General features: G+C 49.5%; 1 protein-coding gene and 1 long non-coding RNA gene across 3 annotated transcripts; one reads left to right on the top strand and one right to left on the bottom strand.

Moving 5' to 3' along the window:
- Window positions 1–37,962: 37,962 nt before the first annotated feature.
- On the top strand, window positions 37,963–42,246 carry LOC142382948 (uncharacterized). Its single transcript, XR_012769975.1, has 3 exons — window positions 37,963–38,011; window positions 39,788–41,340; window positions 42,019–42,246. It is a non-coding gene; the product is annotated as an uncharacterized LOC142382948 (long non-coding RNA).
- A 1,961-nt stretch (window positions 42,247–44,207) lies between these two features.
- arrdc1a (arrestin domain containing 1a) lies at window positions 44,208–69,689 on the bottom strand. Of its 2 annotated transcripts, XM_075468203.1 has the most exons (8): window positions 69,484–69,688; window positions 66,034–66,144; window positions 65,515–65,565; window positions 57,935–58,089; window positions 56,666–56,848; window positions 55,451–55,627; window positions 45,532–46,063; window positions 44,208–45,381 (listed from the first exon to the last, which is right to left on the bottom strand). In XM_075468203.1, exons 1-8 carry the CDS (start codon window positions 69,599–69,601, stop codon window positions 45,344–45,346), a joined length of 1,365 nt encoding a protein of 454 aa, XP_075324318.1. In that variant the 5' UTR covers window positions 69,602–69,688; the 3' UTR covers window positions 44,208–45,343. The 2 variants fall into 2 exon arrangements, with proteins under 2 accessions (XP_075324318.1, XP_075324319.1); XM_075468204.1 differs by lacking the exon at window positions 55,451–55,627 and having other exon boundaries at window positions 69,484–69,689.
- Window positions 69,690–72,089: the final 2,400 nt, after the last annotated feature.

Genomic DNA, 72,089 nt, shown 5'->3' with positions numbered 1-72,089 from the left:
TACCCAGAGACCAAACCTAGAGACCTGACCCATAGTCACTACCCAGAGTCCAAACCCAGAGTCCCGACCCAGAGTCCCGACCCAGAGTCCCAACCCAGAGACCCGGTCCAGAGTCCCTATCCAGAATCCCGACCCAGAGTCCCAAACCAGAGACCAATCCTAGAGACCCGACCCATAGTCACTACCCAGAGTCCCGACCCAGAGTCCCGACCCAGAGTCCCAACCCAGAGACCGGACCCAGAGACCGGACCTAGAGTCCCGACCCAGAGTCCCGACCGAGAGACCTGACCCAGAGTCCCGACCCAGAGACCGGACCAAGAGACCGGACCCAGAGTCCCGACCCAGAGTCCCTACCCAGACTCCCGACCCAAAGACCCGACCCAGAGTCCGGACCCAGAGTCCAGACCCACAGACCCGACCCAGAGTCCCTACCCTGAGTGCCTATCCAGAGTCCCGACCCAGAGACCCGACCCAGAGTCCCGACCCAGAGTCCCGACACAGAGTCCCTATCCAGAGTCCAGATCCAGAGACCCGACCCAGAGTCCCGACACAGAGTCCCTATCCAGAATCCCTACCCAGAGTCCTGACCCAGAGTCCCGACCCAGAGTCCCTATCCATAGTCCAGATCCAGAGTCCCAACTCAGAGTCCCTAACCAGAGTGCCTATCCAGAGTCCCGACCCAGAGACCAGACCCAGAGTCCCTTTCCAGAGTCCCTACCCAGAGTCTCGACCCAGAGTCCCGACCCAGAGTCCCGACCCAGAGTCCCGACCCAGAGTCCCTATCCAGAGTCCCGACCCAGAGTCCCTACCCAGGGTGCCTATCCATAGTCCCGACCCATAGACCTGAACCAGAGTCCTGACCCAGAGTCCCGACCCAGAGTCCCTATCCATAGTCCAGATCCAGAGTCCCAACTCAGAGTCCCTAACCAGAGTGTCTATCCAGAGTCCCGACCCAGAGACCAGACCTAGAGTCCCTTTCCAGAGTCCCTACCCAGAGTCTCGACCCAGAGTCCCGACCCAGAGTCCCTATCCAGAGTCCCGACCCAGAGTCCCTACCCAGGGTGCCTATCCATAGTCCCGACCCATAGACCTTAACCAGAGACCCGACCCAGAGACCCGACCCATAGTCCCTACCCAGAGTGCCTATCCAGAGTCTCGACCCAGAGTCTCGACCCAGAGTCCCTACCCAGAGTCCCTACCGAGAGTCCCGACAAAGAGTCCAGGCCCAGAGTCTAGGCCTAGAGTCCCGACCCAGAGTCCCTACCCAGAGTCCCTACCCAGTGTCCCGACCCAGAGTGCCTATCCAGAGTCCCTACCCAGAGACCAAACCTAGAGACCTGACCCATAGTCACTACCCAGAGTCCAAACCCAGAGTCCCGACCCAGAGTCACGACCCAGAGTCCCAACCCAGAGACCCGGTCCAGAGTCCCTATCCAGAATACCGACCAAGAGTGCCTATCCAGAGTCCCAAACCAGAGACCAATCCTAGAGACCCGACCCATAGTCACTACCCAGAGTCCCGACACAGAGTCCCGACCCAGAGTCCCAACCCAGAGACCGGACCCAGAGACCGGACCTAGAGTCCCGACCCAGAGTCCCGACCCAGAGACCGGACCAAGCGACCGGACCCAGAGTCCCGACCCAGAGTCCCTACCCAGACTCCCGACCCAAAGACCCGACCCAGAGTCCGGACCCAGAGTCCAGACCCACAGACCCGACCCAGAGTCCCTACCCTTAGTGCCTATCCAGAGTCCCGACCCAGAGACCCGACCCAGAGTCCCGACCCAGAGTCCCGACACAGAGTCCCTATCCAGAGTCCAGATCCAGAGACCCGACCCAGAGTCCCGACACAGAGTCCCTATCCAGAATCCCTACCCAGAGTCCTGACCCAGAGTCCCGACCCAGAGTCCCTATCCATAGTCCAGATCCAGAGTCCCAACTCAGAGTCCCTAACCAGAGTGCCTATCCAGAGTCCCGACCCAGAGACCAGACCCAGAGTCCCTTTCCAGAGTCCCTACCCAGAGTCTCGACCCAGAGTCCCGACCCAGAGTCCCGACCCAGAGTCCCGACCCAGAGTCCCGACCCAGAGTCCCTATCCAGAGTCCCGACCCAGAGTCCCTACCCAGGGTGCCTATCCATAGTCCCGACCCATAGACCTGAACCAGAGACCCGACCCAGAGACCCGACCCATAGTCCCTACCCAGAGTGCCTATCCAGAGTCTCGACCCAGAGACCCTACCCAGAGTCCCTACCCAGAGTCCCTACCGAGAGTCCCGACAAAGAGTCCAGGCCCAGAGTCTAGGCCTAGAGTCCCGACCCAGAGTCCCTACCCAGAGTCCCTACCCAGAGTCCCGACCCAGAGTGCCTATCCAGAGTCCCTACCCAGAGACCAAACCTAGAGACCTGACCCATAGTCACTACCCAGAGTCCAAACCCAGAGTCCCGACCCAGAGTCCCGACCCAGAGTCCCAACCCAGAGACCCGGTCCAGAGTCCCTATCCAGAATCCCGACCAAGAGTGCCTATCCAGAGTCCCAAACCAGAGACCAATCCTAGAGACCCGACCCATAGTCACTACCCAGAGTCCCGACCCAGAGTCCCGACCCAGAGTCCCAACCCAGAGACCGGACCCAGAGACCGGACCTAGAGTCCCGACCCAGAGTCCCGACCGAGAGACCGGACCCAGAGTCCCGACCCAGAGACCGGACCAAGAGACCGGACCCAGAGTCCCGACCCAGAGTCCCTACCCAGACTCCCGACCCAAAGACCCGACCCAGAGTCCGGACCCAGAGTCCAGACCCACAGACCCGACCCAGAGTCCCTACCCTGAGTGCCTATCCAGAGTCCCGACCCAGAGACCCGACCCAGAGTCCCGACCCAGAGTCCCGACACAGAGTCCCTATCCAGAGTCCAGATCCAGAGACCCGACCCAGAGTCCCGACCCAGAGTCCCTATCCATAGTCCAGATCCAGAGTCCCAACTCAGAGTCCCTAACCAGAGTGCCTATCCAGAGTCCCGACCCAGAGACCAGACCCAGAGTCCCTTTCCAGAGTCCCTACCCAGAGTCTCGACCCAGAGTCCCGACCCAGAGTCCCGACCCAGAGTCCCTATCCAGAGTCCCGACCCAGAGTCCCTACCCAGGGTGCCTATCCATAGTCCCGACCCATAGACCTGAACCAGAGACCCGACCAAGAGACCCGACCCATAGTCCCTACCCAGAGTGCCTATCCAGAGTCTCGACCCAGAGACCCTACCCAGAGTCCCTACCCAGAGTCCCTACCCAGAGTCCCTACCCAGAGTCCCGACAAAGAGTCCAGGCCCAGAGTCTAGGCCTAGAGTCCCGACCCAGAGTCCCTACCCAGAGTCCTTACCCAGAGTCCCGACCCAGAGTGCCTATCCAGAGTCTCTACCCAGAGACCAAACCTAGAGACCTGACCCATAGTCACTACCCAGAGTCCAAACCCAGAGTCCCGACCCAGAGTCCCGACCCAGAGTCCCAACCCAGAGACCCGGTCCAGAGTCCCTATCCAGAATCCCGACCCAGAGTCCCAAACCAGAGACCAATCCTAGAGACCCGACCCATAGTCACTACCCAGAGTCCCGACCCAGAGTCCCGACCCAGAGTCCCAACCCAGAGACCGGACCCAGAGACCGGACCTAGAGTCCCGACCCAGAGTCCCGACCGAGAGACCTGACCCAGAGTCCCGACCCAGAGACCGGACCAAGAGACCGGACCCAGAGTCCCGACCCAGAGTCCCTACCCAGACTCCCGACCCAAAGACCCGACCCAGAGTCCGGACCCAGAGTCCAGACCCACAGACCCGACCCAGAGTCCCTACCCTGAGTGCCTATCCAGAGTCCCGACCCAGAGACCCGACCCAGAGTCCCGACCCAGAGTCCCGACACAGAGTCCCTATCCAGAGTCCAGATCCAGAGACCCGACCCAGAGTCCCAACACAGAGTCCCTATCCAGAATCCCTACCCAGAGTCCTGACCCAGAGTCCCGACCCAGAGTCCCTATCCATAGTCCAGATCCAGAGTCCCAACTCAGAGTCCCTAACCAGAGTGCCTATCCAGAGTCCCGACCCAGAGACCAGACCCAGAGTCCCTTTCCAGAGTCCCTACCCAGAGTCTCGACCCAGAGTCCCGACCCAGAGTCCCGACCCAGAGTCCCGACCCAGAGTCCCTATCCAGAGTCCCGACCCAGAGTCCCTACCCAGGGTGCCTATCCATAGTCCCGACCCATAGACCTGAACCAGAGTCCTGACCCAGAGTCCCGACCCAGAGTCCCTATCCATAGTCCAGATCCAGAGTCCCAACTCAGAGTCCCTAACCAGAGTGTCTATCCAGAGTCCCGACCCAGAGACCAGACCTAGAGTCCCTTTCCAGAGTCCCTACCCAGAGTCTCGACCCAGAGTCCCGACCCAGAGTCCCGACCCAGAGTCCCTATCCAGAGTCCCGACCCAGAGTCCCTACCCAGGGTGCCTATCCATAGTCCCGACCCATAGACCTTAACCAGAGACCCGACCCAGAGACCCGACCCATAGTCCCTACCCAGAGTGCCTATCCAGAGTCTCGACCCAGAGTCCCTACCCAGAGTCCCTACCCAGAGTCCCTACCGAGAGTCCCGACAAAGAGTCCAGGCCCAGAGTCTAGGCCTAGAGTCCCGACCCAGAGTCCCTACCCAGAGTCCCTACCCAGTGTCCCGACCCAGAGTGCCTATCCAGAGTCCCTACCCAGAGACCAAACCTAGAGACCTGACCCATAGTCACTACCCAGAGTCCAAACCCAGAGTCCCGACCCAGAGTCACGACCCAGAGTCCCAACCCAGAGACCCGGTCCAGAGTCCCTATCCAGAATACCGACCAAGAGTGCCTATCCAGAGTCCCAAACCAGAGACCAATCCTAGAGACCCGACCCATAGTCACTACCCAGAGTCCCGACACAGAGTCCCGACCCAGAGTCCCAACCCAGAGACCGGACCCAGAGACCGGACCTAGAGTCCCGACCCAGAGTCCCGACCCAGAGACCGGACCAAGCGACCGGACCCAGAGTCCCGACCCAGAGTCCCTACCCAGACTCCCGACCCAAAGACCCGACCCAGAGTCCGGACCCAGAGTCCAGACCCACAGACCCGACCCAGAGTCCCTACCCTTAGTGCCTATCCAGAGTCCCGACCCAGAGACCCGACCCAGAGTCCCGACCCAGAGTCCCGACCCAGAGTCCCGACACAGAGTCCCTATCCAGAGTCCAGATCCAGAGACCCGACCCAGAGTCCCGACACAGAGTCCCTATCCAGAATCCCTACCCAGAGTCCTGACCCAGAGTCCCGACCCAGAGTCCCTATCCATAGTCCAGATCCAGAGTCCCAACTCAGAGTCCCTAACCAGAGTGCCTATCCAGAGTCCCGACCCAGAGACCAGACCCAGAGTCCCTTTCCAGAGTCCCTACCCAGAGTCTCGACCCAGAGTCCCGACCCAGAGTCCCGACCCAGAGTCCCGACCCAGAGTCCCGACCCAGAGTCCCTATCCAGAGTCCCGACCCAGAGTCCCTACCCAGGGTGCCTATCCATAGTCCCGACCCATAGACCTGAACCAGAGACCCGACCCAGAGACCCGACCCATAGTCCCTACCCAGAGTGCCTATCCAGAGTCTCGACCCAGAGACCCTACCCAGAGTCCCTACCCAGAGTCCCTACCCAGAGTCCCTACCGAGAGTCCCGACAAAGAGTCCAGGCCCAGAGTCTAGGCCTAGAGTCCCGACCCAGAGTCCCTACCCAGAGTCCCTACCCAGAGTCCTTACCCAGAGTCCCGACCCAGAGTGCCTATCCAGAGTCTCTACCCAGAGACAAAACCTAGAGACCTGACCCATAGTCACTACCCAGAGTCCAAACCCAGAGTCCCGACCCAGAGTCCCGACCCAGAGTCCCGACCCAGAGTCCCAACCCAGAGACCCGGTCCAGAGTCCCTATCCAGAATCCCGACCCAGAGTGCCTATCCAGAGTCCCAAACCAGAGACCAATCCTAGAGACCCGACCCATAGTCACTACCCAGAGTCCCGACCCAGAGTCCCGACCCAGAGTCCCAACCCAGAGACCGGACCCAGAGACCGGACCTAGAGTCCCGACCCAGAGTCCCGACCGAGAGACCGGACCCAGAGTCCCGACCCAGAGACCGGACCAAGAGACCGGACCCAGAGTCCCGACCCAGAGTCCCTACCCAGAGACCCGACCCAGAGTCCAGACCCAGAGACCCGACCCAGAGTCCCGACCCAGAGTCCGACCCAGAGTCCCTATCCAGAGTCCACATCCAGAGACCCGACCCAGAGTCCCGACCCAGAGACCGGACCCAGAGACCGGACCCAGAGTCCCAACCCAGAGTCCTGACCCAGAGTCCCAACCCAGAGACCCGATCCAGAGTCCCTATCCAGAATTCCGACCCAGAGTCCAAACCTAAAGTCCCTACCCAGAGTCCAAACCCAGAGACCCGATCCAGAGTCCTGACCCAGAGACCGGACCCAGAGACCGGACCCAGAGTCCCGACCCAGAGTCCAGACCCAGAGACCCGACCCAGAGTCCCGACCCAGAGTCCCGACCCAGAGACCCGACCCAGAGTCCCTACCCAGAGTGCCTATCCAGAGTCCCGACCCAGAGACCCGACCCAGAGTCCCTACCCAGACTCCCGACCCAAAGACCCGACCCAGAGTCCGGACCCAGAGTCCAGACCCACAGACCCGACCCAGAGTCCCTACCCTGAGTGCCTATCCAGAGTCCCGACCCAGAGACCCGACACAGAGTCCCTATCCAGAGTCCAGATCCAGAGACCCGACCCAGAGTCCCGACACAGAGTCCCTATCCAGAATCCCTACCCAGAGTCCTGACCCAGAGTCCCGACCCAGAGTCCCTATCCATAGTCCAGATCCAGAGTCCCAACTCAGAGTCCCGACCCAGAGTCCCTATCCAGAGTCCCGACCCAGAGTCCCTACCCTGGGTGCCTATCCATAGTCCCGACCCATAGACCTGAACCAGAGACCCGACCCAGAGACCCGACCCATAGTCCCTACCCAGAGTGCCTATCCAGAGTCCCGACCCAGAGACCCGACCCAGAGTCCCTACCCAGAGTGCCTATCCAGAGTCCCAACCCAGAGACCCGACCCAGAGTCCCGACACAGAGTCACTATCCAGAGTCCAGATCCAGAGACCCAACCCAGAGTCCCGACAGAGAGTCCCTATCCAGAATACCGACCCAGAGTCCTGACCCAGAGTCCCGACCCAGAGTCCCACAGTCCAGATCCAGAGTCCCAACTCAGAGTTCCTAACCAGAGTCCCAACTCAGAGTCCCTAACCAGAGTGCCTATCCAGAGTCCCGACCCAGAGACCAGACCCAGAGTACGGACCCAGAGTCTCGACCCAGAGTCCCAACCCAGAGTCTCGACCCAGAGTCCCAACCCAGAGTCCAGACCCAGAGTCCCTATCCAGAGTCCCGACCCAGAGTCCCTACCCAGAGTTCCTACCCAGGGTGCCTATCCATAGTCCCGAGCCAGTGACCTGAACCAGAGACCCGACCCAGAGACCCGACCCAGAGACCTAACCCAGAGTCCCTACCCTGAGTCCTGAACCAGAGACTCGACACAGAGTCCCAACCCAGAGTCCCAACCCAGAGTCCCAACCCAGAGTCCCTACCCAGAGTCCCTCCCCAGAGTCCCTACCCAGAGTCCCTACCGAGAGTCCCGACAAAGAGTCCAGGCACAGAGTCCCGACCCAGAGTCCCTACCCAGAGTCCCGACCAAGAGTCCCGACCCAGAGTCCCGACCCAGAGACCGGACCCAGAGAACGGACCCAGAGTCCCGACCCAGAGTCCCAACCCAGAGTTCGGACCCAGAGACCGGACCCATAGTCCTGACCCAGAGTCCCTATCCAGAGTCCCTACCCAGAGTCCCTACCCAGAGTCCTTACCAAGAGACCCTACCCAGAGTCCCGACACAGAGTCCCTATCCAGAATCCCGACCCAGAGTCCCGACCCAGAGTCCCTATCCACAGTCCAGATCCAGGGTCCCAACCCAGAGTCCCTAACCAGAGTGCCTATCCAGAGTCCCGACCCAGAGTCTCGACCCAGAGACCCTACCCAGAGTCCCTACCCAGAGTCCCTACCCAGAGTCCCTACCGAGAGTCCCGACAAAGAGTCCAGGCCCAGAGTCTAGGCCTAGAGTCCCGACCCAGAGTCCCTACCCAGAGTCCCTACCCAGAGTCCCTACCCAGAGTCCCGACCCAGAGTGCCTATCCAGAGTCCCTACCCAGAGACCAAACCTAGAGACCTGACCCATAGTCACTACCCAGAGTCCAAACCAAGAGTCCCGACCCAGAGTCCCGACCCAGAGTCCCAACCCAGAGACCCGGTCCAGAGTCCCTATCCAGAATCCCGACCCAGAGTGCCTATCCAGAGTCCCAAACCAGAGACCAATCCTAGAGACCCGACCCATAGTCACTACCCAGAGTCCCAACCCAGAGTCCCAACCCAGAGACCGGACCCAGAGACCGGACCTAGAGTTCCGACCCAGCGTCCCGACCGAGAGACCGGACAAAGAGACCGGACCCAGAGTCCCGACCCAGAGACCGGACAAAGAGACCGGACCCAGAGTCCCGACCCAGAGTTCCAACCCAGAGACCGGACCCAGAGTCCCTACCCAGACTCCCGACCCAAAGACCCGACCCAGAGTCCGGACCCAGAGTCCAGACCCAGAGACCCGACCCAGAGTCCCTACCCAGAGTGCCTATCCAGAGTCCCTACCCAGAGACCAAACCTAGAGACCTGACCCATAGTCACTACCCAGAGTCCAAACCAAGAGTCCCGACCCAGAGTCCCGACCCAGAGTCCCAACCCAGAGACCCGGTCCAGAGTCCCTATCCAGAATCCCGACCCAGAGTGCCTATCCAGAGTCCCAAACCGGAGACCAATCCTAGAGACCCGACCCATAGTCACTACCCAGAGTCCCGACCCAGAGTCCCGACCCAGAGTCCCAACCCAGAGACCGGACCCAGAGACCGGACCTAGAGTTCCGACCCAGCGTCCCGACCGAGAGACCGGACCCAGAGTCCCGACCCAGAGACCGGACAAAGAGACCGGACACAGAGTCCCGACCCAGAGTTCCAACCCAGAGACCGGACCCAGAGTCCCTACCCAGACTCCCGACCCAAAGACCCGACCCAGAGTCCGGACCCAGAGTCCAGACCCAGAGACCCGACCCAGAGTCCCTACCCAGAGTGCCTATCCAGAGTCCCGACCCAGAGACCCGACCCAGAGTCCCGACACAGAGTCCCTATCCAGAGTCCAGATCCAGAAACCCGACCCAGAGTCCCGACACAGAGTCCCTATCCAGAATCCCTACCCAGAGTCCTGACCCAGAGTCCCGACCCAGAGTCCCTATCCATAGTCCAGATCCAGAGTCCCAACTCAGAGTCCCTAACCAGAGTGCCTATCCAGAGTCCCGACCCAGAGACCAGACCCAGAGTCCCTTTCCAGAGTCCCTACCCAGAGTCTCGACCCAGAGTCCCGACCCAGAGTCCCTATCCAGAGTCCCGACCCAGAGTCCCTACCCAGGGTTTCTATCCATAGTCCCGACCCATAGACCTGAACCAGAGACCCGACCCAGAGACCCTACCCAGAGACCCTACCCAGAGTCCCTACCCAGAGACCCAAACCAGAGTGCCTATCCATAGTCCTGACCCAGAGACCTGACCCAGAAACCCGACCCAGAGACCCGACCCAGAGACCCGACCCAGAGTCCCTACCCAGAGACCCGACCCAGAATCCCTACCCAGAGACCCAACCCAGAGTTCCTACCCAGAGACCCGACCCAGACACTCGACACAGAGTCCCAACCCAGAGTCCCAATCCAGAGTCCCTACCCAGAGTCCCAACAAAGAGTCCAGGCACAGAGTCCCGACCCAGAGACCGGACCCAGAGACCGGACCCAGAGTCCCGACCCAGAGTCTCGACCCAGAGTCCCAACCCAGAGTCCTTATCCAGAGTCATGACCCAGAGTCCCTACCCAGAGTCCCTACCCAGAGTGCCTATCCATAGTCCCGACCCAGAGACAGGACCCAGAGACCGGACCCAGAGTCCCGACCCAGAGTCCCGACCCAGAGACCGGACCCAGAGTCCCGACCCAGAGTCCCGACCCAGAGACCCGACCCAGAGTCCCTACCCAGAGTGCCTATCGAGAGTCCCGACCCAGAGACCCAACCCAGAGTCCCGACACAGAGTCACTATCCAGAGTCCAGATCCAGAGACCCAACCCAGAGTCCCGACAGAGAGTCCCTATCCAGAATACCGACCCAGAGTCCTGACCCAGAGTCCCGACCCAGAGTCCCACAGTCCAGATCCAGAGTCCCAACTCAGAGTTCCTAACCAGGGTCCCAACTCAGAGTCCCTAACCAGAGTGCCTATCCAGAGTCCCGACCCAGAGACCAGACCCAGAGTACCTACCCAGAGTCTCGACCCAGAGTCCCAACCCAGAGTCCCGACCCAGAGTCCCTATCCAGAGTCCCGACCCAGAGTCCCTACCCAGAGTTCCTACCCAGGGTGCCTATCCATAGTTCCGAGCCAGTGACCTGAACCAGAGACCCGACCCAGAGTCCCTACCCAGAGACCCAACCCAGAGTCCCTACCCTGAGTCCTGAACCAGAGACTCGACACAGAGTCCCAACCCAGAGTCCCAACCCAGAGTCCCTACCCAGAGTCCCTACCCAGAGTCCCTACCGAGAGTCCCGACAAAGAGTCCAGGCAAAGAGTCCCGACCCAGAGTCCCTACCCAGAGTCCCGACCAAGAGTCCCGACCCAGAGTCCCGACCCAGAGACCGGACCCAGAGAACGGACCCAGAGTCCCGACCCAGAGTCCCAACCCAGAGTTCGGACCCAGAGACCGGACCCATAGTCCCGACCCAGAGTCCCTACCCATATCCCTACCCAGAGTCCTTACCAAGAGTCCCGACCCAGAGTCCTGACCTAGAGTCACGATCCAGAGACCACATCCAGAGACCCGACCCAGAGTCCCGACCCAGAGACCGGACCCAGAGACCGGACCCAGAGTCCCAACCCAGAGTCCTGACCCAGAGTCCCAACCCAGAGACCCGATCCAGAGTCCCTATCCAGAATTCCGACCCAGAGTCCAAACCTAAAGTCCCTACCCAGAGTCCAAACCCAGAGACCCGATCCAGAGTCCTGACCCAGAGACCGGACCCAGAGACCGGACCCAGAGTCCCGACCCAGAGTCCAGACCCAGAGACCCGACCCAGAGTCCCGACCCAGAGTCCCGACCCAGAGACCCGACCCAGAGTCCCTACCCAGAGTGCCTATCCAGAGTCCCGACCCAGAGACCCGACCCAGAGTCCCTACCCAGACTCCCGACCCAAAGACCCGACCCAGAGTCCGGACCCAGAGTCCAGACCCACAGACCCGACCCAGAGTCCCTACCCTGAGTGCCTATCCAGAGTCCCGACCCAGAGACCCGACACAGAGTCCCTATCCAGAGTCCAGATCCAGAGACCCGACCCAGAGTCCCGACACAGAGTCCCTATCCAGAATCCCTACCCAGAGTCCTGACCCAGAGTCCCGACCCAGAGTCCCTATCCATAGTCCAGATCCAGAGTCCCAACTCAGAGTCCCTAACCAGAGTGCCTATCCAGAGTCCCGACCCAGAGACCAGACCCAGAGTCCCTTTCCAGAGTCCCTACCCAGAGTCTCGACCCAGAGTCCCGACCCAGAGTCCCGACCCAGAGTCCCTATCCAGAGTCCCGACCCAGAGTCCCTACCCTGGGTGCCTATCCATAGTCCCGACCCATAGACCTGAACCAGAGACCCGACCCAGAGACCCGACCCATAGTCCCTACCCAGAGTCCCGACCCAGAGACCCGACCCAGAGTCCCTACCCAGAGTGCCTATCCAGAGTCCCAACCCAGAGACCCGACCCAGAGTCCCGACACAGAGTCACTATCCCGAGTCCAGATCCAGAGACCCAACCCAGAGTCCCGACAGAGAGTCCCTATCCAGAATACCGACCCAGAGTCCTGACCCAGAGTCCCGACCCAGAGTCCCACAGTCCAGATCCAGAGTCCCAACTCAGAGTTCCTAACCAGAGTCCCAACTCAGAGTCCCTAACCAGAGTGCCTATCCAGAGTCCCGACCCAGAGACCAGACCCAGAGTACGGACCCAGAGTCTCGACCCAGAGTCCCAACCCAGAGTCTCGACCCAGAGTCCCAACCCAGAGTCCAGACCCAGAGTCCCTATCCAGAGTCCCGACCCAGAGTCCCTACCCAGAGTTCCTACCCAGGGTGCCTATCCATAGTCCCGAGCCAGTGACCTGAACCAGAGACCCGACCCAGAGACCCGACCCAGAGACCTAACCCAGAGTCCCTACCCTGAGTCCTGAACCAGAGACTCGACACAGAGTCCCAACCCAGAGTCCCAACCCAGAGTCCCAACCCAGAGTCCCTACCCAGAGTCCCTCCCCAGAGTCCCTACCCAGAGTCCCTACCGAGAGTCCCGACAAAGAGTCCAGGCACAGAGTCCCGACCCAGAGTCCCTACCCAGAGTCCCGACCAAGAGTCCCGACCCAGAGTCCCGACCCAGAGACCGGACCCAGAGAACGGACCCAGAGTCCCGACCCAGAGTCCCAACCCAGAGTTCGGACCCAGAGACCGGACCCATAGTCCTGACCCAGAGTCCCTATCCAGAGTCCCTACCCAGAGTCCCTACCCAGAGTCCTTACCAAGAGACCCTACCCAGAGTCCCGACACAGAGTCCCTATCCAGAATCCCGACCCAGAGTCCCGACCCAGAGTCCCTATCCACAGTCCAGATCCAGGGTCCCAACCCAGAGTCCCTAACCAGAGTGCCTATCCAGAGTCCCGACCCAGAGTCTCGACCCAGAGACCCTACCCAGAGTCCCTACCCAGAGTCCCTACCCAGAGTCCCTACCGAGAGTCCCGACAAAGAGTCCAGGCCCAGAGTCTAGGCCTAGAGTCCCGACCCAGAGTCCCTACCCAGAGTCCCTACCCAGAGTCCCTACCCAGAGTCCCGACCCAGAGTGCCTATCCAGAGTCCCTACCCAGAGACCAAACCTAGAGACCTGACCCATAGTCACTACCCAGAGTCCAAACCAAGAGTCCCGACCCAGAGTCCCGACCCAGAGTCCCAACCCAGAGACCCGGTCCAGAGTCCCTATCCAGAATCCCGACCCAGAGTGCCTATCCAGAGTCCCAAACCAGAGACCAATCCTAGAGACCCGACCCATAGTCACTACCCAGAGTCCCGACCCAGAGTCCCGACCCAGAGTCCCAACCCAGAGACCGGACCCAGAGACCGGACCTAGAGTTCCGACCCAGCGTCCCGACCGAGAGACCGGACAAAGAGACCGGACCCAGAGTCCCGACCCAGAGACCGGACAAAGAGACCGGACCCAGAGTCCCGACCCAGAGTTCCAACCCAGAGACCGGACCCAGAGTCCCTACCCAGACTCCCGACCCAAAGACCCGACCCAGAGTCCGGACCCAGAGTCCAGACCCAGAGACCCGACCCAGAGTCCCTACCCAGAGTGCCTATCCAGAGTCCCTACCCAGAGACCAAACCTAGAGACCTGACCCATAGTCACTACCCAGAGTCCAAACCAAGAGTCCCGACCCAGAGTCCCGACCCAGAGTCCCAACCCAGAGACCCGGTCCAGAGTCCCTATCCAGAATCCCGACCCAGAGTGCCTATCCAGAGTCCCAAACCAGAGACCAATCCTAGAGACCCGACCCATAGTCACTACCCAGAGTCCCGACCCAGAGTCCCGACCCAGAGTCCCAACCCAGAGACCGGACCCAGAGACCGGACCTAGAGTTCCGACCCAGCGTCCCGACCGAGAGACCGGACCCAGAGTCCCGACCCAGAGACCGGACAAAGAGACCGGACACAGAGTCCCGACCCAGAGTTCCAACCCAGAGACCGGACCCAGAGTCCCTACCCAGACTCCCGACCCAAAGACCCGACCCAGAGTCCGGACCCAGAGTCCAGACCCAGAGACCCGACCCAGAGTCCCTACCCAGAGTGCCTATCCAGAGTCCCGACCCAGAGACCCGACCCAGAGTCCCGACACAGAGTCCCTATCCAGAGTCCAGATCCAGAAACCCGACCCAGAGTCCCGACACAGAGTCCCTATCCAGAATCCCTACCCAGAGTCCTGACCCAGAGTCCCGACCCAGAGTCCCTATCCATAGTCCAGATCCAGAGTCCCAACTCAGAGTCCCTAACCAGAGTGCCTATCCAGAGTCCCGACCCAGAGACCAGACCCAGAGTCCCTTTCCAGAGTCCCTACCCAGAGTCTCGACCCAGAGTCCCGACCCAGAGTCCCTATCCAGAGTCCCGACCCAGAGTCCCTACCCAGGGTTTCTATCCATAGTCCCGACCCATAGACCTGAACCAGAGACCCGACCCAGAGACCCTACCCAGAGACCCTACCCAGAGTCCCTACCCAGAGACCCAAACCAGAGTGCCTATCCATAGTCCTGACCCAGAGACCTGACCCAGAAACCCGACCCAGAGACCCGACCCAGAGACCCGACACAGAGTCCCTACCCAGAGACCCGACCCAGAGTCCCTACCCAGAGACCCGACCCAGAATCCCTACCCAGAGACCCAACCCAGAGTTCCTACCCAGAGACCCGACCCAGACACTCGACACAGAGTCCCAACCCAGAGTCCCAATCCAGAGTCCCTACCCAGAGTCCCAACAAATAGTCCAGGCACAGAGTCCCGACCCAGAGACCGGACCCAGAGACCGGACCCAGAGTCCCGACCCAGAGTCTCGACCCAGAGTCCCAACCCAGAGTCCTTATCCAGAGTCATGACCCAGAGTCCCTACCCAGAGTCCCTACCCAGAGTGCCTATCCATAGTCCCGACCCAGAGACAGGACCCAGAGACCGGACCCAGAGTCCCGACCCAGAGTCCCGACCCAGAGACCGGACCCAGAGTCCCGACCCAGAGTCCCGACCCAGAGACCCGACCCAGAGTCCCTACCCAGAGTGCCTATCGAGAGTCCCGACCCAGAGACCCAACCCAGAGTCCCGACACAGAGTCACTATCCAGAGTCCAGATCCAGAGACCCAACCCAGAGTCCCGACAGAGAGTCCCTATCCAGAATACCGACCCAGAGTCCTGACCCAGAGTCCCGACCCAGAGTCCCACAGTCCAGATCCAGAGTCCCAACTCAGAGTTCCTAACCAGAGTCCCAACTCAGAGTCCCTAACCAGAGTGCCTATCCAGAGTCCCGACCCAGAGACCAGACCCAGAGTACCTACCCAGAGTCTCGACCCAGAGTCCCAACCCAGAGTCCCGACCCAGAGTCCCTATCCAGAGTCCCGACCCAGAGTCCCTACCCAGAGTTCCTACCCAGGGTGCCTATCCATAGTTCCGAGCCAGTGACCTGAACCAGAGACCCGACCCAGAGTCCCTACCCAGAGACCCAACCCAGAGTCCCTACCCTGAGTCCTGAACCAGAGACTCGACACAGAGTCCCAACCCAGAGTCCCAACCCAGAGTCCCTACCCAGAGTCCCTACCCAGAGTCCCTACCGAGAGTCCCGACAAAGAGTCCAGGCAAAGAGTCCCGACCCAGAGTCCCTACCCAGAGTCCCGACCAAGAGTCCCGACCCAGAGTCCCGACCCAGAGACCGGACCCAGAGAACGGACCCAGAGTCCCGACCCAGAGTCCCAACCCAGAGTTCGGACCCAGAGACCGGACCCATAGTCCCGACCCAGAGTCCCTACCCATATCCCTACCCAGAGTCCTTACCAAGAGTCCCGACCCAGAGTCCTGACCTAGAGTCACGATCCAGAGACCTGACCCAGAGACCCTACCCAGAGTCCCTACCCAGAGACCCGACCCAGAGTCCCGACACAGAGTCCCTATCCAGAATCCTGACCAAGAGTCCCGACCCAGAGTCCCTATCCACAGTCCAGATCCAGAGTCCCAACCCAGAGTCCCTAACCAGAGTGCGTATCCAGAGTCCCAACCCAGAGACCAGACCCAGAGTCCCTACCCAGATTCCCTACCCAGAGTCCCGACCCATAGTCCCGACCCAGAGTCCCTACCCAGAGTACCTATCCATAGTCCCGACCCACAGACCTGACCCAGAGACCCGACCCAGAGACCCGCCACAGAGTGCCTACCCAGAGTCCCTACCCAGAGTCCCAAAAAAGAGTCCAGGCACAGAGTCCCGACCCAGAGACTGGACCCAGAGACCGGACCCAGAGACCCGACCCAGAGTCCCTATACAAAGACCCTATCCAGAGTCCCTACCCAGAGTCCCTACCCAGAGTGCCTATCCATAGTCCCGACCCAGAGTCCCGACCCAGAGTGCCTATCCAGAGTCCCTACCCAGAGACCAAACCTACAGACCTGACCCATAGTCACTACCCAGAGTCCCGACCCATAAGTCCCGACCCAGAGTCCCGACCCAGAGTGCCTATCCAGAGACCCTACCCAGAGTCCCTACCCAGAGACCCAAACCAGAGTGCCTATCCATAGTCCTGACCCAGAGACCTGAACCAGAGACCCGACCCAGAGACCCTACCCAGAGACCCTACCCAGAGTCCCTACCCAGAGACCCAAACCAGAGTGCCTATCCATAGTCCTGACCCAGAGACCTGACCCAGAAACCCGACCCAGAGACCCGACCCAGAGACCCGACACAGAGTCCCTACCCAGAGACCCGACCCAGAGTCCCTACCCAGAGACCCGACCCAGAATCCCTACCCAGAGACCCAACCCAGAGTTCCTACCCAGAGACCCGACCCAGACACTCGACACAGAGTCCCAACCCAGAGTCCCAATCCAGAGTCCCTACCCAGAGTCCCAACAAATAGTCCAGGCACAGAGTCCCGACCCAGAGACCGGACCCAGAGACCGGACCCAGAGTCCCGACCCAGAGTCTCGACCCAGAGTCCCAACCCAGAGTCCTTATCCAGAGTCATGACCCAGAGTCCCTACCCAGAGTCCCTACCCAGAGTGCCTATCCATAGTCCCGACCCAGAGACAGGACCCAGAGACCGGACCCAGAGTCCCGACCCAGAGTCCCGACCCAGAGACCGGACCCAGAGTCCCGACCCAGAGTCCCGACCCAGAGACCCGACCCAGAGTCCCTACCCAGAGTGCCTATCGAGAGTCCCGACCCAGAGACCCAACCCAGAGTCCCGACACAGAGTCACTATCCAGAGTCCAGATCCAGAGACCCAACCCAGAGTCCCGACAGAGAGTCCCTATCCAGAATACCGACCCAGAGTCCTGACCCAGAGTCCCGACCCAGAGTCCCACAGTCCAGATCCAGAGTCCCAACTCAGAGTTCCTAACCAGAGTCCCAACTCAGAGTCCCTAACCAGAGTGCCTATCCAGAGTCCCGACCCAGAGACCAGACCCAGAGTACCTACCCAGAGTCTCGACCCAGAGTCCCAACCCAGAGTCCCGACCCAGAGTCCCTATCCAGAGTCCCGACCCAGAGTCCCTACCCAGAGTTCCTACCCAGGGTGCCTATCCATAGTTCCGAGCCAGTGACCTGAACCAGAGACCCGACCCAGAGTCCCTACCCAGAGACCCAACCCAGAGTCCCTACCCTGAGTCCTGAACCAGAGACTCGACACAGAGTCCCAACCCAGAGTCCCAACCCAGAGTCCCTACCCAGAGTCCCTACCCAGAGTCCCTACCGAGAGTCCCGACAAAGAGTCCAGGCAAAGAGTCCCGACCCAGAGTCCCTACCCAGAGTCCCGACCAAGAGTCCCGACCCAGAGTCCCGACCCAGAGACCGGACCCAGAGAACGGACCCAGAGTCCCGACCCAGAGTCCCAACCCAGAGTTCGGACCCAGAGACCGGACCCATAGTCCCGACCCAGAGTCCCTACCCATATCCCTACCCAGAGTCCTTACCAAGAGTCCCGACCCAGAGTCCTGACCTAGAGTCACGATCCAGAGACCTGACCCAGAGACCCTACCCAGAGTCCCTACCCAGAGACCCGACCCAGAGTCCCGACACAGAGTCCCTATCCAGAATCCTGACCAAGAGTCCCGACCCAGAGTCCCTATCCACAGTCCAGATCCAGAGTCCCAACCCAGAGTCCCTAACCAGAGTGCGTATCCAGAGTCCCAACCCAGAGACCAGACCCAGAGTCCCTACCCAGATTCCCTACCCAGAGTCCCGACCCATAGTCCCGACCCAGAGTCCCTACCCAGAGTACCTATCCATAGTCCCGACCCACAGACCTGACCCAGAGACCCGACCCAGAGACCCGCCACAGAGTGCCTACCCAGAGTCCCTACCCAGAGTCCCAAAAAAGAGTCCAGGCACAGAGTCCCGACCCAGAGACTGGACCCAGAGACCGGACCCAGAGACCCGACCCAGAGTCCCTATACAAAGACCCTATCCAGAGTCCCTACCCAGAGTCCCTACCCAGAGTGCCTATCCATAGTCCCGACCCAGAGTCCCGACCCAGAGTGCCTATCCAGAGTCCCTACCCAGAGACCAAACCTACAGACCTGACCCATAGTCACTACCCAGAGTCCCGACCCATAAGTCCCGACCCAGAGTCCCGACCCAGAGTGCCTATCCAGAGTCCCTACCCAGAGACCAAACCTACAGACCTGACCCATAGTCACTACCCAGAGTCCCGACCCATAAGTCCCGACCCAGAGTCCCGACCCAGAGTCCCAACACAGAGACCCGATCCAGAGTCCCTATCCAGAATCCCGACCCAGAGTGCCTATCCAGAGTTCCGAGCCAGAGACCAATCCTAGAGACCCGACCCATAGTCACTACCCAGAGTCCCGACCCAGAGTCCCGACCCAGAGTCCCGACCCAGAGTCCCAACCCAGAGACTGGACCCAGAGACCGGACCTAGAGTCCCAACCCAGAGTCACTACCCAGAGTCCCTACCCAGAGTCCCGACCCAGAGTGCCTATCCAGAGTCCCGACCCAGAGACCAAACCTAGAGACCTCGACACATAGTCACTACCCAGAGTCCCGACCCAGAGTCCCGACCCAGAGTCACGACCCAGAGTCCCGACCCAGAGTCCCGACCCAGAGTCCCAACCCAGAGTCCCGACCCAGATTCCCAACCCAGAGACCCGATCCAGAGTCCCTATCCAGAATCCTGACCCAGAGTCCAAACCTAAAGTCCCTACCCAGAGTCCAAACCCAGAGACCCGACCCAGAGACCCGACCCAGAGACCGAACCCAGAGTCCCTATCCAGAGTGCCTATCCAGAGTCCTGACCCAGAGACCGGACCCAGAGACTGGACCCAGAGTCCCGACCCAGAGTCCAGACCCAGAGACCCGACCCAGAGTCCCGACCCAGAGTCCGACCCAGAGTCCCTATCCAGAGTCCACATCCAGAGACCCGACCCAGAGTCCCGACCCAGAGACCGGACCCAGAGACCGGACCCAGAGTCCCAACCCAGAGTCCTGACCCAGAGTCCCAACCCAGAGACCCGATCCAGAGTCCCTATCCAGAATTCCGACCCAGAGTCCAAACCTAAAGTCCCTACCCAGAGTCCAAACCCAGAGACCCGATCCAGAGTCCTGACCCAGAGACCGGACCCAGAGACCGGACCCAGAGTCCCGACCCAGAGTCCAGACCCAGAGACCCGACCCAGAGTCCCGACCCAGAGTCCCGACCCAGAGACCCGACCCAGAGTCCCTACCCAGAGTGCCTATCCAGAGTCCCGACCCAGAGACCCGACCCAGAGTCCCGACACAGAGTCACTATCCAGAGTCCAGATCCAGAGACCCAACCCAGAGTCCCGACACAGAGTCCCTATCCAGAATACCGACCCAGAGTCCTTACCCAGAGTCCCGACCCAGAGTCCCAACTCAGAGTTCCTAACCAGAGTCCCAACTCAGAGTCTCTAACCAGAGTGCCTATCCAGAGTCCCGACCCAGAGACCAGACCCAGAGTCCCTACCCAGAGTCTCGACCCAGAGTCCCAACCCAGAGTCCCGACCCAGATTCCCTATCCAGAGTCCCGACCCAGAGTCCCTACCCAGAGTCCCTACCCAGGGTGCCTATCCATAATCCCGAGCCAGTGACCTGAACCAGAGACCCGACCCAGAGACTCGACCCAGAGACCCGACCCAGAGTCCTTACCCAGAGACCCAACCCAGAGTCCCTACCCTGAGTCCTGAACCAGAGACTCGACACAGAGTCCCAACCCAGAGTCCCAACCCAGAGTCCCTACCCAGAGTCCCTACCCAGAGTCCCTACCCAGAGTCCCTACCCAGAGTCCCTACCGAGAGTCCCGACAAAGAGTCCAGGCCCAGAGTGTAGGCCTAGAGTCCCGACCCAGAGTCCCGACCCAGAGTCCCTACCCAGAGTCCCTACCCAGAGTCCCGACCCAGAGTGCCTATCCAGAGTCCCTACCCAGATACCAAACCTAGAGACCTGACCCATAGTCACTACCCAGAGTCCAAACCCAGAGTCCCGACCCAGAGTCCCGACTCAGAGTCCCAACCCAGAGACCCGATCCAGAGTCCCTATCCAGAATCCCGACCCAGAGTGCCTATCCAGAGTCCCGACCCAGAGACCAATCCTAGAGACCCGACACAGAGTCCCGACCCAGAGTCCCGATCCAGAGTCCCTATCCAGAATCCTGACCCAGAGTCCAAACCTAAAGTCCCTACCCAGAGTCCAAACCCAGAGACCCGACCCAGAGACCCGACCCAGAGACCGAACCCAGAGTCCCTATCCAGAGTGCCTATCCAGAGTCCTGACCCAGAGACCGGACCCAGAGACTGGACCCAGAGTCCCGACCCAGAGTCCAGACCCAGAGACCCGACCCAGAGTCCCGACCCAGAGTCCGAACCCAGAGTCCCTATCCAGAGTCCACATCCAGAGACCCGACCCAGAGTCCCGACCCAGAGACCGGACCCAGAGACCGGACCCAGAGTCCCAACCCAGAGTCCTGACCCAGAGTCCCAACCCAGAGACCCGATCCAGAGTCCCTATTCAGAATTCCGACCCAGAGTCCAAACCTAAAGTCCCTACCCAGAGTCCAAACCCAGAGACCCGATCCAGAGTCCTGACCCAGAGACCGGACCCAGAGTCCCTATCCAGAGTCCAGATCCAGAGACCCGACCCAGAGTCCCGACCCAGAGACCGGACCCAGAGACCGGGCACAGAGTCCCGACCCAGAGTCCCGACCCAGAGACCGGACCCAGAGTCCCTACCCAGAGTCCCTACCCAGAGTCCTTACCAAGAGTCCCGACCCAGAGTCCCGACCCAGAGTTACGATCCAGAGACCCTACCCAGAGTCCCTACCCAGAGTGCCCATCCAGAGTCCTGACCCAGAGACCGGACCCAGAGACCGGACCCAGAGTCCCGACCCAGAGTCCAGACCCAGAGACCCGACCCAGAGTCCCGACCCAGAGTCCTGACCCAGAGACCCGACCCAGAGTCCCTACCCAGAGTGCCTATCCAGAGTCCCGACCCAGAGACCCGACCCAGAGTCCCGACACAGAGTCACTATCCAGAGTCCTGATCCAGAGACCCAACCCAGAGTCCCGACACAGAGTCCCTATCCAGAATACCGACCCAGAGTCCTTACCCAGAGTCCCGACCCAGAGTCCCACAGTCCAGATCCAGAGTCCCAACTCAGAGTTCCTAACCAGAGTCCCAACTCAGAGTCCCTAACCAGAGTGCCTATCCAGAGTCCCGACCCAGAGACCAGACCCAGAGTCCCTACCCAGAGTCTCGACCCACAGTCCCAACCCAGAGTCCCGACCCAGATTCCCTATCCAGAGTCCCGACCCAGAGTCCCTACCCAGAGTCCCTACCCAGGGTGCCTATCCATAATCCCGAGCCAGTGACCTGAACCAGAGACCCGACCCAGAGACTCGACCCAGAGACCCGACCCAGAGTCCCTACCCTGAGTCCTGAACCAGAGACTCGACACAGAGTCCCAACCCAGAGTCCCAACCCAGAGTCCCTACCCAGAGTCCCTACCCAGAGTCCCTACCCAGAGTCCCTACCGAGATTCCCGACAAAGAGTCCAGGCCCAGAGTGTAGGCCTGGAGTCCCGACCCAGAGTCCCTACCCAGAGTCCCTACCCAGAGTCCCGACCCAGAGTGCCTATCCAGAGTCCCTACCCAGAGACCAAACCTAGAGACCTGACCCATAGTCACTACCCAGAGTCCAAACCCAGAGTCCCGACCCAGAGTCCCGACCCAGAGTCCCAACCCAGAGACCCGATCCAGAGTCCCTATCCAGAATCCCAACCCAGAGTGCCTATCCAGAGTCCCGACCCAGAGACCAATCCTAGAGACCCGACCCAGAGTCCCGACCCAGAGTCCCGACCCAGAGTCCCGACCCAGAGACCGGACCCAGAGTCCCGACCGAGAGACCGGACCAAGAGACCGGACCCAGAGTCCCGACCCAGAGTTCCAACCCAGAGACCGGACCCAGAGACCGGACCCAGAGTCCCGACCCAGAGTCCCTACCCCGACTCCCGACCCAAAGACCCGACCCAGAGTCCGGACCCAGAGTCCACACCCAGAGACCCGACCCAGAGTCCCTACCCAGAGTGCCTATCCAGAGTCCCGACCCAGAGACCCGACCCAGAGTCCCGACACAGAGTCCCTATCCAGAGTCCAGATCCAGAGACCCGACCCAGAGTCCCCACACAGAGTCCCTATCCAGAATCCCGACCCCGAGTCCTGACCCAGAGTCCCGACCCAGAGTCCATATCCACAGTCCAGATCCAGAGTCCCAACTCAGAGTCCCTAACCAGAGTGCCTATCCAGAGTCCCGACCCAGAGACCAGACCCAGAGTCCCTTTCCAGAGTACCTACCCAGAGTCCCGACCCAGAGTCCCGACCCAGAGTCCCGACCCAGAGTCCCTGTGCAGTCCCGACCCAGAGTCCCTACCCAGGGTGCCTATCCATAGTCCCGACCCATAGACCTGAACCAGAGACCCGACCCAGAGACCCGACCCAGAGAACCGACCCAGAGTCCCTACCCAGAGACCCAAACCACAGTGCCTATCCAGAGACCCGACCCAGAATCCCTACCCAGAGACCCAACCCAGAGTCCCTACCCAGAGTCCCGACCCAGACACTCGACACAGAGTCCCAACCCAGAGTCCCAACAAAGAGTCCAGTTACAGAGTCCCGACCCAGAGACCGGACCCAGAGACCGGACCCAGAGTCCCGACCCAGAGTCTCGACCCAGAGTCCCAAACCAGAGTCCTTATCCAGAGTCATGACCCAGAGTCCCTACCCAGAGTCCCTACCCAGAGTGCCTATCCATAGTCCCGACCCAGAGACCGGACCCAGAGTCCGGACCCAGAGTCCGGACCCAGAGTCCCGACCCAGAGACCCGACCCAGAGTCCCGACCAAGAGTCCCGACCCAGAGTCCCGACCCAGAGTCCCTATCCACAGACCAGATCCAGAGTCCCAACCCAGAGTCCCTAACCAGACTGCCTATCCAGAATCCAGACCCAGAGACTAGATCCAGAGTCCCTACCCAGAGTCCCTACCCAGAGTGCCTATCCATAGTCCCGACCCAGAGACCTGACCCAGAGACCCGACCCAGGGACCCGACACAGAGTCCCTACCCAGAGACCTGACCCAGAGTCCCTACCCAGAGACCTGACCCAGAACCCCTACCCAGAGACCCAACCCAGAGTCCCTACCCAGAGTCCCGACCCAGACACTCGACACAGAGTCCCAACCCAGAGTCCCTACCCAGAGTTCCTACCCAGAGTCCCTACCCAGAGTCCCGACAAAGAGTCCAGGCACAGAGTCCCGAGCCAGAGTCCCTACCCAGAGTCCCTACCAAGAGTCCCGACCCAGAGTCCCGACCCAGAGTCCCGACCCAGAGTCCCTACCCAGAGTGCCTATCCATAGTCCCGACCCAGAGACCTGACCCAGAGACCCAACCCAGAGACCCGCCACAGAGTCCCTACCCAGAGACCAGACCCAGAGTCCCTACCCAGAGACCCGACCCAGAGTCCCTACCCAGAGACCCGACCCAGAGTCCCTACCCAGAGACCCAACCCAGAGTCCCTACCCAGAGTCCCTACCCAGAGTCCCTACCCAGAGTCCCGACCCAGACACTCGACACAGAGTCCCAACCCAGAGTCCCTACCCAGAGTCCCTACCCAGAGTCCCTACCCAGAGTCCCTACCCAGAGTCCCAACAAAGAGTCCAGGCACAGAGTCCTGACCCAGAGACCGGACCCAGAGACCAGACCCAGAGTCCCGACCCAGAGTCTCGACCCAGATTCCCGACCCAGAGTCCCTATCCAGAGTCCCTATCCAGAGTCCCTATCCAGAGTCCCTATCCAGAGTCCCTATCCAGAGTGCCTATCCATAGTCCCGACCCAGAGACCGGACCCAGAGACCGGACCCAGAGTCCCGACCCAGAGACCCGACCCAGAGTCCCGACCAAGAGTCCCGACCCAGAGTCCCGACCCAGAGTCCCTATCCACAGACCAGATCCAGAGTCCCAACCCAGAGTCCCTAACCAGACTGCCTATCCAGAATCCAGACCCAGAGACTAGATCCAGAGTCCCTACCCAGAGTCCCTACCCAGAGTGCCTATCCATAGTCCCGACCCAGAGACCTGACCCAGAGACCCGACCCAGGGACCCGACACAGAGTCCCTACCCAGAGACCTGACCCAGAACCCCTACCCAGAGACCCAACCCAGAGTCCCTACCCAGAGTCCCGACCCAGACATTCGACACAGAGTCCCAACCCAGAGTCCCTACCCAGAGTTCCTACCCAGAGTCCCTACCCAGAGTCCCGACAAAGAGTCCAGGCACAGAGTCCCGAGCCAGAGTCCCTACCCAGAGTCCCTACCAAGAGTCCCGACCCAGAGTCCCGACCCAGAGTCCCGACCCAGAGTCCCTACCCAGAGTGCCTATCCATAGTCCCGACCCAGAGACCTGACCCAGAGACCCAACCCAGAGACCCGCCACAGAGTCCCTACCCAGAGACCAGACCCAGAGTCCCTACCCAGAGACCCGACCCAGAGTCCCTACCCAGAGACCCGACCCAGAGTCCCTACCCAGAGACCCAACCCAGAGTCCCTACCCAGAGTCCCTACCCAGAGTCCCGACCCAGACACTCGACACAGAGTCCCAACCCAGAGTCCCTACCCAGAGTCCCTACCCAGAGTCCCAACAAAGAGTCCAGGCACAGAGTCCTGACCCAGAGACCGGACCCAGAGACCAGACCCAGAGTCCCGACCCAGAGTCTCGACCCAGATTCCCGACCCAGAGTCCCTATCCAGAGTCCCTATCCAGAGTCCCTATCCAGAGTCCCTATCCAGAGTCCCTATCCAGAGTGCCTATCCATAGTCCCGACCCAGAGACCGGACCCAGAGACCGGACCCAGAGTCCCGACCCAGAGACCCGACCCAGAGTCCCGACCAAGAGTCCCGACCCAGAGTCCCGACCCAGAGTCCCTATCCACAGACCAGATCCAGAGTCCCAACCCAGAGTCCCTAACCAGACTGCCTATCCAGAATCCAGACCCAGAGACTAGATCCAGAGTCCCTACCCAGAGTCCCTACCCAGAGTGCCTATCCATAGTCCCGACCCAGAGACCTGACCCAGAGACCCGACCCAGGGACCCGACACAGAGTCCCTACCCAGAGACCTGACCCAGAGTCCCTACCCAGAGACCTGACCCAGAACCCCTACCCAGAGACCCAACCCAGAGTCCCTACCCAGAGTCCCGACCCAGACACTCGACACAGAGTCCCAACCCAGAGTCCCTACCCAGAGTTCCTACCCAGAGTCCCTACCCAGAGTCCCGACAAAGAGTCCAGGCACAGAGTCCCGAGCCAGAGTCCCTACCCAGAGTCCCTACCAAGAGTCCCGACCCAGAGTCCCGACCCAGAGTCCCGACCCAGAGTCCCTACCCAGAGTGCCTATCCATAGTCCCGACCCAGAGACCTGACCCAGAGACCCAACCCAGAGACCCGCCACAGAGTCCCTACCCAGAGACCAGACCCAGAGTCCCTACCCAGAGACCCGACCCAGAGTCCCTACCCAGAGACCCGACCCAGAGTCCCTACCCAGAGACCCAACCCAGAGTCCCTACCCAGAGTCCCTACCCAGAGTCCCGACCCAGACACTCGACACAGAGTCCCAACCCAGAGTCCCTACCCAGAGTCCCTACCCAGAGTCCCTACCCAGAGTCCCTACCCAGAGTCCCAACAAAGAGTCCAGGCACAGAGTCCTGACCCAGAGACCGGACCCAGAGACTAGACCCAGAGTCCCGACCCAGAGTCTCGACCCAGATTCCCGACCCAGAGTCCCTATCCAGAGTCCCTATCCAGAGTCCCTATCCAGAGTCCCTATCCAGAGTCCCTATCCAGAGTGCCTATCCATAGTCCCAACCCAGAGACCGGACCCAGAGACCGGACCCAGAGTCCCAACCCAGAGTCCCGACCCAGATACCCGACCCAGAGTCCCGACCCAGAGTCCCGACCCAGAGACCCGACCCAGAGTCCCGACCCAGAGTCCCTACCCAGAGTGCCTATCCAGAGTCCCGACCCAGAGACCCGACCCAGAGTCCCGACACAGAGTCACTATCCAGAGTCCAGATCCAGAGACCCGACCCAGAGTCCCTACACAGAGTCCCTATGCAGAATCCCGACCCAGAGTCCTGACCCAGAGACCCGACCCAGAGTCCCTAAGTCCAGATCCAGAGTCCCAACTCAGAGTCCCTAACCATAGTGCCTATCCAGAGTCCCGACCCAGAGACCAGACCCAGAGTCCCTACCCAGAGTCCCTACCCAGAGTCTCGACCCAGAGTCCCGACTCAGAGTCCCGACCCAGAGTCCCTATCCAGAGTCCCTACCCAGAGTCCCTACCCAGAGTCCCTACCCGGGGTGCCTATCCATAGTCCCGAGCCAGAGACCTGAACCAAAGACCCGACCCAGAGACCCGACCCAGAGTCCCTACCCAGAGACCCAACCCAGAGTCCCTACCCAGAGACCCAACCCAGAGTCCCTACCGAGATTCCCGACAAAGAGTCCAGGCCCAGAGTCCAGGCCCAGAGTCCTGACCCAGAGTCCCGACCCAGAGTCCTGACCCAGAGACCCGACCCAGAGTCCCTATCCAGAGTCCCGACCCAGAGTCCCTATCCAGGGTGCCTATCCATAGTCCCGACCCATAGACCTGAACCAGAGACCCGACCCAGAGACGCGACCCAGAGACCCAACCCAGAGACCCGACCCAGAGTCCCTACCCAGAGACCCAAACCAGAGTCCCTACCCAGAGTCCTGACCCAGAGACTCGACCCAGAGTCCCTACCCAGAGTCCCTACCCAGAGTCCCGACCCAGAGTGCCTATCCAGAGTCCCGACCCAGAGACCAAACCTAGAGACCTCGACCCATAGTCACTACCCAGAGTCCAAACCCAGAGTCTCGACCCAGAGTCCCGACCCAGAGTCCCGACCCAGAGTCCCAACCCAGAGTCCCGACCCAGAGTCCCAACCCAGAGACCCGATCCAGAGTCCCTATCCAGAATCCCGACCCAGAGTCCAAACCTAAAGTCCCTACCCAGAGTACAAACCCAGAGACCCGATCCAGAGTCCCGACCCAGAGTCCGAACCCAGAGTCCCTATCCAGAGTCCAGATCCAGAGACCCGACCCAGAGTCCCGACCCAGAGACCGGACCCAGAGACCGGACCCAGAGTCCCTACCCAGAGTCCTTACCAAGAGTCCCGACCCAGAGTCCCGACCCAGAGTCACGATCCAGATACCCGACCCAGAGACCCTACCCAGAGTCCCTACCCAGAGTGCCTATTCAGAGTCCTGACCCAGAGACCGGACCCAGAGACCGGACCCAGAGACCGGACCCAGAGTCCCGACCCAGAGTCCAGACCCAGAGACCCGACCCAGAGTCCCGACCCAGAGTCCCGACCCAGAGACCCGACCCAGAGTCCCTACCCAGAGTGCCTATCCAGAGTCCCGACCCAGAGACCCGACCCAGAGTCCCGACACAGAGTCACTATCCAGAGTCCAGATCCAGAGACCCAACCCAGAGTCCCGACACAGAGTCCCTATCCAGAATACTGACCTAGAGTTCTGACCCAGAGTCCCGACCCAGAGTCCCATAGTCCAGATCCAGTCCCAACTCAGAGTTCCTAACCAGAGTCCCAACTCAGAGTCCCTAACCAGAGTGCCTATCCAGAGTCCCGTTCCAGAGACCAGACCCAGAGTCCCTACCCAGAGACCCGACCCAGAGTCCCTACACAGAGTCCCTATCCAGAATCCCGACCCAGAGTCCTGACCCAGAGACCCGACCCAGAGTCCCTAAGTCCAGATCCAGAGTCCCAACTCAGAGTCCCTAACCATAGTGCCTATCCAGAGTCCCGACCCAGAGACCAGACCCAGAGTCCCTACCCAGAGTCCCGACCCAGAGTCCCTATCCAGAGTCCCTACCCAGAGTCCCTACCCGGGGTGCCCATCCATAGTCCCGAGCCAGAGACCTGAACCAGAGACCCGACCCAGAGACCCGACCCAGAGTCCCTACCCAGAGACCCAACCCAGAGTCCCTACCGAGATTCCCGACAAAGAGTCCAGGCCCAGAGTCCAGGCCCAGAGTCCCGACCCAGAGTCCTTACCCAGAGTTCCTACCCAGAGTCCCTACCCAGAGTCCCGACCCAGAGTGCCTATCCAGAGTCCCGACCCAGAGACCAAACCTAGAGACCTGACCCATAGTCACTACCCAGAGTCCCGACCCAGAGTCCCGACCCAGAGTCCCGACCCAGAGACCCGACCCAGAGTCCCTATCCAGAGTCCCGACCCAGAGTCCCTACCCAGGGTGCCTATCCATAGTCCCGACCCATAGACCTGAACCAGAGACCCGACCCAGAGACCCGACCCAGAAACCCGACCCAGAGTCCCTACCCAGAGACCCAAACCAGAGTCCCTACCCAGAGTCCTGACCCAGAGACTCGACCCAGAGTCCCTACCCAGAGTCCCTACCCAGAGTCCCGACCCAGAGTGCCTATCCAGAGTCCCGACCCAGAGACCAAACCTAGAGACCTCGACCCATAGTCACTACCCAGAGTCCCGACCCAGAGTCCCGACCCACAGTCCCGACCCAGAGTCCCAACCCAGAGTCCCGACCCAGAGTCCCAACCCAGAGACCCGATCCAGAGTCCCTATCCAGAATCCCGAACCAGAGTCCAAACCTAAAGTCCTTACCCAGAGTACAAACCCAGAGACCCGATCCATAGTCCCGACCCAGAGTCCGAACCCAGAGTCCCGATCCAGAGTCCAGATCCAGAGACCCGACCCAGAGTCCCGACCCAGAGACCGGACCCAGAGACCGGACCCAGAGTCCCTACCCAGAGTCCCTACCCAGAGTCCCTACCCAGAGTCCCGACCCAGAGTCACGATCCAGAGACCCGACCCAGAGACCCTACCCAGAGTCCCTACCCAGAGTGCCTATCCAGAGTCCTGACCCAGAGACCGGACCCAGAGACCGGACCCAGAGTCCCGACCCAGAGTCCAGACCCAGAGACCCGACCCAGAGTCCCGACCCAGAGTCCTGACCCAGAGACCCGACCCAGAGTCCCTACCCAGAGTGCCTATCCAGAGTCCCGACCCAGAGACCCGACCCAGAGTCCCGACACAGAGTCACTGTCCAGATCCAGAGACCCAACCCAGAGTCCCGACACAGAGTCCCTATCCAGAATACCGACCTAGAGTCCTGACCCAGAGACCCGACCCAGAGACCCGCCACAGAGTGCCTACCCAGAGTCCCTACCCAGAGTCCCAAAAAAGAGTCCAGGCACAGAGTCCCGACCCAGAGACTGGACCCAGAGACCGGACCCAGAGTCCCGACCCAGAGTCCCTATCCAGAGACCCTATCCAGAGTCCCTACCCAAAGTCCCTACCCAGAGTGCCTATCCATAGTCCCGATCCAGAGTCATGACCCAGAGTCTCTATCCAGATTCCCAATCCAGAGTCCCGACCCAGAGTGCCTACCCAGAGTGCCTATCCAGAGTCTAGATCCAGAGTCCCTACCCAGAGTGCCTATTCAGAGTCCCGATCCATAGACACGACCCAGAATCCCAACCCAGAGTCCCGATCCAGAGTCCCGACCCAGAGTCCCGATACAGAGTCCTGATCCAGAGACCCGACCAAGAGTCCCGATCCAGAGTCCTGATCCAGAGACCCGACCCAGAGTCCCTACCCAGAGTCCCGACCCAGAGTCCCGACCAAAACAAAAACATGAAACAGAAGACAAATAAGTGAATTTATCTTGATTCTATCAGAGTCGACTCATCTGCATTTCACCAAATAAGGAGTTTCTACAAACAGAAAAATTTCCTCTGGAATTGTCAGAGTTCAACTCTGTGAACTCTGGTGGATGACAAGTAAACACAATTAATTATCCTGAAGAAACAATTCAGAGGGCTCACCAGCATTTTCTAATCATCGAGGCAGTTTATTGTAACCGAGGCACCGAAGGGAGTGATGTCAAGCTTGTGTTTAAAGAGAAGCTCCCATCTGGCAGCCCTGCAGCTACTTCCTGTCTCACACCCTCTCGTTCTGCTATAGTTTATCTCGTTCATTTTGTTTTTAATCAGAGTTTCTGCAGCTTTGTCCCTCACACCTGGCACACATCTGTCCCTCACACCTGGCACTCATCTGTCCCTCACACCTGGCACACATCTGTCCCTGACACCTGGCACACATCTGTCCCTCACACCTGGCACACATCTGTCCCTGGCACACATCTGTCCCTCACACCTGGCACACATCTGTCCCTGACTCCTGGCACACACCTGTCCCCATCAACTAATCTGCCCTCAGTAGATGCACCTGCTCAGCTGCTCAGCTGCTCGCTTTGCCAGATCTTCTGTTCTGCCTGTTCTGTCCGATGCATCCAGATATATGCAATAATACCTCTAAACAAAACTCCAGAACATCTCGTGAGTGGTTCTCTCTCCATGTTGATGCAGGCGAGTGCCGGCTAAATTCTTTCATATGAAAACATCACAAAGACAAACACAAAGAGGACCTGTTGTCATGTGGGCCTGTGGTCCCAAGCGTTTCCCCGAGTTGAGGCGCCCCTTTAAGGGATCAAGGAGTAGTGGTCATCCAGAACTTTCACCGGGGTGTAGGAGCCATTGGGCCGACTAGATGACCACTGCTACTTGATTCCTACAAGAAAAGGGTTTGCATAACGGAGAACTGGGGTCGGCCTTCCTGTGGTGATGGGACCGGTCAGGTTAGTTTACAGCAGTGGTTCCCAAACTGTGGTATGTGTACCCCCAGCCAGGGGTATGCAACGTGACGTAGGGGGTACTAGAAAAAATGCATAAAAACATGGTTTGCAAAGAGCCTGGTTACATTTTTAAACTGGCATATACTGGAGTACCTGTTCACAGTGCCAAAAACACAAGATACTGCCATGCATAGATAGGCTATCCTCTAGTGGTCAGTGAATTAATTCCACTACCGAAAGGCAGCCCCGAGGCTAACCGCCAAAAATGGATAATGGCTAAAAAGGATAAATTGCTCTTCCAGAGGGACATCAACTGCTACCACAAGTCAGCCCACAGTCAAAGGTGCACATTCCAGCGACAACAACCCACGATATTCTTCGCCTTCAACGTCTACCTTTGACTGGGATGCTTGTGTGATGGGGTGCACTAGGTCATTTCCTGAACACACCCCTGTGTTCAGGCCACTCCCTTCCCCTGATTAGGCTGAGGGCATTTAAAGCACCTGTGGCCTCCTGACTTTCTTTGTCTGCCTCTTTCTCCTCTGGCTGTTGCTGGTCTTGGTTTCCTCTCCCTTTTGGCCTAGTCTTACTGGTGTCTGCATCTAGGTAGGAAGAAAGATATATATGAACTGTGTGTTACAAGAAAGTGGTACTAATTTGAATTTTCCTTTTCTTTATAGTTGGAAGCACACCTTGCAGTGGCTTAGCCTGTGCACCTTTTTATCTAGGTTGTCGGCTGCTGTTTTGCCTGGGTTTTAGCTTGCTTTTAAGATTATTTCGGACCAACTGGTGTTTTTAATTGTTTAATATTGTGTTTTTCTCTTTTCTTTTAGTGGCATTAGTCGGCTTTAGCGGAGGCTAGGCACGGTAGTGTGGTTCCCCTCACAAGTTTGTAGTGTTAAAGTTCACTGGGACACAGTTTGCAGTGCTGCACCATTTTGCTATGATTGCTGAGAGCACGCGTGGTGGGTAAGTTGTTGCACTCCTGGAACACACCCTTTGGTAGGCTGCCTCCCTATAGCTGGCTTCTGTTCACCCCTTTTGTTAATTTCAGCATAAGTGTTTTTCTTTTTTAAAGAATAAATTTTAGTGTTTGTAAAAGATATTTGTTAATAAATGTTACATTTTCATAAGTTGAGTTATTTTGTGCCATTAATTCCTTTTCTTTTCAGATCTTCATTTAGTAATTATTTTGATTGAAATTAATAAACATCTTATTTTGGAACCACATCTCTGTCCTGTATATTTGGGTACTGAACTTGTGTTGTCCGCTTGTTGTAAGAGATTTCCTGGGGTGAAATCCCCCAGGTGGCGTTGTCCTTCACCTCCCCTCGCCACACTTGCGTTGCACCTGTGGCGGGCCAAGCTAACAACCTCGTCAAAAAGGTGAAAATGTGCCACCTCGTACTTGTGTGAGAGTGGATTCTCAGCCCTAACAACTATGAAAACAAAATGGAGAGCGAGACTTTGTGTGGAGGATGATTTAAGACTCAGACTCTCTGAAATTCAGCCCAATATTGCAGACTTATGCGCGTCCTGTCAGGCACACCCTTCTCACTAAAGCTGAAGTGAGTTTGTTCTTTCAGTTTCAAGTGATTTATAACTGAATATCTTTGAGAAATGTAGAAATGTTTGGTAGATTCATTTTTTCAAAAGTGAACTGGTGTTGCTCACTGAAAATGCTGGTAGAAATTGATATTTGGTTAAGAATAAAATAATAATTTAAGTGATTTCTGATGTGTTATATGCTGTGTGTGGTGGTGGGGGGGTTTACAGAATGTGTGTGCAGGAGTAGGGGGTACATGGCTGGAGGTCAGATGTCTGAAGGGGTACGTGGCTGTGGAAAGTTTGGGAACCACTGGTTTACAGAGTGTTTGCTGCCCCCTGGTGGAGAACGAATGGTGCATGCTGGTTGGTCATCAGCAGCTAGAAACATGGAGGAAGAAATTCAGAGACAACCAGTAATTAAAGGGTACCTAAACTTATGAAGGTATTCTTTTTTGGGGGCTTTTTTTATGCCTTTATTAGATAGGACAGTGTAGAGAGACAGGAAGCAGTGAGAGGGGGAACAACACGCAGCAAAGGGCCCGTCCGATGTGGGACTCGAACCGGGGCCAGCTGCAGTGAGGACTATAGCCTCTTGTACATGGGGCGCCTGCTCAGCCCACTACACCACAGACTGCCCCTTATGAAGGTATTCTTATCTGAAATGTTGTGTTGGAGGAATAAAGCAGCAGAATTACGTCAGGTTCTAGAGAACTAAGGAGAGTTCCTGACTTCTGGTGTCGAGTTCAAACCGAGACTGAGCTGGTTCTCTGCTGGGATGAGTTGGAGTTTTGTTGCTTTGTTGACTCCGAACTCCTTAAACATTTTTTATTTAACTTTCTCTTTCCCACCAAACGTTTCCTCTAATCAGATTCAGCCGTTGGCGCTCCATTGTGAATCTTTCAACACTCGGTTTGTGGAATTTTTACATTGTTGGTCAGAAAGTCTGATGCAAACTTTTTTTATTATTATTATTTTTTGAGCTTTTATGCCTTGACAGGACGGTTCAAGAGAGACAGGAAGCAGGGTGCAGAGAGAGGGGGAAAGACATGTAGCAAAGGGCCGTCCGATGCGGTACTCGAACCGGGGCCAGCTGCAGCGAGGACTATGTACATGGGGCGCCTGCTCAACCCACAACCACCCCAGAAAGTCTGATGCAAACTTAAATGCTTTAACCCTCATACCTGATTTAAAACACAACTTAATTTCTGAAAAGGGATATTTTTGTCCCCTTTTAAAACGACCTAAAAACATCATATGTTAATATTTTTTTCCGCTTTTTTTTTCATAGATCTTTTATTCCACTTCAGTTCTGATCATAACGACCAAGTTTTCAATTATTTTCAAAAGTTTAACCCTTTAAATACTGGTTTATATGATGTAAACACCAATTTCTGTAAAGAAACAAAAAAAAAAACACAAACTGCTAGTTTTTTTTCTACACAATGAAAAATTGCATTGTATATGATGTGTGTTTGAAATTCGAAAAAATAGTCAAAAATGCACCAACTGGACCAAATATGATGAGTATCACTATTTCCAGTGTGAAATTAGAGGATAAAGTACACCCCAAGTGGACAAAAATGTCCCCTATCAGGGATTATGGTTAAGGATTCAAGCCTTTTCTTGGCCTTAAACTTGTGGTATGTTAAAACTGTCTTTCTATTTGCAGCTCATGATTTTGCTGAATGAACTGTTAAGTTTACCTTGTGATGAGCCACTAATACAGCCTCAGACCTCCACATCATGATACCACCTCCTCTGTTTGATGTCTGCTTCGGATCCAGAGCTGTTCTTTTATTCTAGATAATTTTAAACGAGTTTACTTTGGTTCCTCAGCAGGACGGTGCATCCTGCTCAACAAACACAACGAAGGGCCCAAAGAGCTGATTTCAATCTACAAACCCAAACCACAGAGACCCACCAGATCCACAGCCAACGTTCGAGTACCAGACACAAAAAGACGGCCCCAGAGGTCCCAAGGCCACGCCCTGATCGGTAAGGCGATCAGAAATGTCTCCAGTTTTACCCATAACTTAATTAAGAAAAGTACTTGTTGAGTTGTGAATGCATTTTATGTTAGTTATCCCATATATACTCTGTTTTTTTTATTGATTATAATCTCATATAATACAGCAGGACTGTAAGCAGAGAGCCTCTTGTGGATGCAATATGCAAGAATCTTCCACTCGAAAGAGTCGAAGTGAAGGTTACCACAAAAGGAGATTTTTCTCTGCCCTGCTGAATAAAACAACCAGTTATTAGAACACCCTAGGTGTTGAAAAGCTGGACTAAATTCTCAAAATGGGAAACGGGGGAAGTAAACAGTCGAAAAGAAAGTGTCTATAAAGAAGATAAAGAAGTAAAGAAGATAAATTGTGCAGATAACAGCTATTATGCATAGATTCATCCTGATAAAATTAAATTCCTTCCAAAAAGAGTAAAAATACGGATTTAATGGAAGCTTAAATATACAAAAATTAGTTGTGCTGCAGGATGAAATTATAACAAAGACAAAAGGTTGCCCAAATGAAAAGCAAAAAACTGGCAAGTCAGAGTGTGTTGGTGCATGTTGCTGACTGACTTAATGAATCCAGAAATAATACTGAACTGATTAGAGACTCGACAGAGAAACTTCAAACTGACTTATTCACTGAATAATATCTGACTGACGTTGGCGGCAATGATAACTTTTTAAGACTGGACAGACTCTGACGGACAACTTCTTTTAAGAAATTCTGTTTTGGGAAGGAGATTTTGGACCATTTTAGTGATTCCTAGAGTATTTACATTGAGATTGGTTATGTAAACTTTTGTGGGAGCTCTAATAAAATAAATTAAAATACAGTCCACGCCCATGGTTCTATGAGATTAATTAAATAAATTTGGCAAAGTGAACTATTGATTTAAAATTCAAATGAAATTATATATTATCAGGGATATAACGAGGAAGAGAAGGAAGGCATAGAGGATGTGAAATTCTGGTTGATTCAAGCAGAAAAGAAAGAAGGAACTAGAGAAAGTAAACGCAGGGACAGAAAAGGCCATACCGCACCAAAAACCGAAGTGATGTTTCACGGAAAGGAAGATGATGACGGAGATTATGATGGACAGATTGTTGTAAAAAGGAAATCAAGGCAGGAGATTTCTTTGTTCTCAAAGAAGCTGGATCACCTTATGAGTGTTACACATTAGATCTGCTGGACAAAGATCCAGCTGGTACAGCCCTTTTAACTGAAGGAAAGAATGCAGTTTCCAGATTACAAGATTATATGTTAGTAGAAGCCTTGCATGGTACTCTTTGGTATAAAAATACCCCAGGGCACGATGAAGATTATGAAAAACAATTAAAAAGAGTAACTCCAGACTTATCTGTATGAAGATGCAGAAAGTGCAGCTGCAGTAGCAGTGCAAGCTCCAGACAAAATAAATCACATAACCTCCTTGGCGGAGGTAATAAATTAAAAAGAGAGTGGAGACCATTGCATGTCTCATTATGCAAAGCAAAAAATCAGAAATGGGAGGATCTGGGTAAAATAGTGTTACAGGGAGAAATAGCTACAGACTAAAAAAAAAAAAAAACATCAGTTAACTCGTGGTACAGTGCTGAGACAGGACTCACTAGAAAAGCTTTGTTCTGGACTGTTCAGGTCCATGCAGGAGTCCAATTGGACTCACAATCCACATGGGATGTAATGACCACAGACCTTAGTGACTCAGACGAAGCATTCCTGAGCAGGGTCCCTCATAAATTATGGTCCTAGGGACCCACTGATGTTGGATTGATAAGAGGACTTCCTGTTCAGATAAGAGCTAAAAGAGAGCATCGACCCTGTAGTAGACAATACCTGTTGTGTTGGTCAATAATGAAACATGTCGTCTTCATTTAGTTTCCTTTATTTCCGAACCTTCACATTACATGGGCGCCTCGTTGTCTTCTACCGAGATTCCCCTCTCGGCTCCTGTAGCTGGCGTTTCATATTAACTCTACTACATTCCTCCCCTCGTAGATTTTTAACTCAGCCTAACTAAATTTAACACATTGAGACTTGAAAACATTTCAAAATTAAATCTCCTATTATTAACTGCATTTCAACAACACTAAACTGAAGCAAAAGAAAATTCAAGGAACATAAAACACCAACATAATTATTATTATTATTCTTTTTTTTCATTTAAAGTGCTACATCCTGTACCGAGCGGGTTTCTTGATAACCCTCCCAGATCTGGTGGTGAGTGGTAAGTTTGGAGGTTTTGGTTCTGGGACTGTGAGAGTCTCTTGTGGTATTTCTGAGGTCGGCTGGTGCTGTGGCTGTGTATCCTTTGGTAGGCCTACTCCATTGTCTAGGTCCGTTATCTCTGGTTCTGGGATGCTGACCTCCACTGGCATGGGTGCATGTCAGAGGTGCTTGACATTTCAGTTCACACGACTTCCGTTTTCCGTATTTACTATCTCAAAGGAGGTGTCAGAGGTATTTCTCAATATGACATAACGCACATCTTTGTATTTTGAATCCAACTTGCTGTTCTCCAGGTTTGCAATGTATACAACGTCTCCGACCTCAAAGCTGTGTTCTTTTGCTCCATGTTTCTTGTCGGCATACTCTTTCATTTTCTTCTTGTATTCGTTATGATGCTTTCTGATGTCACAGTTCTCCTTTTCTTCCTCTTCCCAATGAGGTAGTTTGGTGCGCATATCCCTCCCAAAGATGAGATAGGCTGGGGTTTCTCCTGATGCTCTGTGGGGGGTCGTACGATACGCCATCAGGATCTTTGACAGTTCGTCTGTCCAACTCTTTCCCTCACACTTACAGGCCCTGAAAGCCTTCTTCAGGTAGCGATGAAAGCGTTCAATCTTGCCATTACTCTTTGGGTAATAAGGAGATGCCCGGATATGCTTGATTCCATAGGTTCTTAGAGAAGTATCAAAAAGAGTGGACACAAATTGCCTGCCATTATCAGTCACTACCTCTAGGGGGTATCCAAATCTTGCAAATATCTTCATTAGTTCTCTAGTAACTGTCTGTGATGCTATATTTGACAATACAACTGATTCTGGGTAAGACGTATAGTAATCAATGACTGTCAGTATATGCTTGTTGTCAATTGGGCCTACTAGGTCTACATCTAACTTCGTCCACGGCTTTGGGGGTAGCTCTAGTGGCTGGAGCGGTTGATCTTCATGCAGAGGTTGGTTCAGAATGCATGCATTGCAGTTTCTAATCAATCTCTCAATGTCAATATCCATGTTTGGCCAATAAAACTTGTTTCTCAAAAACTGTTTTGTCCTTACTACTCCTTGGTGTGTTTCATATGCTATGTTCATGGCCTGCTTTGTTTTGCTTTTGGGCAGCACAATCCTGTGTGCCCTAAGGATCAGTCCGTTGTGTGTTGACAATTCCTCTGCACATCTCCTATATGGTTGCAACTCCTCTGTCATGTGTGTTGGCCACTGTCCAGTCTCAATAATTGAGATAAGCTGGTTCAGAGTATCATCCTCTTGTGTGTCTTTTCTGATGTCATCGAGTGTCATAGCTCGTACTTCACTTGTGATGATAGAGAGTACCCTCTCCATATATGTGTCAACGTACTCACTATCTTCTGCCACAGACAAAGGCAGTCTTGAGAGAGAATCTGCTATGTTACTCTTTCCCACCACATGTTCTATGTCGTATTCGAATGGGTGCAGTCTCATCCCCAGTCTCTGAATTCGTGGTGGCAACATTGTTGCTTTTTCTGGATTGAACATGTATATCAGTGGTTTATGTTCTGTTTGTAAGGTAAACTTGCCGCCCCATAGGTATGTTCTAAAGTGCTCTACGGCCCAGACACATCCAAGAGCTTCTCGTTCGATTTGTGAATAGCGTCTTTCTGTGGCGGTTAGTGAGCGACTTGCATGTGCTATTGGTTTGTTTTGTCCATTGGACTGTTTCTGAAGTAGGACAGCTCCTAATCCTATGGACTGGCATCTGCAATTACAGTGGTCGGTGCATCTAACTTGAAGTAAGCTAGGCAAGGTTGACTTACCATTGCTCTTTTCATGTCTTTAAAAGACTTTTCAGTCTCTGTGGTCCACTGCCATTCTTCACCTTTTAGTGTCAGTCGCCTGAGTGGTTCTGACAGGTTTGCATAATCCGGTATGAATTTCATCAAAAATCCACTTGTGCCTAAAAATGAACGTAGCTGTAAAATGTTCTCGGGTCTTGGTGCTTTGCTTATGGCTTCCACTTTTCTTGGATCTGGCTTTATTCCCTCTCCTGAGATCACATGACCTAGTATTTCAATTTGTTTCAATCCTAACACGCATTTGTCTTTGTTAAGAGTCAGTCCTTTCTCCTGAAATCTTTTGAACACTCTCCTCAGTCTCTCTTCCAACTGTTCCTCGTCATCTGTCATCCATGTAGCACACAATTCCAGGCATACCGCTAAGCAAAGAATCCATAGCCTTCTGATAAGCCTCCGGTGCTGAAGATAATCCAAACGGTACCTTTTTGTACCTGTAGCAGCCTCTGTGTGTAATAAATGTGGTCAGGTGTCTTGACTCTAAGTCAATTTGCCAGAAGCCTTTCCTTGCATCCAGTTTTGCATAGACTTTAGATCCTTGAACTGCCTGTAGAATGCTATCAACAGTCGGTACTGGATGCCTTTCCACAGCTTTGTTCGCCTTTCTAAGGTCTGCACAGAGCCTCAATTCCGCCGTGTCTTTCTTTGGTGTGAGCAGTAGATTTGAAACCCACTCAGATCCTTCATTCACTTCTTCAATTATATCTTGTTCAAGCATTTTGTCTAATTCCTGATTCACAGCTTCCTTCACTGTCCCACAGGTGGTATAGACTTATCCACTGTTATCTTGTGTGTGTATCCTTTGACATTTCCTAATCCTTTGAATAGTTCTCCATATTCCTCAAACAAGTTCTGAAATCTCTGAGACTGTTGTACTGCACTGACTGTCTCCCTCTTGTTCAGTATTTTCAGTGAAAAGCTGGACATCCGTCCTAGAAGTGGCTCAACATCGCCTCTGATCACATAGACATCGTCCCTCATTCTGATTCCCTTCCAGCAAAGCTCAGCTTCGAAAAATCCCATGCATGGTAATGGTGTTTTCTGCCCATATGCATACAACTTTTTCGTTGTCACTTTCAGCTTTGTGTTTGTTTTGAACAGTCTGTTGTAAAGACTGTCAGATATGAAGTTTCTGCCACTTCCTGTGTCTATTACCATTTTCACTCTTTGTCCATTAATCTGAATTGGTTCTTTTCCTTCAGGGTCAACTGAATAAACAAACTCGTCCGAACTGTCTGAGCTGTATTCATCCACATTTCTTAGTTTCTCCGCTTTGGTTCTGCCTGACTCTGATTTTCTTTGTTTTGATTCAGTGTTGCTATTGCTACTCTCTTTGTCGGCAGTCTTCTTTCTGCAAACTCGTGCATAATGACCCACTTTTTTACAGTACATGCATTTAGCTGTTCTGGCTCCACAGTCATCTGCCTTGTGGCTAGTCAACCCGCATCTGTAACACACACTGGCCCTCATTTATCAAACTTGCGTAAGATGAAAAACATGCGTAGGTCGTGTGTACGTTCTTTTCAAAATCCCTAGGTTAAAATTACAGACTTATCACCTCAAAGAAGGCCCATGTTTTATTTGACTTCAACATAAATATAAACATAAACGCAAATTAAATAAATAAAAAAATTAAACAAGTACAACTCCATAATTGGAAGAGTGATGGCTCATTATTCAACCGCCTATTTAAGAGATGATTCTAGCGGCGCGGTAATGGCGAAACGGTGGCCTGGGGGCACACATGATTCATTCATCTTTCAAAACAGCATCGTCGGCACTCGGTTGGAGGGAGGCGCATTGCGCGGTTGGAGCCATCTCATCGGTGAGTTGGGCACAAATACAATTTATTTTCAGACGTTGCACAACCAGCCAGAGGTGGCCAAAGTTGTTGTAGTAAATTCATGGTGTAAGTACAACACATATGGTTACCAGTGGCGATTCTAGAGATTTATTCATGGGGTGGTAGAGGGGTGGCAGGCATATATTGTAGGGTTGTAGTGCTCTCAACACTGACGGCATAATTCACTTTCTTATATGTGTTCTGTTATCTGTTATGTTGTTGGCCTAGGTGCCTCAAGTAGTTTGACTTCTGGTTATCACCCTCAGACTAATGGACAGACCGAACAGGCTAACCAGGATCTAGAAGCCTCTCTCCGCTGTGTTACTGCCTCCAATCCTTCAGCTTGGAGCACCCTCCTCCCATGGGTCGAATATGCCCATAATTCTCTGGTCTGCTCTGACACAGGTTTGTCACCTTTCGAGGCTTCACTTGGTTACCAACCACCTTTGTTTCTTCCTCTCAGGAAGAGGAATTGTCAGTCCCCTCAGTCCAGCACCACCTCCGCCGCTGCCATAACATCTGGAGCAGAACCCGGACCATCCTCCTCCAATCCTCTGCCAAGACCAAACTGGCAGCTGACAAACACCGGGTCCCAGCCCCCAATTTAACCCAGGTCAGTCAGTTTGGTTATCTTCCAGAAACATTCCTCTCAAGACCAACTCTCGTAAACTTTCCCCCCGTTACCTGGGTCCTTTCAAGATCATCAAGATAATTAATCCATCTGCTGTCCGTCTCAAACTTCCCAAGTCCCTTCGCATCCACCCCACCTTCCATGTTTCTCAGTTAAAGCCTGTCCACTGCAGCGACCTTTGCCCTCCTACCGATCCCCCTCCTCCCCCCCGGATTATTGATGACCATCCTGCTTTTACAGTGGGCACGCTCCTGGATGTGCGCCGCAGGGGCCTGCAATATTTAGTGGACTGGGAAGGATATGGGCCAGAGGAGCGGTCTTGGATTTCTCGGTCTCTCATCCTGGACCCTGTGATGGTGAGACAGTTCCATGAAGCCAACCCTACCAAACCTGGGGGTCGCCAGGAGGCTCCCCATTAAGGGGGGGGGGGGGGTACTGTCAGGATCCCAGTGTGTCTCCCTCTTGTGGGTCTCTCTTGTCTGTCTCTAGGGGAGCTGGGAGGAGTTGGAGCCACTCACACCTGTAGTCCATCAACCATCAGGACTCAAGATAAAAGACTGGCTCACTTCTCCACTTGTTGCCAGATCGTTAACGTCCTTGTGAGTGTAATGTCTAGCCCCTGTGCCTGTAAAACACTAACTCTGTTTTTGCTCTTTTCAGCTCAGTTCAGCTCTCCTGCCTCTGGAACCATCTTCGCCTCACCTGAAGACACTAAGCTCTGTTCTGCCCTGCTCTGCTCAGTTCTACCTTGTGGATTCAAGCACCAACTTCACCTCCAACCCTCTGGAATATATCACATCTATCCTGGAACTTGGAATCCCCTTTTCGGCTCCTGCTGGCAGCCCCTGTGTTCCTGCTCCCCCCTGATTTCATATGGACAAAATAAATTAAACCTTTTCTCATTCACCAACCTCTTGAGTCTGTTTGTCTGCATCGTGGGTCCAATTTAGTGCCTGAACATGACATTGTATGAGAAAGAAACACAGCAATAACCTTATTTTGAGGAGTTAAGGCGAAATTTGGATTTTTTTCTATGAAATTAATTCTTCAGTCAAACCAAGTTAAAACTCCTTTGTTCTTCATATTTATCCATGTCTAAGCAGGTTTCAACCATAAAAGCGAATAAATTTCACAACTGGACTTGTTGCACAGGTGGCATCCTATCACGTTACCACGCTGAATTCACTGAGGTCCTGAGAATGACCCATAAAGTTTGCAGAAGCAGTCTGCATGTCTAGGTGCTTGAATTACACATGTGGCCATGGAAATGATTGGAACACCTGAATTTAATAATTTGGATGGGTGAGTGAATACTTTTTGCAATGTCATAGACAACCCCTAGACTGGGTAAATTGTATGGGGATGATGGAGTCTGCTAATCAGAAGGTCAGTGGTCAGATTCCTTGCATGCCTGAGTCACATGTTAAAGTTTCCTTAGCCAAGAAACTGCGCCCCATATTGTCTCTGTCACATCCATCAGTGTGAATGGGTGTGATAGAGGAAAAGCATTGCATAGCCTTTAACACTGTATTGACCAAGAAGTGCTGTATAAAGCTGTATGAATGTTTGTGATTTTCTCTTTAACCTGGCTATACATCTATTTATGCTGTGAATTGGCAAATTATAAATGAACTTAATTTTACTGGTGTACTGTATAGTAGTTATAAAGCATTTGAGCAGTTTTAGGTAGGCAGCTGCAAGCATGTGGCAGCAAAAAGAAGCATTAGTCCACTTGGAAGAAAAGTCAGTATAAGAGAATTCTTTTTCATCTCAACATCTTGACATTGAACGTGAATATTACATTTACTGGCATTTTTAGTGACTGAAGGACTGTTTGGGTGAGTTTGTCTGCTGAATCTGCTAGTGAGTCTTGTCCTGCCTCCTCTGGCATCATCTATACTTTCATTACCCCCTACCAGAACCAGGGTTTGAATCCCATCCCTGCCATGACTGCTTTGCAGTTGGTGAGGGGCTGGGGTAGCTTGTGGTTGTGGAAGAAAAGATTGTTGTTGTGGTGCGAGGAGAAGTGATGGCTGGCATTAGGGGAGTGACTCTCAATGATCAGTGATCACCATTTAGCTTCCTGGAGGTGTCGTGGGCCCAACTAGACGAAACACTGATGAAAGGAGGTGCCCACCTGATGACCCCAATCTCATGTTTGTCAGCACTGCTCACTGGTTTATATAGGGATCAGGAGATTCTTCATTCGGTACTGAGCCAGTATTAGAAGATTAATGGTTGAATTTAGGGAATTATTCACTGGGTCCATTTTCTTTCTCCAAGTTTCTTGTGTTTACTTTGAATGAAACTCCTGATTTTTATCTATCAAATCAAATCAAATTTATTTATATAGCACATTTCATGTACAAACAATTCAAAGTGCTTTACATAAAATAAAAGCATTGCAGCAGGGAGTGGAAGAAGCATTAAAATACATACTGTAAAAGAATATAAAGAGAAACAAATAAAATCATTTAAAAACAAGCAACAGTCAAGATAAGTCAAAAGATACCGTGCAGATTTCATGCATAGATACATGAGAAAAGAAATGTTTTTAACCTGGATTTAAAAGTGTCTACATTTGATGAAAGTTTAATCTCCACTGGCAGTTTGTTCCACTTGTTTGCAGCATAACAGCTGAATGCTGCTTCCCCATGGACTGGACCAGCTGACCTAAGTCCTTGGATCTAAGAGCGCTGCTGGGTTTATATTCTCTGAACATATCACGGATGTATTTTGGCCCTAAACCGTTCTGCAAGATATTGCATTTGGCAGTGCTGCTACATTTCTAATTTGAGTTTCTAATGTCCGCTTCAAATGTCTTTATATTGATGAAAATAATTTGATGAAAACAACCAACCTCCATCTTGTGGTTTTGACAGATTTTTATTGGAATACATAAATACATTTTAAAACATCCAAAACAATTAAGAACAAATACAAAGTCTTTCTGGATGTTTGACAGATTTAACCTAATCAAGAAAAATCAAAACATCTTCACATATTTCTATGATTTAAGATTGATGAGGTGAACTACATCATGAATGTCCAAATAAAAAATAAAAAAAATCACAGTGATACTGTATTATTTTGCAACGATATATACATATATATATATCTATCTCTATAGATAGATTGATAGATAGATCTACATTCAACAGGGGTAGGAAACGAGTACACAATATTATTAATGTAAGAAATCTGCAGTCATACAGTACTGGACACAAAAAGATGAAATGATTACATATTACAGAGATCTTTTAAGGTTTAACTAGATATTGTAAGTCCTTCTGAACACGACAAGCAACATATAAATCTTGCCTGGTATTATTATAAAACTGAAAACCAATCAAAGGGAAATAAAAATGGGAACTTTAAAAAAGGATGATTTTAACTGTTTATGCTAAAAAGTTTACAGTTTTGATTGTTAGGCATCAGATGACATGAGATTAGACTGTTTCACACTGACTTGCATCCAAAAAATGGTGACATCACAGATGTCATCCAGGGAATTTCTAAATAACCCACAACTATAAACTTGACTCTTGCCGACGGTCCAAAAATCAGAAAACAGAATTATGCTTCTCTTTCTTTTCAAAAGTGCAAAAAAAAGCAAAGCTTCATTTGTAAAAAAAAGACTTGTGGCTAGCTGTAGCTGGGTTGGGCAGGAAGAAACCCGTGTAACATTAGGAAAGGGTCCTTTTAAGTGGGCAGCAGAGTTGTGGTAAATTCACTTTCATTTCAAAATAAAATCTTTAAACATACAGAAAATCTGCAGGCGGCAGCCTAAAATCACTTGGTCACACCAGATTACCTGTGTTTCTGCAATCATTTAGTCCAAATCTGTTTTGACATTTTAAAATGACAGGACTCTTAATTTCAAACACAGCTGAACACTACATGACTTACAGTTATACTTCAATCGACCATTTTCTTTTTAATCAGTGAACTGATCATTATCCCGGTTTCTAGTTCTTCATCCACCTCATGTGTTGCAGCTCTCGTCGTAGGAAGGAGGAGCCTCTGTAACATACAGACATTATCAGACCGCCTGCTTTGCACTCAAACATGTTATGTGTACAGCATCACTATGTGTACACTATGATGGTGAAGTCGACTGAAGAAAGTGTGGAACATTCTAGAAAGTAACAAAGTAAGTACATGCAAACCAACCTTGTGGAAAGGCTGAGGTGCCGTAGTCTGGAGGCAGAATGAGAGGTGGCATTGAGGTGGGACTGGTCACAGGGGGGTAAGGTGCTGTGGCCACTGTTGACCCAGTGAATGCAGGCCCACTGGGTACTGCAGCTGCCCCATTGGGCTGCAGATTTTGGGAGAAAAGGAGACCTGGGGCATAGCTGAAAGCATTGGGTGAAACCAGCTGAGACTGCCGCTTATTGGAGAAGTCTTCATTCATCAAGGTCCCACCTTCTGCTTCAAGGTGGTGCTCAGCAGGAGGAGCACTGGGGGAACTGTGGGTTGATATCCTGGAGCGAGGAGCAGGACGGGGAGCAGGTTTGGGGGCTTTGCGAAGGGGAAGTGTGGGTGTGGAGGGGGAGGCGGCGGTGTCCATTGTTGGAACAGTGGCTGATGTATCTTCAGTGGAAGAAGGAGCAGCTTTTTTGGTCGAATGCCGTTTTTTGTCTAGTGAGACATTCCCAATTTGGATAGGTAATGTCAGCATCACATCAGGTGACTTAAGACTGACCTGAGACCAAAAAAAAAAGAAAAGAGAACAAGGATAATGATGGTTAAACTTGCTGGAGGAGCTCTGTGTATTTTTAAGCATTTCAACCCACAATCAAATCTCTTTCAACATTTTTCCCCTGAATGTCTGTTCCAGATTGTCATGTTATCATTGCTATTGATTTATCTTCACCACAAGTTTATCTTTTTTCACTCACATGTACCAAAAATCGAATAAAATTCACATCATAACACATTTGGCTAATTAATTTCACTATCATCGTTACCCTCTCTGAATTATTGTCACAAAGCAACTATCCCTGAAACAGATTTACTTTACTTGCACTTTAGTCTGTTTTGTACTTTGCAGGTTTGTAAGTGTACAGTGAGTTTTGTGTACCACCGTTTGTTTGTCACATCTGTAAAATCTTTATTTAACTAATTTGTCCTTTTGAACCAGAACTTAAAATTACAGACAGCTAAAAAACACAAGACAGCAACAGTTAATAAATAATTGATCAAAAGGCAACAGTTTTACAGAATTAAATGAACATTTAACAGAAAGAAAAGTGCTCTCAGTATTCTGATGTGAAAACATAGCGGCCGTGGCTCAGTGGTTAGAGTCGGCCGTCCAATAACCGGAAGGTTGGCAGGTTCGATTCCCCACTCTCGCCACTCAAAAAGATTGGTGAAACTGATAGCTGGAAGGGTGTCAGTCCACCTCCTTGTCATGGCCGAGGTGCCCTTGAGCAAGGCCTCCATACCTCCATGCTCCCCGGGTGCTTTGAATGGCTCCACCGCTCCAGGTTGGCATCTGTCTCTATGAGTGTGTGACCCTATGCGTGTGTGTCAACAGGTGCCAACCTGAGTGGGTTAAGAGCGGAGGACATATTTCATGACCAATAAATCTTTTTTTTTTTTATTCATTTATCAAATGCAAGACAAAAATATGAAGTGTATACAGGAATACAAGTAATTTTCTTTTTTCTTTACCCAAACAACTTAAGAACTTGTGTACAACCCCCCCTCCCCTCCCCTAGATATTTTACATGTTGTAGGATAACAATACGTAATAATAATAATAATAATAATAATACTACATAGAAATAATACTAATAACTAGAAAGCTGCAAGCAGCTGTGAGCGGGACCGAGATGTGCGCACATCCAACGTACGCACGTTGGGCATGCGCACGATACCCTCTGCGTACGTACGAGTACATAATAACCCCAATGCGGAGGGGTTTTTGAAAATTTCTAGGGGGCGCCACTGAGCCATTTTTCTCCACCCACACATGATACCCTTTACATACGTACGAAGTCGTCAGGGTGGATGTGTGTGCCAAGTTTCATGATCTTGAGATGATGATAAGGCTTTCATATCACAAACGCCATAACAAGATTTTTACCGCCTGGCAACACCCACACCGTTCAGAGTTTGGAAAAGTTTTTCAAGTTTTCTTCCCCCCCGTGTCTTAAGAGTAACCTGGCCAAGTTTGGAGCTGTTACCATTAAATCTGTAGGAGGAGTTCAATAAAATGCGAGTTGTGAAAAAAAAAAAAAAGGTTTCCGACCACCAGCAGGTGGCGCTATAGGTGCGTAGAACTATTTTATGTGTGTGCGTTCAAGCTGGGTCCAGCTATCACCGTTTGAAGTTTGGGACAGATTGGATAATGTTTGTGGGAGTTATAAGGGACTTAATTTTTTATGGCGAGTCAGAAATTTGAGGCGTCGCCACGGCCACGCCCTTTGAGGTTTGAAAAAGTTTCTCCATGATTTTTTCCCCACATGTCTTAAGAGTAACCTGGCCAAGTTTGAAGGTTTTTGCATTAAATCTGTAGGAGGAGTTTGATCAAATGCGAGGTGTGGAAAAAAAAAGACGTTTCCAACCCCCAGCAGGTATAGGTGGATGTCACTATGTTATATGTGCGTGTTCAGGCTGGGTCCAGCATTCACCGTATGGAGTTTGGGACAGATTGGATAATGTATGTGGGAGTTATAAGGGACTTAATTTTTTGTGGCGAGTGACGGTGAGTCATCGAACTTTGAGGCGTCGCCACGGCCACGCCCTTTAAGTTTTGAAAAAGTTTCCCCATGAATTTTCCCCCCCATGTCTTAAGAGTAACCTGGCCAAGTTTGAAGTCTGTAGCATTAAATCTGTAGGACGAGTTCGATCATATGCAAGGCGTGGAATCGGGCAAAAATGGCACAAAAACGCACTTTCCATCCAAAATGGCCGCCTTCCTGTGGACGTGGCACATTGGCGGCCTGAGACTTTTTTTGTGCGTCTGGGCATGATGAATGAGTGTATCAAATTTCGTCATCCCACGTGAAACTAATCCTATTGCGGGGGGTACCATTTTTAAGCATCGTAGGGGGCGCTACAGAGTCAATGAGCGACTCCCAAAAATTTAAAGTTTAGATTCTTTCATGTCGTCGACTGGCAGGTGGTGCTCGCAAAATTTCCTGAGTTTTCGCATACCTTTTGCAAAGAATAAGAATCGGAAAGAAAGAATAATCTTTACAGATACAATAGGGTCCTTGCAGTTTCACTCGGTCCCTAATAATAACAAACAAATACAACGTGCTAATACTGATCTTTACATATACAACGTGAGCAGGGCTCTAAATTAACACCCGCCAACCCGCCAAATGCGGGTGAAAGTTATTTTTGGCGTGTATTAAAAAAAAACTCACTAGCCGGCTTGGCCGATGATAAATGAGGAACTTTACCATCTATTTCGCGGGACGCGAAACTATTATATACAGTCTATTGCGCGAGCACAATTTCTATGGGAAATTTCAATTTCTATCCGCCGAGGCTGCCGTACTAGGGGAGTGGGTCACTCTTGGTTTGTATTTGTACCGGCGTCTATCGTATTTCCAGACGCAAACACTAACAAAATGTGGCGATGGTTGGGATAGCCGGCAGTGAAGAGAAAAGATATGCCTGCCAAAGGAGGGTAGGAGGATGATATTTTGAATATATTGAATCTGGCATGGTGACAGTTTGCGCACACGCCGGCCACACTTTGTGAGAAAAGGCAAAAATGGAACTGATTTAGATGGATCCGAAGACAGTTTAGAGAGCTCGGACGATGTTTAAGCATTTCACAGTATCCATAATTTCATAATTAGGCTCTGCACATAGTTTTGTGTTTAATTTTGTGCATAATCTACACTAAAACATGGTTAGAAAGTTGTTAAATATTTACATTTTTGTAGATTCAGGGTTCACATGAATATAAATCAGTTTTAAAGTTATTTTTTTATGTACAAAAAATGTGACCCTGAATAGTATGTGAGGGTTGAGGAGTAATGAAATGTTAGAATAAGTTTTGTATGTACATAAGTTTAATTATTGTAATCATTTTAATTGGATATACATTCCCAATTTCACTGTAAAATTAATTTAAAGTTTTAGTTAATAATTGATCAAATTAATTCAGTGGCTCTCATCTGTCTTTTTTGCACGGAAAAATATGTGGCTAGTGGAAATTCTGATTGGCTGGTAACTTCAGAAACTTACTAGCCACATTGGCTGGTGATCAAAAAAGTTTATTTAGAGTGAACGTGAGTATTATTGGCTGCTTACTCCCCCCTCACCGGGACAAACCAACTGTCACTGCTGCCATGAGGGGAAGATCTCCTATATAAACACAAAGTGGGGCTTCATCCCGCTACCTCCTGAGCCGGCAACCTATCTAAATAAGTAAGCAATGGTTTCCAATGTACATAAAACCTGTCAGATAAATCTCTAAGTGAAAACTTTATCTTCTATAGCTTCAGAAGACTCAGAATATCATGGAACCAGACTTTGATTGATGGTGGTTGAGGGGACTTCCATAATAACAGGATTCCCTTTCGAGCTACAAGAGAAGCGAAGGCAATGACATTATTCTGAATGGCCGTGGTGCGGAGGTCGTCTGGGGGCTTGCCGAAGATGGCTATATGTGGGGATGGAATTAGGTTCACAATACATCTGAAATTGTTTTGAAGAATAGTTGCCAGAAATTAGACAGCTTGGGGCAGGTCCAAAACATATGGGAGAGGTTGCATGTGGTCTGTAAACATCTACTACATTTCTCATCAAATTTGTCTGGATACAGTATTGAGAGTTTTTCTTTGCTATAGTGTAATCTGTGGAAAATTTTAAACTGTATAAGTGAGAGTCTTGCACAACTAGATGTTGAATTAACGGCTCCCCTCGCCCCCTCCCAGAAGGACTCAGAAAAATTCAGCTGGAGTTCCGCCTCCCAACCCATCCTGATTTTATGTAAAATAGATTCACTGTTTGAAGACAATAATCTGTAAAAATAGGATATATGGCCTCTTGATAGTGTTTTAGCCTTGAGAACCAGGTCCAATCCACTTGGTGTTGGCGCCTGTGGGAATGACATAGTATGTATTTTTGCAAAGTTCCGTAACTGAAAATACCTAAAAAAGTCTGATTTATTTAAGTAAAAGTGGAGACTAATTGATCAAAACCATCAATATACAAGTCCCTCAAACTCCGTAAGCCTTTGCTTTCTAATATGGAGAATCGTGGGTCGATCCTTGCTAGGATGAACAGGTGATTATTGCAAATGGGTGTCACTAAAGGAAGGGTAAGCCATCCTAGATGACGTCTTATTCGCGCCCAGATCTTTAATGTTCCAGCAACAACTGGGTTGGAGGTAACATTTGACAAATTGAGAGGCAGGGAACTGCATGTCAAAGCCAACAGCGATGAGGAGCAGGAAGCTGACTTACTCCGGCACCAACTAGATTGAGGGGATGTTATCCAAGAAATTATTTTGTGCATATTAGCTGCCCAATAATAGCCAATCAAATTGGGTAGACCCAATCCTCCAACTGATCCTTCCCTGCAAAGCAGTACGCGGCCTGCTCTCGGTCGTTTACCAGCCCAGATAAATTATGAGATAATACCGTTTATGGTTGTGAAAAATGATTTAGGAAGAAAAATTGGCAGGCACTGAAAGACATACAAGTACAGACATACAGCACATTCATTTTTATGGTTTGAATTCTACCAGCTAGAGATAACGGCAGGTAATTCCACCTTTGTAAATCTGACTTAATCGTTGCTGTTAATGATGTCAAATTCTGCTCTCGAATTGTTCTTAAGGAACGTGTGATTGTAACACCAAGATACTTAAACCCTGTATTAGCCAATTATATGGCATGGCTGATGGCTGAATATTCATGGCCACTTGGGTAATTGGGAAGTATGCGCTTTTTGAGATGTTAAGCTTATATCCAGAGAGACGCCCGAAAGAGTGTAATACTGCCAGGATGTGTGGGAGGCCTAACAAAGGGTTGCTTACATAGAGGAGTAAATCATCCGCGTATAGCGAGACCTGATGTTTTAAGCCCCATCTATTAATCCCCTCAAATCCCCTTTCCATTTTTAGAGCAGCTGATAATGGCTTGGTTGCAAGGGCAAACAATAGTGGGGACAGTGGGCACCCCTGTCGTGTTCCCCGAAAGAGTGGGAATGGGGCAGAGCGTTGGTTATTTGTGCACACTGAAGCGCAAGGTGATGAGTACAGTAAACTGACCCATGAGATGAAGTTGGTACTCAGACCAAACTGTTTCAAAGAAAAAAGGAGAAAAGGCCACTCCACCCTGTCAAAAGCCTTCTCTGTATCAAGAGAAATTATGACCTCTGGGACACCAGAGGAAGATGGAGAGAGAATGACGCTTAGAAGCCTTCTTATATTAGAATAGGAGTGTCTTCCCCTTATAAATCCTGTCTGGTCTTCTGAAATGATCCGGGGCATAACCAACTCCAGGTGCCGAGCTAAAATTTTTGCGAGAATCTTAACATCCACTGGTAGGAGCGATATTGGTCTATATGATGCACAGTTTAGTGGGTCTTTACCTTTCTTAAAAATCAGAGATGGAAGCTTGCATAAGTGTAGGGGACAAGGTACCCTGTCTGAATGAATGGTTAAACATATCTAGTAATAGTGGAGCCAAATGATCAGAGAATTTCTTATAAAACTCAACAGGAAATCCGTCAGGGCCTGGGGATTTACCGCTATTCATCGACTGTATCGCTTGTCTATTTTCCGTAAGAGTAATAGCGGCGTCTAGTTTTAGATTGTCTTCGGTTGAGACTTTAGGCAAGTCTAATTTCACAAAAAAGTTCTGTAGCTCATTTTTGTTTGTAACGGATTCTGAGGTATAAAGTTGAGCAAAGAACGACTTAAAGGTAATGTTTATTTTATCTGGGTCAGAGGTTATTGAGCCCGATTTATCAGTTATCTGAGTAATTTGGTTCTGTGCTGATCTTGCCTTCAGTTGATGAGCCAAAAGTCGCCCAACTTTGTCGCCGTATTCATACACTAACCCCTGCGAGCGGAGGAGAAGCTGCTCAGCTTCAGATGTGAGGAGGAGGAGATTGAGTTCCGTTTGGAGCGTTATTCTTTCTTTACACAAGTCCGGTACATTTGCAGATGAAAGCTTATTATCTAGATCAGCGATTGCCTCCTCCAGCTCCTTCTGTCGAGATCTGCGCAGTCTATTTGCATGAGATGTGAACAAAATAATTTTACCTCTAATGTAAGCCTTAAGAGTGTCCCACAATAAAGATGGGGAGGTTTCACTGTTTTTATTGGTTTCACAGAAAAATCTGATTGATTCCGAAACATATTTACAGAAGTTAGCATCAGCTAGCTAAAGAGGGTTCAGCTTCCACTGTCTGAATCCCTTTGGCATCATACTAAAATGGAGGTCCAAAATTATTGTGGCATGATCCGACACAGTTATAGGTAGTACTGGGAGGAGACAATCACTGGAATAAGTTCTTTGTCAACCAAGAAGTAATCTATATGTGAGAATGAGCAGTGTGCATGGGAGAAAAAAAAAAAAAAAAAAAAAGAGTACTGTCTTACAACAGGATGAAGGAATCGCCACGGGTCAATAAACCCATATTGATTCATAAAAGTAGAAAGAGCTTGGGACATTTTCGTAGATGTAGTTGAACGTGAGCTGGATCTGTCCAGAGAAGAATCAATCACACAGTTCATATCTCCTCCCATTATTAGAAAGTGAGAGTCTAAGTTTGGGATTGCAGAAAATAATGAACTCACAAAATTATTATCATCCCAATTGGGAGCGTAGACAGACACCAGGATTTCCTGCTTATCATATAATGTGCCGGTTACATTTACATAGCGACCGTTTACGTCAGTGATCACTTTGTCAGAGGTGAAATGAACACCCTTCCGGATTATTATGGCCGTGCCCCTTGTTTTAACATTAAATTGAGAGTGGAAGGTATGGGCAATCCAAGGTCTATTCAGCTTTCTATGATCTAAGTTGCATAGGTGTGTCTCCTGGAGAAACATATCAGCGTTTAGATTTTTAATGTGCATCATAATTTTTGTATGTTTAGCTGCGGCATTAAGCCCACCAGTATTTAATTAAATAATCCTCACAGCATCACCACCAGCAACACCAGCCATGGAAAAGTGCTCACCAATAAGATTGTCTGATAAGTATTCAGGGGGAAGCAGCAGCCAACCAGTAGAATCCTCTGTACTAAAAAGGCCCAATACAGAATAAAAATACACATAGCACATAACTCAAAATTATCCAAAAACTGGAAAAGACCTTCTTTCCCCTCCCTTTTCCCCTGTCCCAATAACATAACTAAACCTGAACTTGAGCATTTGTACTTCCCTTTCTTCTTCATTTTTTCTTCTCCTTTACTCTTCTCGGCTCCCGCAGCTTTAAAAGACCAACTGAGATCCCCCCACCCACCCACGATGATCAAGGTGAACCCTGAACACCTTCTCCAAAACACTTATGTAGGATAAAATTTGATCCACAATTAGTTTAAGTACTGTACGATACAGGTGTAAAAATAAAAGTAAAAATATTAATGCCGGATATCAATCACGTCCAGTCCAAACTGCGAGAACAACAAGGTTAAACCCTTTTCAATACAGTAATCATTGTTAAGTAATCATTGTTAATTGTTCAACTATTCAGGCCTCGGCGTTTATTGAAATTTGACAGCAAAGATGGTGGCTTCCTCGGGAGATGAAAATCTCTTCTTCACTCCGCTCTCCAGCGTAATCTGTAGACGGGCCGGGAAGAGAAGCGCTGGTCGGAGAGCCAGGTTGTAAAGATCGGTCATCACAGATCGGTACTTAGCTCGCTCCTCCACGACTTCTGCAGTGTAGTCCTCAAAGATCTGAATCGGCGACCCTCGGTACTGAAGTTTCCCCCGTCTCTTGCGGGCTTCCCGGATGATCAGCTCCTTGGTCTGATAGCGGTGGAGGCGTAGTATCACTGGTCTGGGTCTTGCGCCATGTTGTGGTTTCGCAGCGAGTAATCTATGCGCCCGGTCCAGCTCAGGTGGACATTGAAGAATCTGGTCGCCTAGTACTTCAGCCAGGACTTAGGCGAAAAAGCTTGTGGGCCTGGGTCCTTCAATTGACTCCGGGAGGCCGATTATCCTAATGTTGTTTCTGCGGCTACAGCCCTCGAGATCGATAGTCTTTGCTTTTAACTTAGTGTTGCTATTTTCTAATGCTGTGCACCTGTCCTCCAGTACCTGAATTCGTTGGGCTTGTAGCTAGGCATGTGACTCAAGTGAATCAATTCGCTGACCCTGCTCTGTGATCACGTCTGCATTTTGTCCAGTCTCAGCTCCAAGGTAGCGAAAGATGCTTTAAAGTCGGCTGCGATGCTAGCTCTGTGGTCTTCCAGTATGCTAGTTATACTAGCCAACACTGCACCGTGGTTTGTCGGAGAGGCCTCCGCATCAGAATTTTTAGACGTTTTTGTTGCTTTCGACATTTTACAACGGTGCCCAAGGTACTAATGTTACTTCTTTTCGTCTTAATTAATTGGGGTTTGGGGGGAAAAGGAGGTTTTAAAAGTTTTCGCTGCGGGAGGATGAGACGACGCTGCACTCACATGCTTACCGAAACCGGAAGTCCTGATCTTAATGTTAAGCCATGGCTAATGACCACTGCAAGCCTGATGGTTGTGTGCTTGCCTGCTCTTCTCAGGTAATCTTCAAACACATTTTCTCATTCAGTGTTTTAATACCAAGTGGAATTATCATCTAAAAAACATTTTACCCTCACATGTATGCACAATGCAACTTCATGTGACCTCCCTTCATGCAGGTGGCATGACATCACCAAAAAGTTGGAATTTTGTACTAAAAAGACAAACTTTGGAAACATAAACTTCTTAAGCCTAAAACTAAAATGTTAAATGAGCGTCATTAATGATTTCTTATTATAGTTATTGCATTGAGGAAAATGGAAAAAAGTTAACTTATGCTGCTGTTGCATCCTTGACTAAACTCAAAAAAGTGACCCAGGCACTTATTTCATTATTAGAAACGCTGCTGATAGTGAAACAGACGGATATAATGATCTTACTTTGACGTAATATTGGATCTTTATAAGCTCACAGCCAACTAGGGAGGACTGAGGAAGGGGCGGAACGATGATCTGCTCTTTCCACTCCACCTCCTTACCCGCCTTCACCACACCACCCTCCAACTCTGCTATGGTTTTCACTTCATGAGTGGGCCTCTTCGTCTCATAGGTCACTCTCTGAGAACACAAGGACATGGAGATGGACCAACTGGATTTATTGTGCAATGATTGCAAAATACAGATTTTCAACTTTGTGCAGTGAAGATAACAAAGCGAGGATTCATTACAACACTCAATAAATGAATGAACAGAAAAAAATGTTGAAATAAAGGAAAGGAAAGGCCAACAACATAGAACAACTAAATTTGGTTAGAAATCAAGCTGCAGAGACTGCTGGCTCGCATGAGAGTTAGCCGGTGAGGTAGCTGCAGCTAAAGCTAATTTTGCCACCTTACTCCATTTCTGAAAACTAAACATCTATTTTGATGCCATTTTAATTGCTGCTTTCTACAACCCTTGAAATCATCAGATCTCAGCTGGATTAAGCATTTATAAAATACATTCGAACAAAACTAATCCAAAGAGGCTCCACACTCCATTCCATAAAACCTTTTTAGCAGCACAAGAGAGACTTACATAAAACTAGTCCAGTGGTTTTAATGTTGTGAATGTTAAGTGTAATCTTTGTGGCAATGATTGATCAGGCCCAGAATAAAAGTTTTAAAGTTGAAATTCTCTTATATTTACCTATTCACTCTTGAGATAAATTATGTGGATAGCTTTATCAATCAATGGTCAGTGGTCAGTATAATAGTCTTGAGGCTTGACAGCACTACTGTAACAGCATAGTTGTCAAAGAAAAACAAGATCTGTTACTTCACCGGAGGACAGGTCCTGATAAAGTTACAGCTTTCTCATAAAAGCATGTTGTTTTGCCATTAAAATTCATATGAAACTAACAAAAAGTCAGCAGTGGGTTAAAACAAAATGGATATGGATGGGTGAAGTAGAAAATACTGATATATATTGAAACAATATATATTGAATTTAAATAAAACTCTGCATCTCAACCTTTAAGCCATTTATTGGTTTTAGGGAGAGGCATCTTTTGAAAATGTTTAAGATTCTCAATTACTCAAATGAAGAAATAACCAACAGGAGGAGAAAAATATATTTAGGACTGTAAGTTTGGAAGGTGCTGTAAAAAGTCTTCACCTGCACTAGGTTGGCTGCCATGTTGCCTGTGGTCTTCCCAGATTGGTTATGGATGTTGGCCGTCAACTGGATGATCTGGTCTGGTGTGTAGCCCTTCATGTCTGTTTGGGCCTTCAAGACAACTGTGCCTGTTTTCATCAGCATATAGGTGAATTGTTGGGTTACAGCAGAAGAGCACATTCCCTGCAAGGACACATGTATTTCTTAGTTATTTCATGTCAGTCTTGGAATCAGTCCCTTTGCCATTGAAGTCTACACCAATGATGTTTCTCAGCCATTTTGAGAATTCACTATTTTGTCAAATGCGAATACCTCTGTGCAAGGACTGAGCTATGGAGAAAACCTTCAAGAAGTCAAGAAAAAAAAGTCCCAAGTATGGTCAAAATCCCCCAGACAAAAAAAAAAAAAAAAAAAAAAATGGTTTGTTGGTGCATTTCTGTACTGCCTTTGGAAGTCCTGTTGACACAATGAGTTTGGAAGAAGGGGATTCATGTCAAATAGATTGGACCCAAGTTGGTTTTTAATATACAAACAAAACAGTATTTCCTTGATCACTGAGGGATAAGACTGATAAAGCAACTCCATAAAAACATGTAGTTGTGCTCTGTTACAACATTTATAAATTAAATTATTTTAATTAAGACTTTAATTGCTTGCACAGTCACCACCATCCTTTGTTAATCCATTAACAAAGGAATCATACAGATGAACACCAGCCAGGTACGATACATCTGACTACATCGCTCATCAGATCAGTGAATCCATCCCATCTATTTGCTGAACTGATATTTGCAAGCATCACAAAGTGCTTGTTGTGCTGTGCAACAACAGACCTCCGACTTCCAATTTTCTCAATTTGGTTTTGAGCAAAAAAGTGTTAAATGACAAAAATGATTATCGGTCTCTGTTGCAGTTCAATAATACTTTATTAATCCCAAAAGGGAATTTATATTCCTGCAGCATAAATGTCCATTTTCGATATGTTATTATTTTATAGATAGGAAAGGCTGATAAAGCATTTGAAAAGTTAAAGTGTAGCAGTCAAGGGTGTGGTAGAAATCTTCAGATTGCCATGAATGGGTTGGGGTGTTGTTTTGTAGCTTAGCTTAGCTGATGATGTCACTTGGCAAGTAACAAAATTAACTCTCTCAGGAAACATCATTGACAGGAACTAACAGCCAACAGTTAAACTGAGGTGCAGAGGAGGCAGATTTCTATGATGAATTGGTCTAACTAGACCAGGGCTATAATACATCTATAATGACTCACCCATATATCTGGCACTTCATTCAGGTTTAGAAGTCTCAGCAGGTAGAAATGTTTCTCTGTACTGTAGTCCTTGGCAAATCGTGGTGTGTCAATAAAAGCCCTCACTCTGTAAATGATCCGACCGTAGTTGCCTTCAAAAGATGTTGGAGCGGTGACTGTAGGAAACAAATATAATAAGCATTTGTTTTATCACACCATCAACATCAGATCAAATACAGTCTGAAGGGAGGTTGATATGAGAGGATTGTTGCAAAAAAATTAAAAAAAATGTTTTTGCCCACAATGCATTGAACTGTGGAACTATTTCCCACCACAGAATCACATTTTGAAGCATGTTTTTTTGTTTTTCTGAAACAGATCTGTCTTTGTTCCCCATGTTGGCTGAGTGCCCACTGATCATTGGGCTAAAAGCAAAAATGATGTGGGGTTGATAAAAGGCTGTGAATTAGTCTGGAAAGATAGTTTAATAACGTATAAGAAAGCCCTTCGTAAAGCTAGAACTGCTTATTATTCATCATTGACAGAAGAGAATAAGAACAATCCCAGGTTTCTTTTCAGCACTGTAGCCAGTCTGACTAAGAGTCCGAGCTCTGTTGAGCCAGGTATTCCTTTAACTCTCAGCAGTGATGATTTCATGAGCTTCTTTATCAATAAAATTGTTTCTATTGGAGAGAAGATTGATGGAGTCCTTCCCACTATTATCAGTGATGTATCATCAAGTACAGCAGCTTTAGAAGTATCTTTAGAACCTGATTTGTATTTAGACGGCTTCTGTCCAGTTGATCTCTCTGAACTAACAACAGCAATAGTCTCTTCTAAACCATCAACTTGTGTTTTAGACCCAATCCCAACCAGACTGTTCAAGGAGGTTTTCCCATTAACTGACACTTCCATATTGGATTTGATCAATCTGTCTTTGTTGACAGGATATGTACCTCAGCCTTTTAAGGTTGCTGTAATTAAACCTTTACTTAAAAAAACTACTCTTGATTCAGAGGTGTTGGTTCATTATAGACCTATATCCAATCTCCCTTTTGTGTCTAAAGTTCTTGAAAAAATAGTTGCAGCTCAGCTTTGTGATCATTTACAGAAATAATCTGTTTGAAGAGTTTCAGTCAGGATTCAGAGTGCATCATAGCACAGAAACTGCACTGCTGAAAGTTACCAATGATCTCCTCTTAGCCTCTGATAGCGGACTTGTGTCTGTGCTTGTCCTGTTGAATCTCAGTGCTGCATTTGATACGGTCGATCACAGTATCTTATTACAGAGACTTGAACATGTTATTGGGATTACAGGAACTGCATTAGGCTGGTTTAAGTCATATTTATCTGATAGATTTCAGTTTGTTCCTCACACACCAGAGTAAGTCATGGAGTTCCTCAGGGTTCTGTGCTTGGACCGATTCTTTTCACTTTATACATGCTTCCATTAGGTAACATTATTAGACAGCATGGCATAAATTTCCATTGCTATGCTGATGATACCCAGTTGTACTTATCTATAAAACCAGATGAACCCAATAGGTTGGTCAGACTACAAGCATGTCTTAAAGACATAAAGACCTGGATGACTCAGAACTGTCTGCTTCTAAATTCAGACAAAACTGAAGTCGTTATCTTTGGACCTGAGCGCTTCAGGGAGAAATTGTCTAGCTATATAGTTACTGTAGTGGCCGTTTGTCAAACAAAACTTAACTTGAAGCAAATCAAACGAACACTTCAGGCACCATGGGCAGGTAATGTACGCAGGGAAGAAATCATCCAATTTCCAGGCAGAAGTTTTGTGTCGAGGCTGGTTTATTTATTATTCCAGAAGAGCAAAAAATCAAGTTCTCTCTCTCGCACTGGTAAAAAACCATATGCCCATCACCCAGGTGCCTACCCAGATCACCACCTACTTCCTACTTATATAGGTGTGCCTATTTCCCACTACTGCCCCCAAGTGTTCAAATCATATCAGTAAGTAAATCAAAGAAAAAGACTAAACCTATAACGCAAATCAATTAACTAAACAAATAACTAGACAATAATATTTAGCAAAATATCAATAATTAATGTGAGCAAAATAATAATGAAACAATAAACAAATTAACCATTAAATTGACCATTACTCAAAAAGAAAAATAATATAGCTCCAACAGTTACTCTAGATGGTATTTCCTTGGCTTCTAGTTCTACAGTGAGGAACCTTGGAGTTATTTTTGACCAGAATTTATCATTTGACTCGCATATAAAACAGGTTTCTAGGACTGCCTTCTTTCATCTTCGTAATATTGTTAAAATCAGGAACATCCTGTCTCAGAGTGATGCAGAAAAAGTAGTCCATGCATTTGTTACTTCAAGATTGGACTACTGTAATTCTTCATTTATGGGCTGTCCCACATATTCTCTGAAAAGCCTTCAGTTGATCCAAAATGCTGCAGCCAGAGTTCTGATGAGAACTAGTAGGAGAGATCATATTTCTCCAGTTTTAGCTTCTCTTCATTGGCTCCCTGTTAAATTCAGAATAGAATTTAAGATTCTTCTCCTTACATATAAAGCTCTTAATGACCGAGCTCCATCACATCTTAAAGATCTCATTGTAAGATATTTTCCTAAAAGAGCACTTCGTTCCCAAACTGCAGGTTTACTTGAGGTTCCCAGAGTTTCTAAAAGTAGAATGGGAGGCAGAGCCTTCAGTTATCAGGCCCCTCTCTTGTGGAATAAGCTGCCAGTAAATGTCCGGGAAGCAGACACCCTTTCCACTTTTAAGACCAGGCTTAAAACTTTCCTTTTTGATAAAGCTTATAGTTAGGGATGGCTCAGGTGATCCTGAAACATCCCATAGTTAAGCTGCTATAGGCCCAGACTGCTGGGGGGCCTCATCTGTTACACCTTTCCTCACTTTACTCTCTTTATGTATATGTGACATTATTGTGGTCATTAACTCGTGTTTCCCTGTTCCAACAGACATCCTTTGAATGGTGTTACAGCTGGCAGCTGGTTTTATGAGAGTTTCCCCGATTGTGTGTGGCTTTTTTGCCTGTACAATTAAATATGCCACCTCATATGAAGCCTTTTGAGCTTTGATTGGGATTGTTGTTTGATTTATTAGAATTTTCTAGCGGTTTAGCGGCAAGAGAGGGGTGCTTAGCTTTCATGTGTCCCCCGCCAGAGCTGGCGCTCTCCTCTGCTACCCTCTCCGCTGGCCTCTCTGCCTCCTCCGCTAGCTTCTCTGCCTTCTCTGTCTCCTCCGCTGACCTCTCTGCCCTCTCCGCTGGCCTCTCTGCCTTTTTTTTGCTGGGTATTAACCAACGTTTCACTGTGAAAAATATTCAAAAAATACTCAATGAACTAGTTCAGAGAAACACCATTAGAGTACTCTACTGGTCCGCTTTGTGATGGTTACCGTGGAGACGTGACGTGACACCTGCAAATGATGCAATCGTTAATCTGTCGTAATCACCTCAGGAGGAAAACCTGTAGTTTTATTATAATTTTAACTACCATGTTTCATAATTTTGACAACTTTGACTGATTTTTTCTGTATTTAATTTTTTCAAAAATTAATTTTATTTATGAAAATCATTTCGCGACCCACCCCTCGGCGTCCCGTGACCCCCACTTCTGGAATCACTGATCTAAGCAACAGTGTGAAAAAGACACAATGGCCCTGCTGAAGCATCTTCATTCTTGTGGCCACAAAGCCAGCCTTTCTAAGTTGCAGTTTGTTCAGGACAAAGTCACCTTTTTGGGCCATGTGCTTTCCACTTTCCACTTTCTCCTAAACGCGTTGCTGCAGTTCAGAATATTCCTAAACCGGTAACTAAAAAACAGCTCATGTCGTTTTTAGGCATAACATCTTACTGCAGGAACTTCATTCCTAACTACTCTTCTCTCGAAGCTCCTTTAGGTGCTCTTATCCACGGGAATGGCCTCCAGTCAGCTGATCGTGTTCCATGGACTCCTGAGGCTGAATCAGCCTTCACTCAGCTTAAGCTGGCTCTTCAAACAGCTCCTACTCTTGGCATCCCAGATCCTCATAAACCTTTCATACAGGCAGTTGATGAGAAGTATGGTTGTATGACATCTGTTCTTATGCAGGAACATGGGGGCAGGCAAAGGCCAGTGGCTTATTTCTCAGCAAAATTGGACCCTGTGGCTGCAGGGTGCCAGCGTGACAAGACACACTAGCAGATTCAGCAGACAAACTCACCTAAACAGTCCTACAATCATTAAAAATGCCAGCAAAAACAAGGCCATACAGGCCAACTCACCTAAAATGGCCAACTGGTTTCAAAAAGCTCACATGGGCCACACCCTCCACTTAAATATCCTGGATTTTTTCCTTACTTCTTCCAAGAGTCTGTTTACCCTAAGTGCTCCCCCTGCTGGGCCCCCAGCTACTATTTAAATCACTATACTTTTTACCTTTACTTGAGTAGATTTGTGAAGAAGAAACTGTGCTCTTACTCCGCTACATTAGGCTACAATGAGCTTGTTACTTTTCTTCTTACTTCTTTGGTATTCTATGCATCATTATTTTTATCCCCCCGCGTACGCCTCATTTCCCATACAGTGCCACAGTACTTAAGCATCTAGGAACACCTAGCCACTTCCTAATGTAAAAGCTAACTAATCTTTCCATTTTTTCTGCAACAGATAATGGAATCTCATACACAGCCAGTGGCCACATCAACCTAGGAAACAATCCAAACTGCAGACACCACAGCTTCAACTTTCCTGGAAGTCCTGATTCATCTATTCTATCCAGTCCCTCAGCAACAAATTTCCTAAACTGCACTGCCTGCTCGCCATCATTCATTTCTGCCTGGTACCACCTACCTAAACTCTTTACTGCCTTTTCGCTTATTATTGGAATGCCTTCTTCATCTAATACAAACTTTCTATCACTTAATTTCCCTCTACTTATTGAGATACTTCTACACTTAGTAAGTTTGATTTTCATACCAGCCCACTTTAGATTTTCATCAAGTCTCTCAAGTATTCTCTTCATACATGGCACTCTTGTAGTTACCAACATCATATAATATATGATATCATATATGATATCATATCATCCCACAACACCTCATCCACAAACTGGACAATCTGTGGCTCAGCACCTCACTATGCAACTGGCTGCTGGATTTCCTCACTCAGAGGCCACAAGCAGTACGTGTCGGCAACAACATCTCGAGCAGCATCACACTGAACACAGGAGCCCCCCAAGGCTGCGTGCTCAGCCCCCTGCTCTTCACCCTGCTGACACACGACTGCTCAACATCCTTCAGCACCAATCACATAGTGAAGTTTGCAGACGATACAACTCTGGTGGGTCTCATCACCAAGGGCGACGAGACTCACTACAGGAAGGAGGTCAACCTTCTGACCACGTGGTGCAGAAACAACAATCTCCTACTGAATGTCAGCAAAACCAAGGAGATTGTTGTCAACTTCCAGAGAGGCCACACCCATCACCTGCCACTGACCATCGATGGTGCTGCTGTTGAAAGTGAGCAGCACCAGATTCCTGGGAGTGCACATCAGTGAGGACCTCTCCTGGAACATCAACACTGCAGCACTGGCGAAGACAGCCCAACGGCGCCTCTACTTCCTGCGCAAACTGAAGTGAGCGAGTGCACCACCACCCATCATGTGCACATTCTACAGAGGCACCATCGAAAGCATCCTCTCCAACTGCATCACTGTGTGGGGAGGGAGCTGCACTGACTACAACAGGAAAGCCTTGCAGCGCATAGTGAACACAGCAGGAAAGATCATTGGTGCCCCACTCCCCTCCCTACAAGACGTTTACGACACCCGCCTCACCTGCAAAGCGAACACAATTGTGAGCGATGCCAGCCACCCCGCACACAACCTGTTCAGCCTCCTGCCCTTCTTTCTCTTTTTCCTAAGATATTCAGCCCTTCTGAGTATTGCTAGCCTGCTTCTCAATTCTTCCTGCAAAAAATGAATTCTCTTCCTCTGGAGCTCTTTTCCACTGCTTTCTTAAATTTCTTCTTTCCTTAAACAATTTCTCCATCTCTTTTTGCCATACTCTTTTTTTTGTACTCTTTCAACTCTCTTTCTATCTTGCACCCCAAATCTTTCTACACCACAAGTGTAAATTATATCTCCCATCTTCTCTAGCCTATCGCTTGCATTTCCTCCTAACCTATCTAATATTATCGACATCTCTTTTTTGACTGCCTCCCATTCTTTGTTACTATGTCTGCTCCATATTTCTCTCTCTAACTGGCCTATTCACCTCAGTATCATCTGCATCCCTTCTTAGAATCTCCACCTCCGTAGCTGTGTTATTGATATCCTTTGGACTGTGGTTTTCTACCTGCCGCTGGACTTCATCCGACTTACTCGATTGACTTTTTAAAAAGTACTGATTAATGCGGCCACACTGCCACGCTTATTTCCCTCTAGTCTATCACTTTTATTTTGTCCAGCTACGCTCTCTAACCCTAGAGAATAGGTCTGTGCCCCTATCCTTTACTGAGTCACGTCTCCACCTCATAGTCACAAAACTTATTGCTCTGTCAGCATTACCTAAGTAACCACATGGAGGCACAATCCTCTGGAATTTAGAGGTGAACAGAACAGGTAGATGTATTTTCAAGTCTGAGGGCTGGGGACTATGAGGAGTAGAGTTGATGCAGCTAATGATACAACTGTACCCGCCTACGCTGTGGCAGGTGACTATGTCACCTCAGAACTCTGGGCTCAGCATCTACAGTTGATGGCAGCTAGCAGTCTCTGTGCACTCAAATTGGCACACTTTGAATGATGCTCAGCAAAGCGTTCTCTCATCAAAATGTCACCCAGAATCTGACAATCATATGTTGTGAGGTAACAACGTCTAGTTGCAATAACCCAGTAAATGCCTTTGTTTTGACTTATTCTGTCAATCTACTGTATAAAATTAACTACATGCCAACAAATAGATTAGAGCCAGGCATGATTGATTTTCATGTGACTGAGAGCTTGCAAACCCAGATGCAACTGGGAATTCGACGTGATGAGTTTTTGTATTCTTCAGACAATGGCAACTGAAAACAGAAGTTACTAAACATAACTCTAATTATACAAGTATGCAAGTAGCAGCACCTGCTGATGCTTGTAACAGCTGAACATGTGTTTATGGAAATGTTACAGACATTTCAGCAGAGCAGAAAACAGAAAAGATGTGAGAGCTTTTTGAGTGAGAGCACAGAATGGCAGAGCCATTACAATAAAGGAGCAGTATATGACTACATTGGAGACTGATTATAATGCCTGAACTTTAATCAAGCAACACGCTATTTGAGCCTACCAAATAGTACAATTTTGGTTCTTGGAGGTGTTTTGGGAAGCAAATATTAGATATTGAACACAGAAGTGTAAAACAAGTTTTTTACAGTGTAATTTCTGTTGTCACTGATGCCTTGTGCTCTGTGTGCTTCCCCTGCCACTTTGATACAGAGATTTTGCGTCATAATGCTGTAAAGATGATACTTGCAAAGCTAGGAAATGCAGTGGCAAAACACACAAACCTGGAAAAGAATACAGAGCAACAAGTGTTCAACATATCACTCTACAGGTCCTACCTGGTATGAGAAATCTGAAGGGAAATTTGTGCTCTCCCTGTTTCAGGGTTCCTGTTTGGGACAGAGAGCACAGATAACATCAGTCAGTGGAAACAGTAGCTGTTTGCACAACAGTCAGTTATGCCTCAGCGCTGCAGTGGAAAATTAAAGCCTTCACTCCTGAAGTTTTCACACATCAGTTATTTTCACCCATCCTTACATTTATTTTGCATGATGGACAAAAACACAAGTGTTTTTTTATTTTCACTTTTACAGAATTTGTGTAAATCAACATTTCTGAATTAGTATTATAAGAAGAGAGATTATATATCAATCAACATGTAAACAAGTTAAATGTATCCAAGTTAGCAGAAATGCTCCTTTCATCTCCAGTCCCTATCCCAGATGTTAGCAGCACCTAAACTATAGGACTATCAAAGCATCCAACATGGAAGTATGGAAACTGGACGTTTGTGTGTGTTAAATTCTATTAAGGTCTGTTGCCGTTACCAGATTAACTGTTGATTAACTGCAACTTACCTTTGTCTGCAACAGAGACAGTGCTGTTGAAGTACTGCTCCTCCGATGTCCATGCTGTGTCATTCACTTTATTGGTGATGCCACAGAAACCGTTGCAGTTCACTTTGACTCCTGGAGATATGACAATACACAGCGGTGTTATACAGCTGTTGATTCATTTCAAATAAAACACTAGTGCCAGGCACTGACATTATGACGACTCACATGGTCACTGCTGGACTGAGGGTCCAAGGGAACAAAACACTACACTACACAGTGTGATCTCTGTTCGTCTCAAACGTTTGTTTTGGAAAGGTGTCGAGTTAAAGTCTTTACTACATTTGGGCAAAAACAAACCTAAACCTTTACAAGAAAGACAAGAGAACAGATTGCCATGGAAACTGTTTGTTGCTCTATGGGCTGCAACTTGAGTTCCATTTTATGGCTTTTATCTGTGAACGTTTTGTAAAATTCCGTGTATAATGTATTCATTTATATTTGCTGTGTGCCATCTGTTACAATTTTTAATTGTTAGAGAAAGATGAAATCCACAAAGAACTGAACAATAGTTTTCAATCAAATAAAATTCACGTCAGCATTTGTAACAGTCAACAAGAAATTTGATGACAGTCAGTTGGTACAGAAATTTAAGAGAATTTAAGCTAAGAATCTAAATAATTTACACAAAATCTGGCTAATGTTAATAGATCAATACCCGTTTCACACAATGTTCCGAAAAGTAAAAATCATTATGTTCTCAACTAACTTAGTTAGACTATTTTCTTTAGGTGTTTCAGTTTTATAAAAAGCATTGAACTTTTAATGTTTAAAACTGTAAAAGCTCATGGGATTTCTAGAAAATTTCTTTAATCTTAAAAATGGTCACTGGTTACTGGTGCTAATTTTACCGACTAAGAATTCAGATGAACCTTTAAAATTTGTGACTCTTAAATAAATTCTACCATAAATCATACAGCTACTAAAGATAATTTTCACTCTAAAAATAGTCCTTGAGTAACCTTAACCCTTTTTTTTGTACAATGACAATATTTTCCCAGTAATATGCATCTCATCTCAGCGCCCAACCCACATCATTAGCCCCTTTCACACTGCCGAATAACCCGCGTTTAATTCGCGAATTTAGCGCGTCCGCTGTTGTGTTCACACTGCCGACCCGGGCTGCCGCGTCAACTCGACTCGCCTTTCGACCCGCGTCGGACCCTAGTCTTTTTGCCGAGTTTGATGTGAACACAATTGACGCGGGTCGGACATGGGCGTGACGTGAGGAGTTTAAAAGACAGAATGGACAGCTTCAGAACAACAGCGACAGGTGAGGACAAGTTTTACTCTGTTTTAGCCTACATCAAATTGGAGACATTTTTTAATATGGCCAACTGGGGAGACAAGGAGGTCCGCGAGCTCCTCAGCCCCCGAACAGAGGACGTTATTTTCCGCCACATTTCGGGGACGGTGAAGGATGGACCTCTGCTGGAAGGGCTGGTGAGAAAGATGGGAGAGCGCGGTTTCCCACGCAGCAAGACGCACCGTAAAGTAACATCTCCATGAACTGCATTGCAAAAATGAGTTCTCAAGGTGTCCCGCCATCGTTTGTTTGAAAAATTTGATGCAGACAGGTGTATTTAACCCTACCTCCGACGCATGGCTTGTGCCTACGACATTGTACACGCCCAGCATTTTATGTGTTTCGTGTGACGCTCTGCCACTAGGCAACGCCCCCTGAACTCAGCTTCAGGCGACACGGGTCACCAACACGCCAAGCGTTCACATTGCTCGACGCGGGTCGAAGGTGCAATTTGGACCCGCTAAGGTAGCGGGTCGCAGTGTGAAAGGGGCTATAGTTAGTCGGTGATTCAAACTGTTGCAAGTGGGAGGGAAGCCGACAGTGAACAGCTCTACCTGAAGAAGAATGTAAACAGACAGGAGGGCCCACAATCATTCAGTAACACTCCCAAACAAAGATCTCAGCAAGTAAAGAGATATTAAGAGAGAAGTGTTGTTTCATGTTTTAAATGGTCTGAAAAGTCAACTTAAACCTGTGAGAAATGGGTAGCACAGGCACGGTAATGTCACAAACTTCTGGTGTTTGTCACTTGCATAGTTAAGAAACATGAGAGCTGCATTCTTTGCTGGGATTTCAGTGACAGAGAAGCAAACTAACAAATAAAGACTTGTATTCAAATGCTCTCACTATCATTCAGCCCATCATTGGGCACGGTAACATCTTTGTGACCTGAATAATCAAAAGATTTTTTTTTTAAAAGAGGATGGACAAGTTACACTCACTTTTCCAGTTCCAGTTTCCTTTTTTTTTTTTTCTTCCAGTTTTACCTTATTGAGTTTCAGTTTAACTTCGTCATTTAAATATTAAAGATGTGGTATATGGCTGTTATAAATTGGCTTTATTCTTAGACTTTATGTATTCATATTGTTTTGAATAATGTATTACTAAATAATCTATGTTCCTAGTTTTACTTTTACACTCTGCTCATACAAACGCAATGTATGTCCAAGACTTTAAGATGACGTAGCGGGATAAAATAACTGGGTCAGATAAAGCGTCTCTATTAGGACAGATAGGTCTGGTACAGTAGATATACGCCTGAAACAACAATCACACACACACACACATTGTTTATCACATCCAAAGAACATGAAGAAGACGGTGGATGGCCTGCTCATATCACTAGCAAATGTCCAATTATACTCTGCAGAGTGTAAGTATAGCCTCTATGATAAAAGTGAACATAAATATGAAATGTTTCCGGTTATCGCGGCTCGGTCTGACGGAGGCCCTGCGAGGGCTCTGTCACTGCTATACTTCACATGTAACCACCAATAAATACTTTGTTTAACTTAAGATTTCTCCAGCTTGTCGAGAATCGAGCTAACATGACCATTGGAAGCTCCTAAAGGTCAGTTGCATTCAGAATACACGCACACACAAAGGCTGAAAATAAAGTTTTTTGAGAAACATAATTCTCATGTTAGAAAAAAGCAAACAACAAAACAAAACAAAGACTATCCAATTATAAAATTGAATGATTTGAGTATTTAGTCAAATAGAACTCTAAAAGGTGGAACTTGAACCCAAAATGAAAGGGTCCTGTATCCAGGAATCTGGTAACAAACAAAGAGGATAACATTTTACATGAAGCCCTATCAAACCTCTGACTGAACCAAGCGGTAGTATCTCCATGAACTGGGTGGGTGTCGTTGGAACTAACCACGAAGACGCAAATGATAAAAACACAATTTAATGGGCCCCTGATGTCAGGCCGACCCACTAGCCTAATATAAAAACAAACAAACAAATGGTTTAAAAGTAAAATCATAACGCATCAGACCTAATTTGCCCCAAGCAAAATCTTGGCTAAACCCCCCACTTCCTTGTTTAGCGTCGGCGATGTTTTTTTCTACCAAGTGAGTAATTACTCTGTAGAGGATTCCTACCTTTGCATTGCAGTGGCTGGTTCACTTTGACTGTCACGGTCCCGGAGATAGAGTCTCCTGGACTGTACACCATTTTGTTTTTGTCAAACGCGATATCAAACTCCTGAATCTTTCCCATGTTGCCCACAACACACCTTAAGATCACCTGAACTTTGAAACAACAGCAAGCAACTAATTACCTTTGTCTATGCCACGCCCCTGACTACGACGTAACAGACATATCGAAACTGGTCGAGCAAGTTCGCGAACGGCTTGGTCTCAAATGGTGAGAAACAAGTAATTGTAGGGTGTGATGGATCGGCGACCTGTCCAGGGTGAATGAATAGCCCCAACAGCGGGTATAGAAAACGCACAGAAGTATGGGTCTGTTCTCCAGTTTGTCTGCTCACATGAGTTATAGTTTGGCCAAACTGAGACAGTCACCTGTTCAGTAACTATTATTTGTTTAAACGTGTACCCTTTTTTGTTTTTGTATCAGGAAGAGGACTCTGTCAACTTTGGATCTGTTTTCACTGAGGTCTTTTCTCTTCAACACTGGAGTCAACAATCCAGAGCCTGAATGAGGAGCATTTCTCAGTTTTTCTACTAATCAGTCATCACTTACCTTTTAAAAGCCACTTTGCACTGCCAACTTCTCTGGGGGGTTACTAACTGGAGGATTACTAACTCAGTTACAATGGAGACCCAGCCTAGTCAGTTAACATTTTTGATTTTCAACTTGGATGCAAACTTTCACCAGGAGATTTACATGTACTCTTCCTCTCTGCAGATCATCTCAGGCCCTCAATTATTTTTTTTATTTTTACCCATCGGCATTTTAGACCAGCACCAACACATTTATTTTGTCAAACATTATTCATAAGTCAATGAAGTCAGTCTCTGTCTAGGGTTCTTCCATTGAAGAAACCTTAAGTTTCTTAATTTTATCTTATCTTAATTTTTAAACTTTGATCAGTGTCGTTATTATAAGGATGGAGCTGAAGGAAAAATTATGTTTTACCTTACCTGAGGGGTGTTCCACAAACGTAGCTAAAGAAAGCCAGGCTGTATCAGGAAAGCCTCACTTAAACTAACACCATCTCCCAATTAAGCCTCAAGTCGTTCCACAAAGGCATTTTTACGGTGGCCCTGAAGTGCAAATCACAACGGCAAAAGAGAAACGACAACGGCAAAAAAGAAAACACAACGGCAAATCAAAAAACACAACAGCAAAAGAGAAAACACAACAGCAAAAGAGAAACGACAACGGCAAAAAAGAAAACACAACGGCAAATCAAAAAGCACAACAGCAAAAGAGAAAACACAACAGCAAAAGAGAAACGACAACGGCAAAAAAGAAAACACAACGGCAAATCAAAAAAACACAACAGCAAAAGAGAAAAAACAATGGCAAATCAAAAAATACAACGGCATAAGAGAAAACACAATGGCAAATAAAAAACACAACAGCAAAAGAGAATACACAACAGCAAAAGAGAAACGACAACGGCAAAAAAGAAAACACAACGGCAAATCAAAAAACACAACAGCAAAAGAGAAAACACAACAGCAAAAGAGAAACGACAATGGCAAAAAAGAATACACAACGGCAAAAGAGAAAATACAACAGCAAAAGAGAAAACAACGGCAAAAGTGTAAACACAACAGCAAAAGAGAATACACAACGGCAAAAAAGAAAATACAACAGCAAAAGAGAAAACAATGGCAAAAGTGAAAACACAACAGCAAATCAAAAAACACAACGGCAAAAGAGAAAACGTGGCAAATCAAAAAACACAACGGTGAAAGAGTAAACACAATGACATTAACCAAAAGGAAAAGGTAGGTACCTTCAGCCACATGAATTGTTACTGATTGGACTGGTGGTGGTCCGTGCTTTAAACCGGAAAGTTTGGAAACTTGCCAATTTTTTGTGTTTGTCTCCAAAGCCCGCATCAAAGTCTTCAGCTATCTGCACTACATAAAGTACTACGTATAGAGAGCATTTTAATGACTAGTGAAAATAATTTTCACATATAATTAATAGCTAGTGTGTGCCTTAATCCGTGGGTAACCCCCCCTCCAATGCATTAAAGGTTGGCCATTGGCATCAAGACATCACCATGAGCGAATGATTTACGTAGGCCTACTCTGACGACACCCTGCCCGCTCCGAAAGCATATCCACAATTCCAGCTTAAGCTCATCGACTTATTCCTGTCGGGGCTGAGCGACTAGTCCTTCAAAAAACACTTTACCCTATTTAACCCATCACGGCTGGCTTTCTTCACAGCCACCTGCTTCACAAACAGATCTCACAAGCTGCTGTTCGCCCAATTTTTATCTCAATTCAAACACTCAGCAATTCTATGCTCACAGTTTTCTTTAAATAATTTCAGCAGCCCCCCTGCGCAGAGGAAACAATAAGAGACTCACCGGGCAGGTCCAGCCTCTCTCCTGTACGACAAAACCTGTCAAGAGTAACATTTCTTTTAAGATATTTTCTCTTTCCAAAATAGTAACATCCTTTTGTATAATACACTCTTACCAAAGTTGTAGTACACTCAGATCTTTGAGACCACTAACAACCTTTTCTTTTCTGCTGCCCAAACATGGAGCTGGGGCGGA

Source organism: Odontesthes bonariensis, chromosome 6 (assembly GCF_027942865.1).
Source record: "Odontesthes bonariensis isolate fOdoBon6 chromosome 6, fOdoBon6.hap1, whole genome shotgun sequence".
Lineage (NCBI taxonomy): Eukaryota > Metazoa > Chordata > Actinopteri > Atheriniformes > Atherinopsidae > Odontesthes > Odontesthes bonariensis.
Note: the sequence above shows the minus strand (reverse complement) of the source record. Positions and strands in the feature narration are given on the sequence as shown.

Bases quoted from the DNA above. Each gene is read 5' to 3' on its own strand.
- arrdc1a (XM_075468203.1), bottom strand. From the start codon at position 69,601: ATGGGAAAGATTCAGGAGTTTGATATCGCGTTTGACAAAAACAAAATG. The intron at 66,145-69,483 runs GTAGGAATCCTC...TCATATCTCCAG, and splicing joins CCAGCCACTGCAATGCAAAG to GAGTCAAAGTGAACTGCAAC. The intron at 45,382-45,531 runs GTTGGTTTGCAT...TGTATGTTACAG, and splicing joins CACCTCAGCCTTTCCACAAG to AGGCTCCTCCTTCCTACGAC.